We start from the raw sequence: 72,089 nt of genomic DNA, 5'->3' as shown, positions 1-72,089 counted from the left end.
GGGAGTGCATTTTCCCTGGAGCCCGGAACACGTGGAGAGGAAATGGCCCGGTTTGCCGCAATATAGACAGCATCGCTCCCTCATCCGGCGGTCTCTCTCAGCCTGGGAGATGCGTCCAACCTGCATGGGTTCCGGTGGAGTCAGCGAGGATAAAGGTGGAGACTCGGAGCTGGGACGATAGGAGCTAGGGTGAGAGATCTACGGTTGAGCTCTCTCTCTCTCAGACGCTGGTCTATGCGTGAAGCCAACTTGATCAGGGACTCGAGGTTGTCTGGTGGTTCCGAGTGGCCAGTTCATCTGGATGGTGTCGGAAAGACCCTTCAAAAAGCCCACTGGTGAGCGCCTCGTCGTTCAGCCACTCGCTGCTGCCACCGTGTGGAACTGGATGGCATAGTCCGTCACTGCGCCGACCTTGGCGAGAGTCAGGAGCTGTTTGGCTGAGTCAGGACCGCTGGTAGGACCTTGAAACACTCGCTTGAATTCTTCAGCAAAGGTAGAGTAGCTGGCACAGCAGGGGACTTTGGGCATCCCACACAGCAGTAGCCCAGGCTAGGGCTTTTTCCGACAGCAGGGTGATGATATATGCTATCTTGGACCGGTCGGTGGGAAACGACGAGGGTTGCAGCTCGAAGGAGAGAGAACATTGGGTGAAAAACCCCTTACAAACACTCGGATCACCTGAGAACCGTTGGGGAGGCGGCAGACGAGGTTCAGCCAGGGGGTTAACTGCCACGGGCACTTGAATCTGATGAACTGGAGCAGAAGCGGTTGCAGGAGAAGTTGATCAGAAATCTGCTTTATGGAAGTCATCATCTCCGACAGAAGTTGAGAATGTCCAGCCAGTAGGCCTTTGCTGAACCAGAGCAGCTTCGTGACGTTGGACAGTCCCCTCGTGGTGGGACAGCATGGGAAAAAAGTCCTGGGTACTGGCTGCCTCTGGGTTCATATTAATGGCTCAGTGTTTCTGTCAGGACCCGGTGCGAGAAACAGTCACTTAATAATTGGCAGAACCCAGAAGATGAGGCAGACACAGCAGTACTAGAGATGGTGGTTTAATGAAAAATGGATATCCTCCAAAATCAACGAAAAATCCACAAAGTGGTAAAAAACAGCAGGGAAAAACAAACCTCAAAAGACTACTCAAATAATAAACAAGAACAAAACCAAGAACCTCTGGAAAATCCAACAAGAGAAAAGTCTATATAAAACAAGGCTTGGGCTGGGTGCTAACTTACAAACACGAGCAAGGAACTAAGGAACACACAGGGTTTAAATACTAACAAGGGAATGACTTACAGGTGCAAACAATAATTGGAGCAAGAAAAAAAAAGGTACAAAAAAGGTGCAAGGGGGACATCTAGTGAACAAAACCTAAACAGTCCTGGCCAAACCTGACACCTCACCAGGACACTCACATGAAACACCATATAATCATTTATCCTGAAGGCTCACTATATTGATTACCACTTTAGCAGACAACTCAAGATAATGAAAGACCTAAAAAGTGACCCACAGCCTTATCTAAACATCTCAGGGCTAAGTTGGGTCAGTTCAACCATAGTTTAACGACCCTTTCTGCTTATTTTATGACCCACAACACAAATCTCTTTTCACCAGGCATGCAGAGTTCAATTTGTTATAGTTTTATCTAAAGCTAGAATTTGTTTTAACTATTTATTAACAAAATTCCTAACAGATTTACAAATAGCATTTAGTTATTTATGATATAAAGGGATTTTTAGATCAGTCAATCAACTCAGCTGCAATGTCAAACACACCTAATAACTCCCATCAAGAAGCTCAAAGGTGTCAGCCAATCAACCACTCCAGTGCAAAACCTCTGCTCGTCAGCGCTGTGATGTGATCTTCAAGACACGGTTCCAATGGGACGTTGTGCTCACCAGCTCCTCACCTCCAGGGCCTAAGTGTTAGATCAGCCCCACCTTGCTGACCTGGGCTAGGCGGAACGCATTCACAAACTCGAGTTGGCTAATCACTGCATCCTGCAAGGGGGCAAGTAGACAAAACAGATCAGGGAGGATTTATGTGATTTGATATGTCCTGGACGTTGCAGATAGAAATGCAATAAGTAGTACAGACTCAATTTCCTGATAAATCTGACAGACATTTTCGGTTCTACATGAAACATTTCTGAATGTTCTGCAACATTCCACCCCACCGCTGAAGAGGTCAAAGAGTGGTCTTCAAGGCATGGTAATTTTCAGTAGCACAACAATTTGTAACCCCCATGGGAAGTTTCCATTTACATTTACATTTAAGTCATTTAGCAGAGCTCTTATCCAGAGCGACTTACAAATTGGTGCATTCACCTTATGACATCCAGTGGAACAACCACTTTACAATAGTGCATCTAAATCTTTTTAAGGGGGGGGGGGGGGTCAGAAGGATTACTTTATCCTATCTAGGTATTCCTTGAAGAGGTGGGGTTTCAGGTGTCTCCGGAAGGTGGTGATTGACTCCGCTGTCCTGGGCGTCGTGAGGGAGTTTGTTCCACCATTGGGGTGCCAGAGCAGCGAACAGTTTTGACTGGGCTGAGCGGGAACTGTACTTCCTCAGTGGTAGGGAGGCGAGCAGGCCAGAGGTGGATGAACGCAGTGCCCTTGTTTGGGTGTAGGGCCTGATCAGAGCCTGAAGGTACTGAGGTGCCGTTCCCCTCACAGCTCCGTAGGCAAGCACCATGGTCTTGTAGCGGATGCGAGCTTCAACTGGAAGCCATGGAGAGAGCGGAGGAGCGGGGTGACGTGAGAGAACTTGGGAAGGTTGAACACCAGACGGGCTGCGGCGTTCTGGATGAGTTGTAGGGGTTTAATGGCACAGGCAGGGAGCCCACCAACAGCGAGTTGCAGTAATCCAGACGGGAGATGACAAGTGCCTGGATTAGGACCTGCGCCGCTTCCTGTGTGAGGCAGGGTCGTACTCTGCGGATGTTGTAGAGCATGAACCTACAGGAACGGGCCACCGCCTTGATGTTAGTTGAGAACGACAGGGTGTTGTCCAGGATCACGCCAAGGTTCTTAGCGCTCTGGGAGGAGGACACACAATGGAGTTGTCAACCGTGATGGCGAGATCATGGAACGGGCAGTCCTTCCCCGGGAGGAAGAGCAGCTCCGTCTTGCCGAGGTTCAGCTTGAGGTGGTGRTCCGTCATCCACACTGATATGTCTGCCAGACATGCAGAGATGCGATTCGCCACCTGGTYATCAGAAGGGGGAAAGGAGAAGATTCCATGATTTACTATTGATTTCTAAGGTGAAAGACTGCAAAATTACAACGGTGTAACATAGCCAATTCAAATGAAAAGTCACCTCACAGAGTAGGACTGAAGAGTTTAATTTCTCTGCCTCATTCCGAGTTGCCTTCAGCTTCTCCTTGACCACTGTCTGGTCTTTAGCCAGCTGAGCCTGAAGTTATGACCATAGGTGTTAGCATTACTGCTAGAACAAAAACCTGCACACAGGGTCATATTCATTAGGCACAAAATGAAATCCCAACAAATACAATAACCAAAACCCAGGGTGGGGGAGGGGGGACTGTCTACCCAAACTAGTCCAATAGGAAACAGTCTTCTGTTCCACATTTGTTGTGGTGTGTCGTAATGAACACAGCTCGGGATCAGTGTCAAAACAATATGAAACGAAAATAAACAAGTATTTATTGGAGTTCAGGTAGTCCCTCCTGGTTTCAGACAGTTTGCATCCACTTGGTTCCTAATGAATACAACCCTGGATTGATGAACAATTGATCCAAAACCCATTCTTACCTTCTGAGCCAAGAACTCTACCTGCATCGATACAACCTGGTGTGCCGGCACCTGGTGAGCATCACACGCCCCACACAGGATGGTCTTGTCAGTGCGGCAGTAACACTCCAGGAGCCTGTTATGGTTCAGACACCTCTGCTCCAGGTTAGCCAGGGATCTGACCAGCTGGTGCCTGGAAAACCAGGTATTGTGGACCCTTGCATGCGCCAGGCAGTACGACGACAAACACACCAGGCAGGTCTTGACGGCCTTGGGCATCCTGTCTCCTATGCATGTGTCACAGGAGACCTCTCCCGGAGCCATAGTCGGCTGGTTGACGGCCTCGTCCTTCACTTGCCCCCTTGAAGCTTTCCACAAGGTCTCTCAAGACTATGTTGACCTGGATGTCAAGGGTAGATGTGAAGCTAGTCTTGCACAGATTGCAGGGTCTCCACTGATTTTCCAATAGCCTTCAAGACAAGGCTTGCAAAAGGTGTGTCCACAAGGGATTGTGGCTGGGTTGGTGAAAACACCAAAACAGATAGAGCACAGGAACTCTGGCATGGCACTGTACAATGCCATCTCTTCAAGCTGGGGACAAATGTTGGAAAACATTGCAATCCCTTTGAGTTTCAAATTATTTAGTCTGTAATTTCTTAGTGGCACAGACAAGAAAATGTAAAAAAATTAATATAGAGACTAGTCTGTAAAAAACACATTTATAAAAAGTAAACATTACAGCCAAAATCACCACAAGTCACATTTTTTAAATATATACATTTGAGACAACCAAAAGCTGATGTTTTGTGCATCTTTTAATGTTTGCGCAAGTGGTGTAAAAAAAGAAAAGAAAAAAAAGTGGGTTATGTACAGTGCAAGTAAGAATTTAAGTGTATAAGCTTAAATTCCCCACCTCCCACTCAACTACAAACACAACATTTGACTAAAAGTCCTTGTGAATTCCAAATGGGGATGGTGCAGCATAGTTCACATTTGACAAACTTTTCCCTTAGACTTGTCAAAAGTTTTCCTTTGAAACTCACCTCTCTTTGTGTGCAGCGTAGCACTCAAAATGAAACGATTCTCCTCTTCTGGGGGTAAAGCAATCTGATGAGTTTTCATAATTGCTTTCAGGTGGCATTTTGTACTGTTAAGCTCCTCCCTCTTTCATGAAGAAACAAATTAGGTTTAGCCCTGCAGTACACAGATTGAAAACATTGTAATGCTTTTGGTACTTTCAAGACAACTGGGAACTCGGTTAAAAACTAGGTCAAAATCATGACTTCTGCGATCTTCAGGTCGGAAAGTCGGAGCTTTAGAAAGAGGCCAGGGTTCCCAACGTGTAATTCCAAGTTGGATGACCATTCAAAACTATTTTTCCCAGTTGGAGATTTTTCCCCGTTGTTTTCCCAATTCCCAGTTGTTTTGACCATGACATTAGTCCCTGTTCAGAGGTAAAACTACACCGGAGAGGCATACAACCACAGGTAAGAACTTTGATACATTTTTTACAAATTGATTGGATTTATTTGATCATTTAAAGTGGAAGTAGACATCACATACATCAAAGGAGGTATACTGTATGTTGGGCATTGAGAACAGATGGCTTCGAGTGGCATCAGTGAGCCTAAACATTACTGTAGGCAAAAATATAGGCCTTTAGGTAATGCTCCCCCACCTACGGTAGGCTACCTGATCATCTAACCTCCCTGTTTGTCCAGCTATACAGTGCCGTGAAAAAAGTAATAGCCCCCTTTCAGATTCTCAATTTTTTTCAATACTGAATGTTATCAGATCTTCAACCAAAACATAATATTAGATAAAGGGAACCTGAGTTTACAAATAACAAAAAAAATATATACTTATTTTATTTATTTAACTTGTTATGGATAGGGGGCAGCATTTTACATTTTACATTTTTACATTTTAGTCATTTAGCAGACGCTCTTATCCAGAGCGACTTACAGTAGAGTGCATACATTTTATTACATTTTTTTTTTTTTAATTACATTTTTCACATACTGAGACAAGGATATCCCTACTGGCCAAACCCTCCCTAACCCGGACAACGCTATGCCAATTGTGCGTCGCCCCACGGACCTCCCGGTTGCGGCCGGCTGCGACAGAGCCTGGGCGCGAACCCAGAGACTCTGGTGGCGCAGCTAGCACTGCGATGCAGTGCCCTAGACCACTGCGCCACCCGGGAGGCCATTTTCACGTTTGGATGAAAAGCGTGCCCAGAGTAAACTGCCTGCTATTCAGTCCCAGTTGCTAATATATGCATATTATTAGTAGATTTGGATAGGAAACACTCTGAAGTGTCTAACTGTTTGAATGATGTCTGTGAGTATAACAGAACTCATATGGCAGGCAAAAACCTAAGAAAAAAATCAAACCAGAAAGTGGGAAATCTGAGGTTGGTCGTTTTTCAACTCATCCCCTAATGAAGATACAGTAGGATATGGGTCATGTTGCACTTCCTAAGGCTTCCACTAGATGTCAACAGTCTTTAGAACCTTGTCTGATGTTTCTACTGTGAAGTGGGGCAGAATGAGAGTTGAATGAGTCAGAGGTCTGGCAGAATGCTTTGAGCTCATGACGCTCGTTCACGTGAGAGTGAGCTCTGTTCCATAGCTTTTCTACAGACAAAGGAATTCTCCGGTTTGAACATTATTGAAGATTTATGTTAAAAACATCCTAAAGATTGATTCTATACTTCGTTTGACATGTTTCTACRGACTGTAATATRACTTTTCGTCTGAACTTTTGMCTGGACCTGCCCGCGCGTCRTGAGTTTAGATTGTGTACTGAACRYGCRAACAACAAGGAGGAATTTGGACAKAAATKATGGWCTTTATGGAACAAATCAAACATTTATTGTGGAACTGGGATTCCTGGGAGTGCATTCTGACGAAGATCATCAAAGGTAAGTGAATATTTATAATGCTATTTCTGACTTATGTTGACTCCAACATGGCGGATATCTTCTTGGGTTGTGTTGGTCTCTGAGTGCCGTACTCAGATTACTGCATGGTTTGCTTTTTCCGCAAAGTTTTTTTGAAATCTGACACAGTTGCATTAAGGAGAAGTATATCTTTAAATCTGTGAATAACACTTGTATCTTTTATTAATGTTTATTATGAGTATTTCTGTGAATTGATGTGGCTCTGTGCAAATTCACGGGATGTTTGAGGCAAAGCCAAATGTAAACTGAGGTTTTTGGATATAAATATGAACTTGATCGAACAAAATATACATGTATTGTGTAACATGTTGTCCAGGGAGTGTCATCTGATGAAGAATATCAAAGGTTAGTGATACATTTTATCAATATTTCTGCTTTGTGTGACTCCTCTCTTTGGTTGGAAAATTGCTGTATGCGTTCTGTGACTAGTTGCTGACCTAACATAATCATATGTTCTGCTTTCGCCTAAAAGCTTTTTTTTCCCAATCAGACACTGTGGTTGGATTAACGAGAATGTTATCTTTAAAATGGTGTCTAATACTTGTATGTTTGAGAAAATTGAATTATGAGATTTCTGTTGATTGAATTTGGTGCCCTGCAATTTCATTGGCTGTTGGCGAGCGGAACCCCAGTCCTAGACAGGTAAATAAAGTTGTGCAACACCCAATGCCCCTGTGTGAAAAAGTTATTGTCCCCTTACACTCAATAACTGGTTGTGCCACCTTTAGCTGCAATGACTGGAACCTCGCCCAGCATGAATCAATTATCAGGCACATTTTCTCATTATGTTTCGAAGGGGGCAACAAGGAGAATTACAGAGGAGTCAAGTTGAATTAGCCAGACGATGATTGCTTTTGTTAGAATTTTTACTTTGCAAACAGTGAAAATTATTTTTCATGCCACAAGAGGTATCGAATCCTGGCAAATGTGTTCTGGAACGAAACAGTCCAAAACTGAGAGATGCCGGATCCGGCTCAAATTAAGCACTGCCGTTAGTATGAGGTTCTTACTGCGGAATGCAGGGTTTGGTTTTTGCCAGACATAATGGGACCCATCCCTTCCAAAAAGTTTATTCAAGATTGCCAAAAGAACCTGGGTGATCATCAAGAAACTTGGAAGAATGTTCTATGGACAAATTATTTAAAAGTTTTACTTTTTGGACAACAAGGGTTCCATTATGAAAACCAAACATTGAAATCTGCCACACCCCTTGAATCTGCTTATCTGTTGTCGGAAGAAAAAATATGCACACGTTTAATAAAAACAATATACTACTTAAGATTTTTTATATAAAATGTATTGCATAACTAACTTACTTGTTTTATCACTTTACACATTTATTTTGGGATCTACCCTTGTAAACGTAATTTGCCTGATGACATGCGAGTGTAGGAGAGTTATTTAATACAAACACATTTTCTTTCACATTCCCTCCTTGATTTCCTTAGACCATTTTTTTTAAAGGAGGCGATAGAGGAATGAGGAGAGAGGACGCAGGAGTTGAATAAATCATGATCCAGACGTGATAGTCCGGTGTCTCATTGCGACTTGGCTCAGATCTCCAACCACGGAGGATGCACAGCCTGTACACGCACCTCTCCAAAATTCTCAACCAACGTGGTTCCGGTACGAGTCTAATCCTTTGAATATGTTGACAGTTGGAGAAATTGCTTGAGCTGCACTGAGAATAACAAAAATAAGAAGCCAACAGTCCAATATTATAGAACATTGCTGTGCGTACACAATTTGGACTATGATAAACAAGATTCCAAATACCTCTAACCGTCGCCTCTGTGTGAGTTTTTTCATGTGCATGATGTCAGAAGGCTCTCAATATTCCAAAATGTGATTGTTACGCAACAGGACAGGTACCCGCACTGCACTCAAACCAAGGCACGCTGCCTGCTAATTATCTATAGGCTATGTTTCAACTTGTCAATTTCAAATAATTTTCTAACAAGTTTTATTTTCTAACAATAATTTGTATTGAGGTGCGTTCCGCCTCCTCGTTAATTCATATAAGTAGCCCATTTCACTGTTGCGGACAATTTATGTTTAAGGCTTAGTGAGCCGGACAAATTTCTCTCTTCAACAAGAGCCCAAGCACTTCCCCGGTGTTTCCCCCAGATCAAGTATGAAGACATTGCATATCTCTAGTCAGAACAGGCCTTGCACAACCATTTTCCCCCAGCACATTTTCTCACTGGTGCCCGCATTTCCTTCATGGTTGTTTTCCTCACAAATTGAACTTTGGACATGTGTGCGTTCCTGTCAAAGTAAGTGGCTTATTTTCTGTATAGCATGTTGTCGTTTCTGCTGTAGCACACCGTATGTATGTATGGACCATAATGTATTTACTGTTTTATTCACATGTTTTCAAGTCTGGTGATTAATAATGCATTCTGATTCTTGCATATATTGTAATGGACACATGATGTCTAAAATACTTTTTTGAATGTTGTATTGATTATAATGAGCTAAATGCTAAGCTATTTGCGGCACCATGTTTGTTGACATCATACAATGCATTCTGGTTGTCACGTAAGCGTCTGTTATAACAAGGGATAGGTCACTCAACTGACTTCTGGTGCTTTCAAGACAACTGTGAACTCTGAAAAATACTAGATAAAATCATGATGTCAATGATCTTCTGGTCGGAAAGTCACAGCTCTAGAAAGAGGGCGAGTTGGAATTCCGAGTTGGATAACCGTTCAAAACTATTTTTCCCCAGTCGGAGCTCGTTTCTAATTTTCTTGAATGCACTGAATGTTGAGATTTCCCAGTTCCCATTTTTTTACGCAGCATCAGATTGGAACTTTGGTACGTCAGGGTTGCCAGCTCAGACCTCCCTTTCCAGGGGGTTTATTTAGCGTATAAACTTCTCGTGTTTGCCCTCCATTTATTGATAAATCCCACATCACAGTAATATTTCCTGCATCATATCCCCCCACTTCTACCCACCATGGACTTGAAAACAGAAAAATTGAATGAAACCCCTCACAAACCCCCCTAAAATGGTTTCATCCCTGTTTAGCTTTCACGCTACGGTTAGGCTAGGCAGTAGGCTTGAATTTGGTGTGATGATCTGTGAGGTGAAGCTTGCCGTATGTGACAGGGATTGAAATCTATTATGGACTACAAAGAGAAACCCAGCCGCGACTTGCCCAGTGACACGAGCCTACCAGACGAGCTAAATGCATTTTATGCATTAGAAGTATGCATGAGAGCATCAGCTGTTCTGGACGATCACGTTCTCAGTAGCCAATGTGAGCAAGACCCTTAAACAGATCAACATTCACAAAAGCAGGGCCAGATGGATTACCGGGACATGTACTCAAAGCATACACTGACCAATTGGCAAGTGTCTTCAATGACATTTTCAACCTCTGCCTGACCGAGCCTGTAATGCCTACATGTTTCAAGCAGACCACCATAGTCGCTCTGGCCAAGGGAGAGAAGGGAATCTGCCTAAATGATTACTACCCCGTAGCACTTCGAGAGGCTGGTCATGGCTCACATCTACACCATCATCCCGGAAACTCTAGACCCAGTCCAATTCGCATATCGCCCCAACAGTCCACAGATGACGCAATCTCAATCGCACTCCACACTGCCCTTTTCCACCTGGACAAAAGGACCACTCATGTGAGAATGCTGTTCATTGACTACAGCTCAGTGTTCAGCACCATAGTACCCACAAAGCTGATCCCTAAGCTAAGGACCCTGGGACTAAACACCTCCCTCTGCAACTGGATCCTGGACTTCCTGACTAGCCGCCCCCAGGTGGTAAGGGTAGTCAACACTACATCCACCACGCTGATCCTCAACACTAAGACCCCTCAGAGGTGCTGCTTAGTCCCCTCCTGTACTTCCTGTTCACCCATGACTGCGTGGCCAAACACAAAACCAACACCATCATTAAGTTTGCTGATGACACAGTGGTAAGCTTGATCACCAACAACAATGAGACAGCCTATAGGGAGGTTGTCAGAGACTTGGCAGTGTGGTGCTAGAACAACAACCTCTCCCTCAATGTGAGCAAGACAAAGGAGCTGATCGTGGACCACAGGAAAAGGCGGGCCGAACAGGACCCAATTAACATTGATGGGGCTGTAGTGGAGCAGGTCGAGAGCATCACCAACAAACTATCATGGTCCTAACACACCAATACAGCCATGAAGAGGGCACGACAAAGCCTATTCAACCTCAGGAGACTGAAAAGATTTGGCATGGGTCCTCAGATCCTCAAAAAGTTATACAGCTGCATCATCGACAGCATCTTGACTGGTTGCACCACTGCCTGGTATGGCAACTGCTCGGCCTATGACCGTAAGGCACTACTGAGGGTTGTGCGTATGGCCCCGTACATCACAGGGGCCAAGCTTCCTGCCATCCAGGACCTCTATACCAGGCGTCAGAGGAAGGCCCTAAAAATGGTCAGACTCCAGCCACCCTAGTCAGATTGTTCTCTCTGCTACCGCATGGCAATTGGTACCGGAGCGGCAAGTCTAGATCCAAAAGGCTTCTACCCCCAAGCCATTAGACTCCCCCAGCTAATCAAATGGCTAACCAGACTATTTGCACTGGCTCAAATATTCCACTGCTTGGGCTCCTGTTCTTCTTTTAGAATATTATACTAAAAGTATTGTGTAGCTCCTGCACATAAATATAAACAGTACCAGCACCCACAATGAGTACAGGCACCTATTTCAGTCCAAGTTAAGCACTGATCTTTACACATTGAAGACCACATGAATATTGATTACTGCAGTCACGGACTTAAGCACGAGTGATTATATAGAATATAACAATTAATCCGTAAATGCACAAACCAATGCATTTTACCGGAGTCACCGACAAAACAGGAGACGGCAAACGAACATACAGTAGGTTGGCAACAATGATGAATATATACTCTGGCTTGCTGATGCTATGTATTGGCCATCGAGAGGCTTTGAAGCCACCGGTCGGCCATATTTGTGCTCCCTCCTAGAAGCAGTACTTCTAACAATTATTTTGTTGTTGTAGTGGGGACAGTAACATTAGTAATCTCAAAATTATACTTTTAAGGTACATTTGACACATTTTGTATAGCTCACATAATATAAAGAAAAGTAGTTGTTAAGGTGTCTAATATAATACACGTGCCAAAATTGAATGTAGACATTAATAAATGCATTTCTATAGCTTCCAAAACTATTTATTTTTTACAGTGGAGGGAAACAAGATGGCGCCGATAGAGATGGCAGCTTCGCTTCTAGTCCTTAAGAAACTGTTCAGTATTTAAAAAATGTATGTATTATTTCTTACATTGTTTGCCCAGAAAACCTTAAGTGTTATTAGATACAGCCGGGAAGAACTATTGGATATCAGAGACGTCAACTTACCAGCACAACCAGCACTACGACAAGGAATCCGACTTTCCCAAAGCGTATCCTTTGTCTGCACCTCCAAGGGCATTTTAACTGATTCTGTAGGCCGACCCGAAACAACGGAGGAGAGGGAGCCAGAGCGGTCTTCTAGTGAGGCTTCGGAGGTGCGCACACCAGCCACCGCTTCTGAATACATTACTCGCTAATGTCCAGTCCCTAGTTAACAAGGCATCAGAGCAAGAGTTGCTTTCCAAAGAGATATCCGGGATTGTAACATACTCTGTTTCACGGAAACATGGTTAGTTTGGAATATGCTGTCAGAGTCGGTACAGCCAACTTGATTTTCAGTGCATCGCGGTGACAGGAATAAACATCTCTCCGGTAAGAAGGGCGGGGGTATATGTTTCATGATTAACCTCTTGACGCTAGGGGTCATATATATATATATTTTTTAAATAACGTTCCCAGGGTAAACGGACTATTTCTCAGGTCCAGATCGTAGAATATGCATATAATTTACAGATTAGGATAGAAAACACTCAAGTTTCCAAAACTGTCAAAATATTGTCTGTGAGTATAACAAAACTGATTCTGCAGGCGAAAACCTGAGAAAATCTAACCCGGAAGTAATTCATTTTAATTTTAAATCTGTGTTTCCTGGCCTGTCTTTCTTCCATTTAAAGGGGTATCAACCAGATTCTTTTTTCCAATGGCTTCCTCAGGCTGTGACCAGGCTTTAGACATAGTTACAGGCTTTTATTTTGAAAAATGAGCGAAATTTTTCAAAACTAGTCAGGTGTCCTCTGATTTATTCCTGCGCGCGAGAGAGGTAGCTCTCCATTTCTTTTTCTCTCTTATTGAATAGGTTACGGTCCGGTTGAAATATTATCGATTATGTTTTGATTATAAAAACATTTGACATGTTTCTACGACCATTACGGATACTTTTTGGAATTTTCGTCGAACGGAACGAGGCTTTGGTTTTCTGAACATAACGCGCAACCCAAATGGCGTTTTTTTTTGTTATAAAAGTAATATTTTATCGAACAAAAATAACATTTGTTGTGTAACTGGGAGTCTCGTGAGTGCAAACATCCGAAGATTATCAAAGGTAAGCGATAACTTTTATTGCTTTTCTGACTTTCGTGACCAAGCTAACCAAGCTAATATAAGGCTAACTGTTGTAGCATTGATTGATAGACTCACAAAAGCTTGGATTGCTTTCGCTGTAAAGCATATTTTCAAAATCTGACACGATTAACAACAAGCTAAGCTGTGTTTTGGTATATTTCACTTATATTGCATGATTATAAATATTTTTTATAATATTTTGTGCCCTGCAATTCAGCAGTTGTTTAGGAAAATGATCCCGTAAAAGGGATCCGTAGCGCAGAGAAGTTAACGACTCATGGTGTAATCGTAACAACATACAGGAAATCAAGTCCTTTTGTTCACCTGACCTAGAATCCCTTACAATCAAATGCCAACCGTATTATCTCCCAAGAGAACTTTCCTCGGTTACAGCCGTGTATATCCCACCCCATGCCGATACAAAGACGGCCTTCAAGAAACTGGACTTTATGCAAACTGGAAACCATATATCCTGAGGCTGAATTTATTGTAGCCGGGGATTTTAACAAAGTTAATTTGAGAACAAGGCTACCTAAATTCTGTCAGCATATCGACTGCATACACGAGCGAGTAACGCGCTCGACCATTGCTACTCTACCTTCTGCAATGCATACAAGGCCCACCCCCACCCTCCTTTTGGCAAATCTGACCTTGACTCCATCTTGTTGCTCCTTTTCTATAGGCAGAAACTGAAACAGGAAGCACCCGTGCTTAGGTCCCACGCTGATCTGACCAATCGGATTTCACGCTTGTTTCGATCACGTCGACTGGGATATGTTCCGGGTAGCCTCAGAGAATAACACTGACGTATACGCTGACCCAGTGAGCAAGTTCTGACTATTAAAACCTTCCCGAACCAGAAACCATGGATGGATGGCAGCATTCACGCTAAACTGAAAGCATGTTCCACCACATTTAATCAAGGCAAGGTGAGTGGGAATATGGCCAAATACAGTGTAGTTATTCCCTCCGTAAGGCAATCAAACAAGCAAAGTGTCAGTATAAGGACAAAGTGGCAGTCGCAATTCAACGTCTCAAACATGAGGCGTATGTGGCGGGGTCTACAGACGATCGCGGATTACAAACAGAAAACCAGCCCCATCGCGGACATCGACATTTTGCTTCCAGACAAACTAAACACCTTCTTTGCCCGCTTTGAGGATAATACAGTGCCACCGACGTGGCCCGCTACCAAAGACTGCGGGCTCTCCTTCTCCGTGGCGGACGTGAATAAAACATTTAAATATGTTAACCCTCGCAAGCTGCCGGACCAGACGGCATCCCTAGCCGTGTCCTCAGCATGCGTAGACCAGCTGGCTGGTGTGTTTACATATTAAATCAATCCCTATCCCACTCTGCTGTCTCCACATGCTTCAAGATGTGAACAGGAACAAGGGTGGCCAAGAATGCAAAGCTAACTGAAGTAAATAACTATCGCCCCGTAGCACTCACTTCTGTCATCATGAAGTGTTTGAGAGACTTGTCAAGGATCATATAACCTCCACCCCACCTGTTACTCTAGACTCACTTAAATTTGCTTAAAGCCCCAATAGGTCCACAGATGATGCAATCGCCATCACACTGCACACTGACCTATCCCATCTGGACAAGAGGAATACCTATGTAAGAATGTTGTTCATTGACTACAGCTCAGCATTCATCACCACAGTACCCTCCAAACTCATCTATAAGCTTGAGACCCAGACTCCCGACCCCGCCCTGTGCAATTGGGTCATGGACTTCCTGACGGGCCTCCCCCAGGTGGTGAAGGTAGGAAACAACATCTCCACTCCGCTGATCCTCAACATTGGGGGCCCCACAAGGGTGCGTTCTCAGCCTACTTGCAGACTTGATATCATTGGCCACTTTAATAAATAATTGGAACACTAGTCACTTTAATAACGCCACTTTAAGAATTTTTACACATCTCGCATTACTCATCTCATATGTATATACTGTATACTACACTATCTATTGCATCTTAGCCACTCTATCACTCCTCATTCATATATTTTTTTATATATTCTTATCCCATTCCTTTACTAGATTGTGTGTATTAGGTTATTGTTGAATTGTTAGATATTACCTGTTAGATACTGCTGCACTGTCAGATCTAGAAGCATAAGCATTTTTCTACACTCACAATAACATCTGCTAAACATGTTTATGTGACCAATACATTTTTATTTGATTTTACCAATATGGAGGCACGGTGGCTTAAACACAGCACCACCTATCAGTCATAAATCTTTGGTTGTCAATGAAATATGTTTGTACACGATTAATAAATGATTTTTGCAATAAATGGTTAAAATGTTTTACAAAATAAGTTTTGTGCAGTCCTTATATTGTAATCTATCTTGTAGCACAAAATAAAAGGTACGTGCAAGTGCTACAAACTTCTGATTGTCAAGAGTGCCATTTGTGTTTGACATAGTGGCAAGGGAATTATGCTGCTTAATTTACACGTTAATTTTTTTTTACCCACTTAAACGGCCCTCCAACTGGAGTGTTACTAGTGGTGAACTAGTCTTTCATCTTGAGCACCCACATGCTGACGTCACTTATGAAGGAAATTACCTTGACAACTGCATTTTCAGCAGTTAAATGCAGCAACAAAACGTATAAAAGCAATACATTATTTTATGCTAACTTGTTTACAAGCATGATAGCTGTAATTTTACTTTATGCAGCTTCATCGTAGGGCTTAATGGATTTTGCGACTGCACTTGAAGAAACTTTCAAAGTTCTTGAAATGTTCTGCATTGACTGACCATGTCTTAAAGTAATGGACTGTCATTTCTCTTTGCTTATTTGAGCTGTTCTTGCCATAATATGGACTTGGTATTTTACCAAATAGGGCCATCTTCTGTATACCACCTCTACCTTGTCAGAACTGATTGGCTCAAACACATTAAAGGAAATTAATTCCACAAATACACTTTTAACAAGGCACACCTGTTAATTCAAATGCATTCCAGGTATGAACTGCTCGTTTCAAGTAATGCCACATCTCAATTGAGATTGTCTGGATTTTGACTAGGCCATTCCAAAACTTTAAAATGTGCTTTTTAACCATTTTCACATAGACTTGTGCAATTTGGATAATTGTCTTGCTGTATGACCCAGCCTGACATTCTCCTGTAGAATTCTGCCCCAGAGCAGAATTCATGGTTCCTTCTATTAAGGCAAGACATCCAGGTCCTGAGGCAGCAAAGCATCCCCAAACCATCACACTTTACCGTTAGTATTAGGTTCTTACTGTGAAATGTAGTGTTGTCTCCCCCAGACATAATGGGACCCATCTCATCCAAAAAGCATTTGGAAGCACCTGGAAGAGTCAAGATTCTTGGAAGAGTCTTCTATGGACACACATCGGTCCCATTATGCCTGGCAAAAACCTAACACAGATCTGCCACACCCCCTTGAATCAACTTTTCTTTTGTCAGAGGAAACATGCACAAATTTAAAAACGATCAAATGTATTGATAAACTTCATTTGTTTTATCACTTTACAGATTTTGCGATCTACCTTTAAACATAATTTGCTTGATGTGCATGTAGGAGAGTTGCTTAATATCAAACATTTCCTTCCACATTCCCTTACGCCACCTCTCCTCAATTACCTTTGACATTTTTTGAAATGAGCCAGGAGTTGAGTAAATCGTAGTCCATAGACGTTATAGTCCAGTGTCGCATTGCGACACGGCTCAGACCACCATCCATAGACAGCCTGTACGCGCACCTCCCCACAATTCTCAACCAACGTTGTTCCGGTAAGAGAGTATTCATTTGAATGTTTTGATATGGAGAAATTGCTTGAGCTGCACTGAGAATGAATAAGCTAACAGTCCAATATTCTAGAACACTGCTGTGCGTACACATTCTGAACCCATGTTTAACCACAGAAAAACCATTTTCACATTTGTAGACCCTGGTTTGGTGCTGGAAATAAATTGGCTGAAGTGTCAAAATTGCCCATTAGTACAGAATGGAGGCGTGTGACACATGCATTTTAATTTAACACTTCCCAGGATATGTTTTAGCAGCTTGTATAAACACAGGAATGTGTTAGAATGTCATGGAACATTAATCGCCTCAAGTCACGAGTATATCCCAAAGTTGAAGGGTTTATTCATCACCTTGCCACCCTGGAAGTCATCCTCAGTTTCATCAGCAGCCTGTGCCAATGGAGGGCCCTCCGAGTGAGTTGGTAGGGGAGAGGTTTGGTATTCACCAATGAATTGCATACCAATAAATATCTCCTCTCATGAAGTGTGCACTTCACTCCCAGTAATAGATTTAACAGTGGAAACGCTCACACCGGAACCAATGCTTTTAAATCCACGGCAAGTGGACACAAATAGAGAAGTGGGCTGCAACAAACACTATCTGCAAAATTCTGAATGGATAACCAATGAATTTGCCTGGCAAGAGGCTAGAGTAGTCAATACAGACATGTGCCCAGTTCTACACTTGGACTGAAATAGGACTTGAATTGCATAGTCCACACATCCTCCCCTTCTCAAAATCCATTGGAGGAGAAGGTCAGAGGGGGACAAATCGTTTTCATTCAATGGTGACGAGGGAGCAATTGATCTTTCCCGGGTCTCCTCAACTCCATTGGAGAGGACCAAGGTCCCTTCAGACCGCGTCCAATGACATAAAATGTAGACCTTAAGGACAGGGGAAGCAAAGTTTGAAACGCTAGTCACAGTTTCAGACTCATCCCACGTGAATCGTAATGAAGGCGATGCCACTATATAAATATACAGTCCTGTTAGATGGGAGGGGACAGCTGTACTTTTCTACATGCAAGATTAAGAAGCTAGAGGTAAATAAAAAATATTTTATTTTGTAAAACTTCACACACACAAGAAACATTCGTAGAACAATACCTCTTTAAAACATTTTTGAATTCACCATTTTCTAATGATCCTGACAAGAACTCTGCCCCAAAAGGATTGGACTGTCAATGAGCATCATCGTCCACATTGGTGGTTTGTGGCAGTGTGGGTTCTAACAATCATGGCGTGGTTGGCAGGTTTGAATGCAGAACGGAAGAAGTCAGGGCTGAAGACAGGGAAGAGTCTTTCATTGGTTGGCACGTGGTTGTACGTGTAGAGGTGATGACCGAGATGGATGTCGTAGAATGACACGAGTCGCTTCCGCCCGTCGAAGTACACACCCACATGTGCCTGTAATGTGTAATGAAGCTCATGAATAAAAAGTTAAAGTAGATGGGAAAAATTGCCCCTCGGATATTTATTACATTTGACTTGATATTAAAGCCGTAGATATAAGCAAAACAACCACTTCAATAATGTCAAATATCTAAACTTATGACAAAGGCTAGCTCCAAAGACATGCATGAAGCCAACTAAAATTAGCCATTTCGCCAGGTCAAATATCCCAGTGAGATCTCACCCTCTATTGGCAACGAGATGTTTAAAGAAAAGTTGTATTTATTTAATATTAAAACACCCATCATAGAAAATGTACTAGACTAGAAAGCCCTTTGGGGCAAGTGTACCATGTATCCATCTTCTACATACCTTCCTCATTTGTGTTACGATGGCCAAAGGGTTGGTGGCAGGGTTGGGGATAGGGTTGGGCCAAAGCCTCCCCTCACGATGTACCAGGACCCAGAACCCCTTCTCAGGGGTGAGACTCACCCCTTGAGAAGTCATGGAGGACTCAGTTGCCACACCTATAAACCACACATCAGATCCATTTCCATCCCAGTCCTCCACCTCAACCTCCCAGTAGGCTCGATGGCTGCTGAACCCCTGGGTGGCGAGGACGCAAGGCACCTGGGTGAAGCGCTGGGCCGACAGGGGGAACTTCCTAGCCATCTTGCTCCGGTCCACCCGAATCTCACAACCATGGGACCCCCTTCTGAACAGCAGCGATGGGTGGGCTGTGCTGGGGTCAGGAGTCACCTCAACTGAGAGGAGGAGAAGGGATAGGTAGAGGAAAACTACAATCCATTGTTGAATTCATTTTCCAAAGTTGAGGATATCGGGTTATTAACACACCAAGCACTAAATATAACACACATGGAGGCAGAGTCAGGACTACACATTAGCTCACCTGTGAACTCTTTAACCAAGGCAATCTCTGAAGGATAAACAGAAGGTAACAACAATTTATTAGAAAACATACAATTACAAACATTTAATTTTGCACATCTGGGCCCATACTTATGTTGTCAGACTAGGAATGCTGATCTAGAACCAGAGGGGTATCCTAATCAGGTTTGAGGAGTTGTGAGGTGGGTTAGGTCAGCTCTGAGTGCAACTCGGGATAACCAGTCAGGTAAATGTTTAAGGCAACAAACCCTTCAGAACCAACCTGCTCCCGGGCATGCCAACTACTCTGAATTAAGTGTCAGAGTTGAGGACCAGTGAAGGAAGTCTGACTTCCCCCCCTTATTGCAAAGATATCATAGTCTCCTTCAATTGAGGAAGAGTCAATAATTTATCAATCAAATCTTCATTAAAATACTTCACATTTAGAAATGACCGAATGCATTTTAAACTTCCGTACGACTCAATATAATTACATCAATAGGTGTGGGGAAAGAGGTCCTCATGCCTTCAGAATAGCTTCAATTCATTGTGGCATGAAATCTACAAAGTCAAAACCATCCCATAGGGATGCTGACTCCAATGCTTCCCACAGTTCTCAAGTTGGCTGGATGTCCTTTGGGTGGTGGACTATTATTGATACACATTCCGGTGCGTGTATCACCTACCATACCCTGTTCGAAGGCACTTAAATATTTTGTCTTGTCCATTAATTCTGAACGGCACACGTACAAGCCATGTCTCAATTGTCATCTGCGCTGACTGAAGTGATTGTAACAAGTGACATCAATAAGAGATCATTCTTTTCACCTGGTCAGTATGAAGGAATGAGCAGGTGTTCTTAATGTTTAGTATTCTGTGTATAATCTGACTTTGGCTGTGTTCACACAGACCTGAGCCAGCATTGCCGTTTGTAGTCAAGTAGCCCATCTTAGGTAGTTTGGCAATGTTTTGCATGAAATCCTCCACAAGGTTCCCCAGTAGATCTGTGGGGATGTTGACGCTGCATGGTCCTCTGATGCCATCTGGAGGAGCAGGAGGGAGAGAGGGAAGATTCTAAAAGGAGAAAGAGCGAGAATGAATTAATGGAGTTAAACAAATGCATCATACACGCATGTTGATCCACCTACAATGATGACTGAGTTGGATCCAAGACATGTGGGGACTCTACAACGTATTAGATTGGTGTAAGCATTGGCTGGAAGAAGTTTCCACCATAGTTGCATCCATGACTGGGACTGTAAGACAGGCGTATACATCTGGAGAAGAGCACAATCGTGTTCGAGAAAATCTAAACCACGATTCCTCACAGGGTAAATTGACTGAGCTACACAAAACATTTAGCTATTTATGATATAAAGGGATTTGCAGATCAGTCAAACTCTCAATTTAGCTGCAAAGTCAAACACGCCCAATAACTCACATTAAGAAGCTCAAAGGAGTCTGAGGAGCCAATCACCCGCTCCAGTGCAAAAACTCTGCTCATCAGAGCTGTGATGTCTTCTTCAAGCGCACGGTTCCAATGGGAAGCTGTCCTCACCAGCTCGTCCACTCTCCTCGAGGCCTCAGTGTTGTAGCGATCGTAAATCAGCCTCACCTTGCTGACCAGGGCTAGGCGGAACTCATTCACAAACTCGATTTGCCTCGCTGCTTTATTCTGCAAGTAAACGAAACAGAAGTGTGAGGATTCATGGGATTTGATACTTTCTGGAAGTTACAGATAGAAATGCAAGAAATGCAATAAATAGCACAGACGCAACTTCTTGATAAATCTGACAGACATTTTGTTCTACATGATACATTTCTGAACGTTCTGCAGCATTCCACCCCACCGCTGAAGAGGTCAAAGAGCGGTCTTCAAGGCATGGTAAATCAGAAGCACAATTTGTAACCCCCATGGGAAGTTGGAATGAATTACTTTATAATTCTAAGGTGAAAGACTGCAAAATTACAACAGTGTAACATAGCCAATTCAAATGAAAAGTCACCTCACAGAGTAGGACTGAAGAGTTTAATTTCTCTGCCTCATTCCGAGTGGCCTTCAGCTTCTCCTTGACCACTGTCTGGTCTTTAGCCAGCTGAGCCTGAAGTTAAGAACATAGGTGTTAGCATTACTGCTGGAACAAAAACCTGCACAGGGTGCTCAATAATTATTTTTAATGCACCAAATGAAAGAAAACCCAATGAAAAGAACCAAAACCCAGGGTGGGGACAACTACCCAAACTAGTCCAATAGGAAACAATGTTCTGTTCCAAATGTGTTATGGTGTGTCATACAGAATAGAGCTCAAGACCAGGGTTAAAGCAAAACACAACGCAGTGGGAAACAAAAACAAACATTTATCAGCTAGTCCCTCTCAGTTTGCTTCCATTTGGTGCCTAATGAATACAACCCTGGATTGATGAACAATTGCTCCAAAACTCCTTACCTTCTGAGCCAAGAACTCTACCTGCATCGACACAACCTGGTGGGCCGGCGCCTGGTGAGCGTCACACGCCACACACAGCATGGTCTTGTCAGTGCGGCAGTAAAGCTCCAGGAGCCTGTTGTGGGTCGGACACATCCTTTCCTCCAGGTTAGCCAGGGGCCTGACTAGCTGGTGCCTGGAAAACCGGGCATTGTGGACCCTTGCATGCTCCAGGCAGTACGATGACAAACACACCAGGCAGGTCTTGACGGCCTTGGGCACCCTGTCTCCTATGCATACGTCACAGGAGACCTCTCCAGGAGCCACAGTCGGCTGGTCGACGGCCTCGTCCCCTCCTCCACTTGCCCCCTTGAAGATTTCCACAAGGTCTCTCAAGACTATGTTGACCTGGATGTTGGGGGTTGGTGTGAAGCTAGTCTTGCACAGAGCACAGATTGCAGGGTCTCCTCTAGTGTTCCAATAGGCCTCGAGACAAGGCTTGCAAAATGTGTGTCCACACGGGATTGTGGCTGGGTTGGTGAAAACACCAAGACAGATGGAGCACAGGAACTGGTCCTCTGACATGGACGATGCCATCTCTTCAAGCTGGGGACGAAGGGTTAGAAAACATTGCAATCCCTTTGAGTTTCAAATTAATTAGTCTGTCTTTTCATAGTGGCACAGACACGCCGTTGTACAAAGTGACTAGCCTGTAAAAAAAAGCATTTTTAAATATTAACATTATGGCCAAAACGGCCACATTTCACATTACTGAAATCTATACATTTGAGAACACCAAAATCGTTTAATGTTTGAGCACAGAGTAAAAATAGATCCCTCTAATAATGTGGGTTGTGTACAAGCTTAGAAATGGCAATATGACAATGTGGAAAAACAAAAATAAATAGTCTACATTGGACACAAAGACTTGGCGAGTCCTAAAATCAGGCCTAAGTCACTCAGCTGAGCATATAACAAAAGCTTCAACACATGAATGGAAGTCTGCATGTGTAGCGTGCTGGAACATACACTCCAAAACCAGGCTAAAACCAGGCTAAAACCAGGCTAAACCATCAGATATGCAGAGGTTTTAGACTATAGGCCATACAAAGACAAGTCAAAACATTACAAAATGCTAACAGAAACCATTACCAGCGCTCAACTTGGGCAGGAGCTCACCGGAAAAGTAATAGCACCACAAATGTTCTACTGCTCGTTCCTCTTATAGAAGATTATTTTTAAAGTATTGTGGATCTCCTGGACCTAAATGTAAACAGTTCCAGCACCCAAAATTAGTACAGGCATCTCTTTCAGTCCAACTCAAGCACTGATCATTAAATTGAAGACATGAATAATATAACATTTAATCCATTTTACCAGAGTCACTGACACAATAGAGCTGATGTGCACATGCACACACCCTCAAAACAGGAGAAAGCGAACACAAACAGGTTGGCAAGAATGTTATCTGGAGTTTATACATCAGCAAGGCATTGGCCATCTAGCAGCTTTTAAGCCACCGGTCGGCCATATTGGTACTCTAGTAGGAGCAGTACTTCAATTAAATGTTACGGACCAAATCATTTTTTTACAAGTATTTTGTGTGTTGTAGTAGGGACAGTAACAGCCGTCTCAAAATGTAAAAAAAAAAAAGGTACATGTGTTCATTTGTTTAGCTCACATAATGGAAAGTTCTCTTCAAGGCATCTAATAGAATAAACATGACAACTAATTCATTTAGTTTAAATATTTTACAGTGGTGAGTGAATACCAACATGTAGGTGTGGTGGCTTAAACACAGCACCCCCTGTTAGTCATCTAGTGTATATACACTATTGTTCAAAGGTTTATGGTTACTTAGAAATATACTTGTTTTGAAAGGAAAGCATATTTTTGGTACATTAAAAAAATAAATTGATCAGAAATACCATGTAGACACTTATTGTTGTAAATGACTTGTAGCTGGAAACGCTGATTTCTCGCATTGAATAACCTTCATTTCTCAGAACAAGAATAGACTGACAAGTTTCAGAATTAAGTTTTGTTTCTGGCCATTTTGAGCCTGTAAACAAACCCACAAATGCTGATGCTCCAGATACCCAAGTCTAAAGAAGGACAGTTTTATTGCTTCTTTAATGAGTACAAGTTTTCAGCTGTGCTAACAGTTGCAAAAGGGTTTTCTACAGATCAATTAGCCTTTTAAAATTATGAACTTGGATTAGCTAACAACGTGCCCTTGGAACACAGGAGTGATGGTTGCTGATAATGGGCCTCTAGATTTCCGTAATGTTTTATTTAAAGCCATTTCCAGCTACAATAGTCGTTTACAACTTTAGCAATGTCTACACTATTTCTGATCAATTTGATGTGATTTTATTGGACAAAAACATGCTTTCTTTAAAAAAACATTTGTATTATTCTGCTACATTCCTTTCACATTCCCACAAACTTCAAAGTGTTTCCTTTCAAATGGTACCAATAATATGCATATCATTGCTACAGGCAGTTAGATGTGTGCATGTCATTTTAGGTGAAAATTCTAGAGCTAATTCTTAAGAGGTTAAAAACAAGAACATTTCTAAGTGACCCCTAACTTTTGAATGGTAGTGTATATAAAATCAATGGTTGGCAATGAAATATAACTTTAAACAATTGTTGCAATAAATGGTTAAACTGTTCCACAAATAAGTGTAAACTACCTTGTAGCACAAACTGTAGGCTATGCATGCAAGTGCTACAACACAGATTGACAAGAGTGAATCATACTGCTCTCATAACCAAGTGTGAATTTACCACACACTTGAACAGCCCTCCAATTGATTATTACCAGTAGGAAACTTGTCTTTCATCCTGATCTCCCACATGCGTTCACCAAAAAATGAAATGACCTTGATTACTGCATTTTCAGTAGTTAAATGCAGCAACAAAATCATGAAACCAATATATTTTTAAGACTATCTTGTTCACAAGCATGATAGCTGTACTTCATGTTTTACGCAACTTCTTGGCCATCAGCCAATCGGTGTTTCTCAACGAGCATGAAGCATGTGAATGCATTAAACTGGTATGTGAGACATCACAAATGGTAAATTCCCACCTCGCACTAAGTTCCAAACACAACATTTGACTGAAAGGCCTTATGAATTCCACATGGGGATGGTACAGCATGGTTCACATTTGACAAACTTTTCTGTTAGTCTTGTCAAAAGTATTCCTTTGAAACTCACCTTTCTGTGTATGCAGCGCAACAATCAAACGGAAACAATTCTGTTCTTCTGGGGAAGAAGGGATCTAATGAGTTTCCTTAATTCGTTTCAGGTGGCATTTTGTACTGGTAAGCTCCTCCCTCTTTCATGAAGCAACAAATCAGTGGAAGTGCCATTATGATTCCCATACCCACATCTGTGCTCAACAACCATTGGTTTAGCCCTGCAGTACACAGATTGAAACATTGTAATGCTTTTGGTACTTTCAAGACAACTGGGAACTCGGTTAAAAACTAGGTCAAAATCATGACTTATGTGATCTTCAGGTCAGAAAGTCAGAAAGTCAGAGCTTTAGAAAGAGGCCAGGGTTCCCAACTTGTAATTCCAAGTTGGATGACCATTCAAAACTATTTTTCCCAGTTGGAGATTTTTCCCCGTTTATTTCAGAGTTGTCTTGAATGCACTGAAGTCCGAAGTTGGAGATTTCCAAGTTCCCAATTCTCAGTTGTTTAGATTGCGTTATTAGTCCCTGTTCAGAGATAAAGCTACACTGGAGTGGCATACAACCACAGGTAAGGACTTTGAATCATTATTACAAATTGACTGAATTGTTTTTCTAACTACCCAGAGTCCGATGAACATGTTCTATGCAAACATCAAAGCAGTGACCCGCTCCTACAGGTTCATGCTCTACAACATCCGCAGAGTACAACCATACCTCATAGAGGAAGCGGCACAAGTCGTAATCCAGACACTTGTCATCTCCCATCTGGACTACTGCAACTCTCTATTGGCTGGGCTCCCAGCTTGTGCCATCAAACCCCTGCAACTTATCCAGAACACTGCAGCCCGCTTGATTTTCAACCTTCCCAAGTTCTCTCATGTCACTCCGCTCCTCAGCACACTCCACTGGCTTCCAGTCTAAGTTTGCCTCCACTACAAGACCATGGTGCTTACCTACGGTGCAGCAAGAGGAACTGCCCCTCTCTACCTTCAGGCCATGCTCAAACCCTATACCCCAACCGGGGCACTCCGTTCTGCCACCTCAGGTCTCTTGGCCGGGCAGCTCTCGCTTAGCCCAGTCCAAGCTCTTCTTTGTCCTGGCACCGCAATGGTGGTCCTGAAGCTAGGACAACAGAGTCCCTGCCCATCTTTCATAATCATCTGAAACCCTCTCTCTTCAACAGTATCTTAAATGAAACTCCTCACCTCGATGCTATTGAGAAAAAATGTACTTTCTATGCCTGTGATATGTAGTTGTCCCATCTAGGTATATACACTGCTCAAAAAAATAAAGGGAACACTAAAATAACACATCCTAGATCTGAATGAATGAAATATTCTTATTAAATACTTTTTTCTTTACATAGTTGAATGTGCTGACAACAAAATCACACAAAAATGATCAATGGAAATCAAATTTATCAACCCATGGAGGTCTGGATTTGGAGTCACTCAAAATTAAAGTGGAAAACCACACTACAGGCTGATCCAACTTTGATGTAATGTCCTTAAAACAAGTCAAAATGGGGCTCAGTAGTGTTGGTGGCCCCCACGTGCCTGTATGACCTCCCTACAACGCCTGGGCATGCTCCTGATGAGGTGGCGGATGGTCTCCTGAGGGATCTCCTCCCAGACCTGGACTAAAGCATCCGCCAACTCCTGGACAGTCTGTGGTGCAACGTGGCGTTGGTGGATGGAGCGAGACATGATGTCCCAGATGTGCTCAATTGGATTCAGGTCTGGGGAACGGGCGGCCCAGTCCATAGCATCAATGCCTTCCTCTTGCAGGAACTGCTGACACACTCCAGCCACATGAGGTCTAGCATTGTCTTGCATTAGGAGGAACCAGGGCCAACCGCACCTACATATGGTCTCACAAGGGGTCTGAGGATCTCATCTCGGTACCTAATGGCAGTCAGGCTACCTCTGGCAGCACATGGAGGGCAGTGCGCCCCCAAAGAAATGCCACCCCACACCATGACTGACCCACCGCCAAACCGGTCATGCTGGAGGATGTTGCAGGCAGCAGAACGTTCTCCACGGCGTCTCCAGACTCTGTCACGTCTGTCACATGTGCGTGTGAACCTGCTTCATCTGTGAAGAGCACAGGCGCCAGTGGCGAATTTGCCAATCTTGTGTTCTCTGGCAAATGCCAAACGTCCTGCACGGTGTTGGGCTGTAAGCACAACCCCACCGTGGACGTCGGGCCCTCATACCACCCTCATGGAGTCTGTTTCTGACCATTTGAGCAGACATATGCACATTTGTGGCCTGCTGGAGGTCATTTTGCAGGGCTCTGGCAGCTGCTCCTCTGCACAAAGGCGGAGGTAGCGTCCTGCTGCGGGTTGTTGCCCTCCTACGGCCTCCTCCACGTCTCCTGATGTATGGCCTGGCTCCTGGTAGCGCCTCCATGCTCTGTACACTACGCTGACAGACACAGCAAACCTTCTTGCCACAGCTCGCATTGATTGCCATCCTGGATGAGCTGCACTACCTGAGCCACTTGTGTGGTTGTAGACTCCGTCTCATGCTACCACTAGAGTGAAAGCACCGCCAGCATTCAAAAGTGACCAAAACATCAGCCAAGAGCATAGAACTGAGAAGTGGTCTGTGGTCACCACCTGCAACCACTCCTTTATTGGGGGTGTCTTGCAAGCCTATAATTTCCACCTTTTGTCTATTCCATTTGCACAACAGCATGTGAAATTTATTGTCAATCAGTGTTGCTTCCTAAGTGGACAGTTTGATTTCACAGAAGTGTGATTGACTTGGAGTTACATTGTGTTGTTTAAGTGTTCCCTTTATTTTTTTGAGCAGTGTATATATATGCATGAAAACCCAAAGTCTGATAACATGACAAGTCCCAGTCTCTCTTCGCCTGACTATGCCTCCAGGATACTTTTCTGCTGGATTCCACAAAAATGAAGGCCCTAGAGAACCTCCTCATGCTTTCACCCAGTCTTCCCCTTTCCGGCCACAGGCTCCTAGAGGTGTTCCCAGGCCATGCCATTTTCACTTTGTCCCTCATCTCCTCCATTGCCACCCGATAGGCACGTCACCTGATAGGCAAGTGTGTATCCCTAATCAAAGCTACATCCTCTTGGGATAACTCAGCACTGTATATGCTTTCACATCAAGTAGCTTTCATAATCATTTATAAAGGCTTATTTATGAAAAACAATTTTAAAGTCTTATTAAAATACTTGGTGTGTGGGTTGGCAGTCTTTGAATTCTATTTGTGAAATTGGATAAGAATCAACGTTTTCTTCCTCAGAGCTGAAACAAATGCAACAATATGCAGGTGGGTGTGAATCATTGTGACTATTCTAATGTTTGGCTCTAAACTTCTGACCCACTGGAATTGTGATACAGTGAAGTATAAGTGAAATAATCTGTCTGTAAACAATTGTTGGAAAAATTAATTGTGTCATGCACACATTTAATGTCCTAACTTACTTGCCAAAACTATAGTTTGTTAACAAGAAATTTGTGGATGGTTGAAAAACGAGTTTTAATGATTCCAACCTAAGTGCATGTAAACTTCTGACTTCAACTGTATATAGTGTACCTTAAAAGTCTGTTTTATCATGTCCAGTGTCAATAATGGCTTCCATTGTTTCTAAGTAGTCATCTGGGCTGGACTTGGGCCCCAGCGGATGGTGGCTGCCTTGCTCAAGGGCACATTGACAGATTTTTCACCTAGTCATATCGGAGATTTGAACCAACAACCTTTTGATGACTAGTTCAACATTCTTAAACGCTAGGCTACCTGCCACCCCCAGGAGGAATCATAGAATTCCATCCAGATCAGCAGGATGGATCAGCCAACGCATTATACCAGAAGAGAAAGCAAAACAGTTGTTTCCCTAATTTTTGTCTAATTGGGCGGGGCCACTCAGGTCTACTTATTTTCCCCGTTGATGCGAGCAGGGAGGGGACACTAAGTAGCCCAGAGTCAACTGTTCTCTCTCTCTCTCATGAGCATGCTAGATATTATGGAGGAACAGTGAGCTCGCTCGGGAAAAGCATGCTCACGCAAGAGATGGAACACCCACTTACAGACAGGAACCTTGAAAATGTTTTTCAATGGAAAACGGACTGAGTATCTAATTTATCCACCATCTTTGATTATATTTCTGAGCAAATATCTCAGCTCTGTTTAGGTGCTTGGCTTTATGCCTGTTTAAACTATACATAATCCTGTACAGTAGGTGGCGGTATGCACCAATAAGTTCATTGAAGAAAAAATTTATTAATTTAATATGGAGCTTGCCCTCAATGGTACTGCCCATACTCTCACAAAAACAATAACGGAAAATACAGGGCGTTGTGCTCTTGTTCAACTCTAGGACGACATACATTTTGAAAGAGGAGTATTTAATATTTTTATCCGGATGTAAAGTGAAAGCAGATAAGAGACAACACATTCAAAGGTAAGAACATTACTTGAAATAGAAATTCATACCATCAACAGGACGACCCAGAAAGAACATACCATTTTAGAAGTCTATTAAGGTATTCTGATACTCATGCAGAATATGAGTTATTTCCTAAAAAAGAAATAAAATGTCTTCCTTTGTACTTGTGGGGAAAAGTAGCTTAAATCCCAGCCATTATAAGAAATGTCAGACGTTTTGATCTGTGTTATATCTTCCTATCATGGAATATGAGGTTGTTGTTGTTTTACAATCCATTAAAGTGCTAAATTAATTGGTACAGTGCACCTCTTATTGTTGTATGTGGTTGGATATAATTGGATATAATTGCTTTCAAGCTAATTTGTTTGGGGCTGAGCAGTTACAAACGGCTTTTTGATAGATTTGTATGGTAATTAAATTCAACTTGTTTACAGGCCTTTACCAGGAGTGATATTTCGGCATGTTTATCAAAGATGTTATCATTTCTGAGAAACAGTATGTTGCTAAACCTATTCTAGAGATCATCTGATATGGTCTTAGAAACCAAGGACATTAAAGGGACATTTCTCCGTAGCTCTACCAATGTTTATAGTCACTACTATATTAACAACATTATGTTTTGTCATAAACCACAAGTCTCAGCACAAGCTAGAACAAGTGCATTTTAATTTCATTGCTAGAATCAGGAAGATTCCACTTTCTGTGCATTTGTCTTTTTATAGTGGACCACAAGGTTGGACATTCTTAGCAGGTGCAGGAGGGGACAGAGCAGGAAGCACCACCAAACATGATATCATTGATTTTGCATATACAGTGCTGTGAAAAACGATTTGCCTCCTTTCCAATTTCCTCTACTTTTGCATATTTTGATATCGAATGTTATCAGAACTTTGACCCATACCTAATATTAGATAAAGGGAACCTGAGTGAACAAATTACACAATTACATACATATAATCTATTTCATAAACAAACTTTCCAATACCCCTGTGTAAAAAAACGAATTGCCACCTTTTAGCTGCAATGACTCCAACCAAACGCTTCTTGTAGCTGTTGATCATTCTCTCAAGTTGCTGTAGAGGCATTTTGGCCAACTCTTCCATGTAGAATTGCTTTAACTCAGCGACATTTGTGGGTTTTCAAGCATGAACTCCTCATTTCAAGTCCTTTCTCAACATCTCAATTGGGATTAGGTCTAGAATTTGACTAGGATATTCCAGAACTTTAAATGTGTCGATTTTTAGCTATTTTCATGTAGACTTGAGTGTGTGTTTTGGATCATTGTCTTGCTACATAACACAGCTGCGCTTCAGCTTCAGCTCACAGACGGATGGTCTGACATTTTTCTGTAGAATTCTCTGATACAGAGCAGAGTTCATGGTTCCTTCCATTACAGCAAGTTGTCCAGGTCCGGAGGCGGCAAAGCATCCCCAAACTTTCACACTAACACCACGTTTGACCGTTGGTATGAGGTTCTTACTGTGGAATGCAGACAAGATGGGTCCTATTATGTCAGTGGTCCCTTTATTCCTGATGATTTTTATTCCTGTAAGAAAGGAGACAAGTAGAGTTGAGTGAAATACCCCCCATCAAATCTTGACTTTGGCATGGTCTAATTGACTCAAAAACCAAAAATAGAAGTTTAGATTTCTTAATAGACCAGAAAATGTATACCTATTTCTGGTTGTTCATGAATGTCAATTGGCTAACCTGTCTGCATTGCATGAACAATTTGTTGTAAGTTGCATTTCAAAACAATGTATTTTAACAGGGACACATTTTTAACAATTACAAAATAATTGTTGAGCTTCTTATTATTTCTAATTTGAATTATTGTACTGAACACACATATTTCACATTTTAATTATTTAGCTAAATCCAAAGATGGGGAATACACAGAGTGTCCTTGAGAAGAAAGGATACACTATCCTGAGGAAGGTAGAGAATGGTGTCATTGCTACTGACAAAGATGGGGACCAGTTTGTCATTAAAGAGATCAAACTGAATGAGGTAAGTGGGCACCATTTGGTTTTCTTTGAGAGTAATGCTTTCAAATAAGGTGTGCTATTTATGTGACTATAGATCATTTATAAGGAATTTGGCACTTGTCTGCTTTTGCTCTGTAAATCATAATTCCAACATACTGTAGGCCACCACATGTGAGTCTCTTTTTGTACTTAATTTACTTGTTTCATTGAATTGTTTTACTGTAAAGTGTTTTGCAATTTTAAATTAACTTTAAATCTTAAAAGACTAAGCTTATCAAGTTGTATAAATGATTGGCGACAAGCGCAGGAATACGTAATAGGGGTTAAGACTCCACCCAAAATACAAAATGCCATGAAAAGGCACGGGGACGAAGCACAAAACAAACACGTATACAAAAACACAGGGATGTAACCCAAACAAAAGAGCGAGGACACGGGACGATACCCATAATAACACACACGGGACAAGACCCGTAAACAAGAGCACAATACACGCAGGACGAAAGCCGCAACAACAAAGCAGGACTAACGGACATGGGAACAATAACCAACAAGACAATGGTGAACAGAGGACACAAACTCAGCAACAAAAAAAAAACTTCCCTTTTTCAGGAACCTGTCTTTCAAAGATAATTTGTAAAAATTCATTTCACAGATCTTCATTGTAAATGGTATAAACACTGTTTCCCAAGCTTGTTCAATGAACGATAAACAATTAATGAACATGCACCTGCGAAACGGTCGTTAAGACACTAAAAGCTTACAGACAGTAGGCAATTAAGGTCACAGTTATGGAAACTTAGGACACTAAAGAGGCCTTTCTACTGACTCTGAAAAAACCCAAAATAAATATTCCCAGGGTCCCTGCTCATCTGCGTGAACGTGCCATATGCACGCTGCAAGAAGGCATAAGGACTGGAGATGTGGAGATGTGGCCAGGGCAAGAAATTGCCATGTCCGTACTGTGAGACGCCTAAGACAGCACTACAGGGAGACAAGATGGACAGTTGATCGTCCTCACAGTGGCAGGCCATGTGTAACAACACCTGCACAGGATCGGTACATGCGAACATCACACCTGCGGGACAGGTACAGGATGGCAACAACAGCTGCCAGAGTTACACAAGGAATGCACAATCCCTCCATCAGTGCTCAGACTGTCCACAATAGGCTGAGAGAGGCTGGACTGAGGGCTTGTAGCCTGTTGTAAGGCAGGTCCTCACCAGACATCACGGGAACAACATCACCTATGGGCACAAACCCACCGTCGCTGGACCAGACAGGACTGGCAAAAAGTGCTCTTCACTGACGAGTTGCGGTTTTGTCTCACCAGGGGTGATGGTCGGATTTGCGTTTATCGTCGAAGGAATGAGCGTTACACCGAGGCCTGTACTCTGGAGCGGGATCGATTTGGAGGTGGAGGGTCCGTCATGGTCTGGTGCGGTGTGTCACAGCATCATCGGACTGAGCTTGTTGTCATAGCAGGCAATCTCAACGCTGTGAGTTACAGGGAAGACATCCTACCCCCTCATGTGATACCCTTCCTGCAGGCTCATCCTTACATGACCCTCCAGCATGACAATGCCACCAGCCGTACTGCTCATTCTGTGTGTGATTTCCTGCAAGACAGGAATGTCAGTGTTCTGCCATGGCCAGCGAAGAGCCCGGATCTCAATCCCATTGAGCATGTCTGGGACCTTTTGGATCGGAGGGTGAGGGCTAGGTCCATCCCCCCCAGAAATTTCCGGGAAATTTCCGGTGCCTTGGTGGAAGAGAGGGATAACATCTAACAGCAAGAACTGGCAAATCTGGTGCAGTCCATGAGGAGGGGATGCACTGCAGTACTTAATGCAGCTGGTGGCCACCAGAGATACTAACTGTTACTTTATGGTTTAAGATGATACTGTAAATGGTTTAAGATTGGATCATTTAACTATTTGATTTTAGGACACATATAGGTATAAAAAAAAAAAAAAAAAAAATGGGATAAAATATTGTTTTTGGCCTTTACTACAATAGCCCATAGAAACGCATTTAGTAACACATTCATAAATGTAAAAAAAAGAGTCAACAAATGTATCAGGAATAAGGTTTAGAAGTGCCTGTCCTATATGTAGGCGATATAAGTAGCTCAGGAAATATATTTACAGATAGATAATATTATTATATATATTTTTTTACATATACAATATTTAACTCCTTTTTCTGGGTAGGGACAAACCTAACTCCATACTTCCATTCATGTGAGACCACTTTCATGTTATTGGGAGTCTCATCATAGAGTGGCCATATTAGTTTTGTAGGCCAAACTGTTCGGACGCTACAAACGTTTTCGTGAGAAGACCAGTTTTCGGGATGTCTCATGGTCTGACAAACACCGTTGTAGCTCGGGCACCTTCCACCACAGATGCGGAAGGCCACCTTATGCAGATGTGGTGGATTGAGACGCAGAAATCTCTAGTTTAAATTGACAGATTTTGATGAGGATTTTTTCATTATGTTACTTAGATTGACGCACCGATGTGTCAATAGACTCTAGAGGTTTAAATACAGTTTGATTTGACGGAAGACACAGCTATGATTAATTTAGAAACCTTTATAAAGTAAAGTGTTTGGTTTTGATTTAGTACTGTGTTCTTTTGCTTTAATAGACCTCAGTCATGAACTCCAGTGCTGGAGACATAATCGATGAGGTTGAAACTCTCCTGCAGATTAATCACCCCCATATTTCAAGCCACAAGAACTCTTTCCAAGGTGACTCGTGTTTCCTTTTCAGTTTAGATAGACAATGTTAGGGGTGGTTTCTCTGACACAGATTAATCATAATCCTGGACTAAATGTTTTTTTAAATTAATGCGTTTTAGTCCAGGACTAGGCTTAATGTCTGTCTGGGAAACCACTCCAATATGTTTGCAAGTAAGCTAGCATGCTATAACAATAAGTCCCACAATAATACATTCACGCAAACTCTGCATTTTTACAGATTATGAAAGTTACTATGTAGTGATGGACCATTGGGACAGCGGAAATCTCGCACAGAAGATCAAAGAGGGGAACCCATTTTCAGAAGAACAGGTTTCTGATGGAATAACATATTGGTTGTGTTCCAGACTGACTACATTGCAGACGTCACATTGCCTCAACCATTGGTTGCATGCCAAGTCATCCACTCTGTAGTTGGGCATCAGATTACTATATCATATATTAGCTGATATGTTCACCTATCAAGGTGTTGTGAGATCTGTCAGGCTTCTGCAATGTAGTCAGCCTGGAAAAAAGCCATTTCTATTTATGACATTATATTTAAAAAAAAATGTTTTAGGCTAAACAAATTCTGGACTGCTTTACTTCTCAGATCATGGACTGGTTTGTCAAGATCTGCATGGCCCTGAAGCATGTCCATGGCCTGGGCCTTCTTCACAGAGACCTGAGACCACAGGTACACACTGGTCTGCTAGGTGGTTCTCAACCCTCTCCTCAGGGACCCCCAGATGTTCAATGTTTATGATCTACTCTAAAGATAGCAAACCTAAATTATTTAGTCATCAAATCATCAAGCTGTTGATTAGATGAATCAGGTGTGCTAGTTCAGGGTTACAACAACATTTTAAATGACTCTCCGAGGGGAGGTTTGAGAACCACCATTAAACACCAAAGTCATCAAGGCAAGGTTGGCTACTAAAGGGGGAGGAGTTGCAATCTACTGCAGATATAGCCTGAAAAGTTCTGTCATACATTCCAGGTCTATACCCAAACAGTTCGAACTTCTAATTTTAAAAATGAATCTCTCTGAAAATAAGTCTCTCACTGTTGCCGCCTGCTATCGACCCCCTCCGCTCCCAGCTGTGCCCTGGACACCATTTGTGAATTGATCGCCCCCCATCTAGCCTCAGAGTTTGTTCTGTTAGGAGACCTAAACTGGGATATGCTTAACACCCCGGCAGTCCTACAATCTAAGCTAGATGCCCTCAATCTCACACAAATCATCAAGAAACCCACCAAGTACAACCCTAAATCCATGAACATGGGCACCCTCATAGACATTATCCTGACCAACTTGCACTCCAAATACACCTCTGCTGTTTTCAATCAGGATCTCAGCGATCACTGCCTCATTGCCTGTATCCGCTATGGGTCCGCGGTCAAACGACCACCCCTCATCACTGTCAAACGCTCCCTAAAACACTTCTGCGAGCAGGCCTTTCTAATCGACCTGGCCCGGGTAYCCTGGAAGGATATTGACCTCATCCCGTCAGTTGAGGATGCCTGGTCATTCTTTAAAAGTAATTTCCTCGCCATCTTAGATAAGCATGCTCCGTTCAAAAAAATGCAGAACTAAGAACAGATATAGCCCTTGGTTCACTCCAGACCTGACTGCCCTTGACCAGCACAAAAACATCCTGTGGCGGACTGCAATAGCATCGAATAGTCCCCGCGATATGCAACTGTTCAGGGAAGTCAGGAACCAATACACACGGTCAGTCAGGAAAGCAAAGGCYAGCTTTTTCAAGCAGAAATTTGCATCCTGTAGCTCTAACTTCAAAAAGTTTTGGGACACTGTAAAGTCCATGGAGAATTAGAGCACCTCCTCCAAGCTGCCCACTGCACTGAGGCTAGGTAACACGGTCACCACCGATAAATCCATGATAATCGAAAATTTCAATAAGCATTTCTCAACGGCTGGCCATGCCTTCCTCCTGGCTACTCCAACCCCGGCCAACAGCTCTCCCCCCCCTGCAGCTACTCGCCCAAGCCTCCCCAGCTTCTCCTTCACCCAAATCCAGATAGCAGATGTTCTGAAAGAGCTGCAAAACCTGGTCCCGTACAAATCAGCTGCGCTAGACAATCTGGACCCTATCTTTCTAAAACTATCCGCCGCCATTGTTGCAACCCCTATTACCAGCCTGTTCAACCTCTCTTTCGTATCGTCCGAGATCCCTAAAGATTGGAAAGCTGCCGCGGTCATCCCCCTCTTCAAAGGGGGGTGACACACTAGATCCAAACCGTTACAGACCTATTTCCATCCTGCCCTGCCTCTCTAAAGTCTTCGAAAGCCAAGTTAATAAACAGATCACTGACCATTTCGAATCCCACCATACCTTCTCCACTGTGCAATCCGGTTTCCGAGCCAGTCATGGGTGCACCTCAGCCACGCTCAAGGTACTAAACAATACCTTAACCGCCATCGATAAAAGACAGTACTGTGCAGCCGTCTTCATCGACCTGGCCAAGGCTTTCGACTCTGTCAATCACCGTATTCTTATCGGCAGACTCCTCAATAGCCTTGGTTTTTCTAATGACTGACTCGCCTTGTTCATCAACTACTTTGCAGACAGAGTTCAGTGTGTCAAAACAGAGGGCATGTTGTCTGGACCTCTGGCAGTTTCTATGGGGGTACCACAGGGTTCAATTCTTGGGCCGACTCTTTTCTCTGTATATATCAATGATGTCACTCTTGCTGCGGGCGATTCCCTGATCCACCTCTATGCAGACGACACCATTCTGTATACTTCTGGCCCTTCCTTGGACACTGTGCTAACTAACCTCCAAACGAGCTTCAATGCCATACAACACTCCTTCCATGGCCTCCAACTGCTCTTAAACGCTAGTAAAACCAAATGCATGCTTTTCAACCGTTCGCTGCCCGCACCTGCCCGACTAGCATCACCACCCTGGACGGTTCCGACCTAGAATATGTGGACAACTATAAATACCTAGGTGTCTGGTTAGACTGTAAACTCTCCTTCCAGACTCGTATTAAACATTTCCAATCCAAAATCAAATATAGAACCGGCTTTCTATTTCGTAACAAAGCCTCCTTCACTCACGCCGCCAAACTTACCCTCGTAATACTGACTATCCTACCGATCCTCGACTTCGGCGATGTCATCTACAAAATAGCTTCCAATACTCTACTCAGCAAACTGGATGCAGTCTATCACAGTGCCATCCGTTTGGTTACCAAATCACCTTATACCACCCACCACTGTGACCTGTATGCTCTAGTCGGCTGGCCCTCACTACATATTCGTCGCCAGACCCACTAGCTCCAGGTCATCTATAAGTCTAGGCTAGGTAAAGCTCCGCCTTATCTCAGGTCACTGGTCACGATTACAACACCCACCCGTAGCACACGTTCCAGCAGGTATATCTCACTGATCATCCCCAAAGCCAACATCTCATTTGGCCGCCTTTCCTTCCAGTTCTCTGCTGCCAGTGACTGGAACGAATTGCAAAATTCGCTGAAGTTGGAGACTTATTTCCCTCACCAACTTTAAACATCAGCTATCTGAGCAGCTAACCGATCGCTGCAGCTGTACATAGTAAATTGCCCATCCAATCTACCTACCTCATCCCCATACTCTTTTTATCTGCTCTTTTGCACACCAGTATCTCTACTTGCACATCATCATATGCTCATTTATCACTCCAGTGTTAATCTGCTAAATTGTAATTATTCGCTCCTATGGCCTATTTATTCCCTACCTCCTCATGCATTTTGCACACACTGTATATAGACTTTCTTTTTTTCTTCTGTGTTATTGGCTTGTTTATTGTTTACTCCATGTGTAACTCTGTGTTGTTGTCTGTGTCACATTGCTTTGCTTTATCTTGGCCAGGTCGCAGTTGTAAATGAGAACTTGTTCTCAACTAGCCTACCTGGTTAAATAAAGGTGAAATAAAATATTTAAAAATTAATAAACGGAGAGCACCATCGTGTTTGTGAGAATCTCCCCTTTTCACAGTGGGGTCATATTAGTTTGTAGCCCAAATGGTTCGGACGCTACAAACAGAAGTTGGCACATCGACGGTTCCGACTTCAGATGAGTCCCTTGGGGCTAAATATGTATTGACATGTTTTTGTAATTTTTGAGTTAATGGCTTCCACGCACCCCAGGGGCCAAATCTGTGGTGGAGCCATATCTATATCTTTCAAAATGTTTTGCTTAGCCGCCCACACAACACTAGTATACAAAATATATATATCATTTTTCATTCTTCCATATAAACACAGAAATAATGATAAATTGTGTTTTGTGGTCGGAAACTAGTTACTTGACAACGTCCTAATATTTCTTAACGATCAAAACAAGGGTTTCCAAATCATGATTTGTTGACCCCTGTTGGTGCTTTAGGGTTATTCTGTACATATTCATCATCTTTTTGAAAAGACATGGCTTAGAGTTGTCCTGAATATAGCCTTTATGTGGGACAATTAACCGTATATGTTATTTGATGTGATATAAATGGTTAATTAGCTGTTTTGTTTTCACTCAACTAAATATATATATTTTTCTTCACTAGAATATATTCCTCACAAAATTTGGGACACTTTGTTTGGGAGATTTCGGAATTGTCAATGAAAAGTATGTTACCTTTTTTTTTACAATAATAAACTGGTGAAAATGGATTTGAATACATAGATGTCACATCCTGTTAAATGATTGTCTGTTAATGAGTATCTCTCCTACCAGTGCTTCCCGATCTGGATCTTCCGACGATGGAATGGTGGGTTATTTAGGCCCAGAGATTCTGACTGGTGGAATTTATGACACTAAAAGGTCAATTCTAAATAAAAACAAAGACAAATTTATCAAAGGGGACATGCAACCCCGTGATGTCATATGTTTGGCCAAAGCAAAGACAATGTTTCTATAATGAACATTTGCCTCCAATGTGAAACACCATGGAGAATGAAATGTCAATGCATTTTCCCTCCTTTGCAGTGATATTTGGTCCTTGGGATGTGTGCTGTATGAGTTGTGTATGCTTCAGGGTGCAGTAAGTAAAACCTCATCTCCTTATTTGCCTCTTGCTAAAGCAACATGCAGTGTGATTGTAACAGTTCATTCTTAACAGTTCACTGCAGCAAGCACAATCAAGCTCATTCCCAAAATACTGGGGGGTCCTTACCCATCTCTCCCAGAAAGTTTCTCACCTGAGCTCCATCAACTACTGTGTGACATCTTCCAACGAGAACCGACCAGTAGACCTTCAGCTGGTGAAATCCTGGAAAAACCCTTCATTATTAGTTTCCTCACAAAGAAGGTTTGCAATACATGATCATATGATACAATTGTTTGTTCATTCACTCATTCATCCATACATTTCGTCCTTGTTTCCATCCTTCAATCAAATGATCTGTTTGTCTGTCCACCCATTCATCCATCTGTCTAAATACATTTTCTTACAGAATGAAAAAACTGTGGAGGAGCTCCAGATAAACTTGAACAATCTGAGAACTATGGCAAATGGCTTGGAGAGTGTGCACCAGGGCACCACCATAGGCAGTCTGACTGGAGGTGTTATTGGTGCAGCTGGAGGAATCACTTCCATAGTAGGCCTCATCCTGGCTCCCTTCACTCTGGGCACCTCCCTGATCGTCACAGGAGTGGGTATTGGGGTGGCTGTCACTGGTGGAGCCACAGCCGGAGTATCCAACATCACCAACATGGTCAATCAGTCTACCGACCGCAAAGCCATCAAGAACATCATCAAGGAGTTCCAGGAGAAGATGAACTCTGTGGTGACATCTCTACAAAACATCGCTGAGGGTTTGGAGACACCGAGGATGAGTGTCTCCTTTACCACAGAAAGAGGCAGTTTAAATGCAGAGAAGCTAGCAAATGCTGGGGCGAGGGTTGGGAGGGGCCTAGGGAGCATCCCAGAGCTTGTCCGATTGGTCCAAGTGGCCTCCATTGGCAAGGTGGCAGCTAAAACTGCAAGGGCAGTGCGTGTTCTAGAGATGGCAACAGGAATATTCTCTGCTTTCTTTGTAGCAGTTGATATCTTCTTCATCGCCATGGATGCAAAAGAGATCCTAAACATACGACAGGCGAAGTCTGAGAAACAGTCTAGTGATAGCAGTAAGTTACCCTTGATGGACACAGACTCCATGACTAAGCTGAACCCTGAATGTGAAGAACCAAAGGCTGAGGTCAAGTCAGAGACCATGAAGTTCATCCAGACGATCAGACAGACAGCTGATCAGCTACAGAAGAGCCTGGACGAACTGAGTGACGTCATCTCATTCATTCCTAAGATAGAGGACTGTAACTTAGACAACTGAAACTATACTCAGTTGTAGTGATTGTAAAAGATGCAGAAACAAGAAATAGAGCAGATTGAGTCATTCATTGATACACAACTTCTCTGTAAAACACAGGTATAGACAGTGTGACTGACACCCTGATAGGCCTTCAGGTTTTAATCGTGAGCAAAATCCCTTTTCTGTTCTTCAATTCTTGCAAAAATCAGCTATGATAAGTAGGTTGTAGAAACATAAGTATACAGTATATCTCAGCTTTAGTACTGAAGCACTTTCCTTTCAGGTTATTACAGTTGACATGATATGATCTGTACATTTTCTTTTTACATAAAATTATATCAGGTGTATTACACATCTACAAAAGTGTCAGTTGTTTCAATATAATACTAGCCTACATGAAGTGGTGATGGTGGTTGTATAAAAGTGTAATTGTTGCAATAAAAGATTTAGTAATTTTTATGAAATTATCCTGGGTAAACATGAATATTATAAAATCATAATCTATAAATGTCTGCTTACAAAAATAAAAAGGACGCTTAATTGAAAATATTAAACAGATCATATAGAAAAAAGAAAACTTAACATAGCAACTTGACAAACATTTTTTTGTCCAACTTCTGCTGTGTCCATGATTGCTACATTTATTATTTATAAAACAGTAAATCAGTTAAAAAGAAAATAAAGTTCAAAATATGACTGGAAATTCAATTCAACATCACCTAAGTCCTATAAAAAGTTTGAAAACAATGTTAAACGGATGAAAGTATACATTTATTATATAGAGTGAGCTTCAATAGTATTGGGAAAGGGCAACGTTTGTTGTTTTTTGTCTTTGTACTCCAGCCCTTTGGACTTTAAATGATACAATGACTATGAAGTTAAATTGCAGACTGACAGCTGCTTTCATTTGAGGGCATTTTCATTCATATCAGGTGAAACGTTTCAAAATTAGAGCACTTTGTGTACATACTCCCCCCATTTCACCTACTGTATACAGTGCATTCGGAAAGTATTGACACCCCTTGACTTTTTCCACATTTTGAAACGTTACAGCCTTATTCTAAAATTGATTCAAATGTTTTTTTCCCCCACCAAACAATATCCCGTAATGACAAAGCAAATTTAAAAAATATATTTTTATATATATGTTTTGGATTTAAAAAACTGTAATACCACATTTACATAAGTATTTACACCCTTTACTCACTACTTTGTTGAAGCACAATTGGCAGCAATTACAGCCTCAAGTCTTCTTAGGTATGATGCTACAAGCTTGGCACACCTGTATTTGGGGAGTTTCTCCCATTCTTCTCTGCAGATCTTCTGAAGATCTGTCAGGTTGGATAGGGAGTGTCGCTGCACAGTTATTTTCAGGTGTCTCCAGAGATGTTCGATCGGGTTCAAGTCCGGGCTCTGGCTGGGCAACTCAAAGAAATTCAGAGACTTGTCCCAAAGCCACTCCTGCGTTGTCTTGGCTGTGTGCTTAGCGTCGTTGTCCTATTGGAAGGTGAACCTTTGCCCCAGTCTGGAGTCCTGAGCACTCTAGAGCAGGTTTTCATCAAGGATCTCTTTTTCATCAAGGATGAAAAACATCCCCACAGCATGGTGCTGCCAACACCATGCTTCACCGTAGGGATAGTGCCAGGTTTCCTCCAGACGTGAAGCTTGGCATTCAAGCCAAAGAGTTCAGTCTTGGTTTCCTCAGACCAGAGAATCTTGTTTCTCATGGTCTGAGAAGCTTTAGGTGCCTTTTGGCTAAGTCCAAGCGGTCTGTCATGTGCCTTTTACTGAAGAGTGGCTTACGTCTGGCCACTCTACCATAAAGGCCTGATTGGTGGAGTGCTGCAGAGATGGTTGTCCTTTGGGTTCTTGGTCACCTTCCTGACCAAGGCCCTTCTCCCCCGATTGCTCAGTTTGGCCTTGGCGGACAGCTCTATGAAGAGTCTCGGTGGTTACAAACTTATTCCATTTAACAATGATAGAGGCCACGGTGTTCTTCGGGACCTTTAATGCTGCAGACATTTTTTAGTACCCTTCCCTAGATCTGTACCTCTACAAAATCCTCTCTCAGAGCTCTATGGACAATTCCGTCAACCTCATGGCTTGGTTTTTGCTCTGACATGCATTGTCAACTGTGGGACCTTATATAGACAGGTATGTGCCTTTTCCCAAATCATGTCCAATTAATTGAATTTACCACAGGTGGACTCCAAGTCATCTCAGCAATGATGAAACAGGATGCCCCTAAAAACATTGTTTTTAATACTCTCTAAAAAGACTTCAAATAGGAAGGGAGCTACTTGTTCAGAAAATAATTAGTAAAATTCTGATGTAATTCCATCAACACCTGGTGATTTATTGTTCTTTAGATGTTTGATAGACTCTATAATCTCTTCAACTTTGATGAGTTCATCACACTGTTTAGATTCTATATCACTGATAGAGTGAACATTATTCAGTGAGTTAAAAAACATATCTGTGGATTCCTGACAGTATGTAGAGCTATACAATTTTCTGTAAAAATTGCTACAGTATTTAACGATACATTTTTGGTCATCTGTAATAACACCATCAATGTTTAATTTATGGATAGTGTTATTTTTAGAGTGAAATTTCTCAAGTCTCGCTCCACAAAAGCCGCAGCTCTCAGTGACGTCACCAATTGAACCTAGCCATTTCACACCGGTTACACCCGACTTGAAAAAAATCTAAATATACACATTGCGAGATATTTGGCGAAATAGACAGACGTGCCCATATTCCCCCATAGGAAATAATGAAGACCGCAGAGTTCCAATATTATTTTTGTTATTTACATTTTGTTGTTTACATTTGAACTATAACAACAACTGAGCAGCTCTCATTGCCAACAATAGTGAAGCAGGCATTGTGACGTTGAACAATAAGCTGGGAATAGAATGTTCGGAATGCCACGGGGCTCAATAGAACTAATAGGAGCTGGCCGGGTGAAAAATGCTCGAAAATAAGGCCTGCTTTTTTGCGATTACTTCAAAACGACGGCAAGCAGCTGGGAAATATGGTCATAGTATGAAACTGATCTCCACGGCGGATGCAATGAACTCATTTTTATTCGAAAATAACGTTAAAAATGTTATGTGTCCAGCCTAATATCTACACGAATTTCAGAGCACTCTTGTCTGAGTGTATCAGAGCACAGAATAATTAATTTATGAGCGCTCAACACCCGTTGAATATGGCCGTGTCAGTAAACTCGGGGGGAAAAGCGTAATTCCATTGTTTCCAGCAGCACATTTACGCTCTGGTTAACACGAAAACTGCCTTACCAGCTCTGATAGGGCGAGTAAAATGGTCAGAGTGGTCTCATTTGTGTCTGGAAGTAGCTAGCCACGTTAGCTTGGGTGCTTGACTGCAGTTGTAAGGCCAGAGCGCTCAAATCAACCTTACTCCTCGGCCCAAACGTCCAGTGTGCGCTTCGAGAGTGAAACGGTCTGAATTTACAAACGGACCATTTTTCTCTGAATGGAAACACCATAATATTAATCAAATTAATTTAACCAAATTTCTTAAAATCAATCCCATATACTATGTTATTTCAAAATAGTTTTTAAATTCTCTGGTAATGCCAATACGGAATACTATCAAATGCTTCTCAAAGATGCCCACTGGTGGTAAAACTAGCAATAACTTGCAGTAACAGAAGAAATGGCTGAGAATTAAATGACGTGCCACAGAATGCTGCAGCAGCATGCAGGGTGTGCCGCTGTATGACACAACTTTTAAAAGAGGAACCTCTGTATGAGAGCTGTTTTTCAGTCTCTCAGTCCCAGCTTTGATGCACCTGTACAGACCTCGTCTTCTGGATGGTAGCAGGGTGAACAGGCAGTGGCTCAGGTGGTTGTTGTCCTTGATGATCTTGATGATATATAACATACTATACAGTCAATTTAACATTATTTAGTTCATTAATGTCAAATGCAGAATGATGTACAGTAACAAAGTAATTTTGTATCCACACAGGAATAACTAAAAATTCCAGACACTATATGCTCCTTTCCCAAGTCAATGTGATATTCATTTGATTATACCCCATATAGTTTTGTTCTTGAGAGAAGACCAATTATGTAAAACATGAATTACCACTTTCTACATAGTTTGGACCTTAATGGTGTATCATCATGCAAGTAACACACACACACACAATGTATTTGAAGGGACAACTTACATATTTATTTAATGTATAACTTTTGGGCAAATGTCTAGCACACACCAGGTTCATTTCAACAGTCAAGTGTTATAGCTTTCTTCAACAGTCAAGAGTTATAGCTTTCTTCAAGTCAGACTGAAAGGAGGAAATGTTTATGTGACTCTGCCTCGTGACACTTCACACCCCAAACTCACTGTATCTGACGATAATACATTTGTCAAGTTTGGAGACCTACGGAGAGAAAAGGGGCACTGAGAAGAGATTTGAGGAAAAGCAGTGTGTCTTGGGAATGGAGGGATATGATACAGGTAAACATTACTGGGAGGTTGACCTGGGAGAGAAGACTCAGTGGAGTGTTGGAGTCGCCCAGGACCCAGAGAACAGAGGTTCATCAAACATCCAAATGATTCCAGAGAATGGCTACTGGAGCATACGTTTGGATAATGGAGTATTGAAAACAGTTGAAAAGCCTCTTAATGTCCTTCCCATTGAACTGAAACCTGTGAAGCTGGGGGTGTTAGTGGACTATGAGGAGGGAAAGATAGTATTTTTCAACGTTGAGAGGAAATGCCATATCCACTCCTTCCTTGGAACATTTACCAAGAAACTCTGTTCTTTGGTCATTTGTTTTGTTTGAAAAGAGGAACTCAAAAATCGCACCCGTCTGACTAGCGATAACCTCCTCAAGCTGAGAAGTGAACCTGTAAAAGATTGCAGTTAACAGGCAAGACCATGGCATTGTTTGTTCAGTCTTTGGTTACTACTGCCTGTGATTTTATTAGTACTCTAATATCCCACAACTCTCTGTGATTTTATTAGTACACTAAAACCCCGGCCCCTTTCTGATAGCCGTTGCCTCTTCAAAGCACGGCCCGTATTGCCCAACACAAAAGGCTCTTCCTCAACATGTCAATTTTTCTCTGATGATTCATCTATCTACTGTACTGTTTTCCCATCTATCTTCAGCTTAGGGTGAGCTGTGTCCACATCCAGAGGAACTTCCACTGTGGAGAATAGGAAAACCGAATATTTTATTCACTCAAAATTGAAGATTGGGCATATACTGTAGGAAAGATAAAGTATTTTATTACCTTCATGTGAGCCGGAGGTAATAAAAAGTGTAACAATGAGAAGACATATATATATATATATATATATATATGAGTGGAGAAACATCTCACAGCAAGAACTGGCAAATCTGGTGCAGTCCATGAGGAGGAGATGCACTGCAGTACTTAATGCAGCTGGTGGCCACACCAGATACTGACTGTTACTTTTGATTTTGACCCCCCCTTTGTTCAGGGACACATTATTCCATTTCGGTTAGTCACATGTCTGTGGAACTTGTTCAGTTTATGTCTCAGTTGTTGAATCTTATGTTCATACAAATATTTACACGTTTGCTGAAAATAAACGCAGTTGACAGTGAGAGGACGTACATTTTTTTGCTGAGTTTATTACAATATGTGACATAGAAAATCACAAACATCAGAACAGTCTTATAACGGCTGAGATGTAGGCTTCTTTTCCCCTCAAGTACAAAGGAAAGCATATATTTGTTTTTTGGGGTCATGTACTCATATTCTTTAGGAACATTAGAATACAATCATAGACTTCTAAAAGGGTATGTTGTTTTAGTATTCAGTTACCTGTTGATAGTACGGAATTCTATTCTAAGGAATGTTCCTACCTGTGAATTTGTTGTCTTTCCTATTTACATCAGGGACAAAGCATACATACTCCTTCAGAAGTTCTGTCACCCTAAAGTTGTAAAGAGGACACATCACCTATCTTTGCCATTACCGTGTATGTGACAGTATGACCAGATCCATTGAGGGATCTCTCCATTTTAAAGTAGTAAAAATGTTATTCTACTTCTAGGAGACTATTGGTGGTTCGTTAAACTGAAAAGGTGCATAATGCCTACTATTGTGCTGTGTGTTGTATAGTTTCAACAGGCATAAAGCAAAGCACCTGCACGGTGCTGGAATATTTGCTCAGAAGTATAATGCATTGGCTTATCATTCCCGCTGACCTGGATGGAATTCTGCTTAACCCATCAGAAGTTGATGTGTTTGACACCGTTTTCCATTGATTCCGTTCCAGTCATTACTATGAGCCCACCCTACCCAACTAAGAGGAAACAATATACATGCATATTATAATACCTTTCTAGTCGTATGTTCCCGTTGTAGAATCACCACTTTTTTTTTAAACATTTTATTTTGACTTTAACTTACCTTGAACACAACCTTTAAAAGGTAGTATTGTTTTTACAGATTTTTTTATTTATCATTCAAGGACACTGCAAATGTGGGCCTCCAAAAATATGTATGTTTGGTAACTTGCTATGTGTATAAAAAAAGTGTGATTTCTGTCCTCTTTTTTATTACAACTGTATCCCTGTGACTGTTTATTGTTGAAGTGATAATGCCTGAGAAGCTGGTGTTAGGAGCATATACTGGGACGGGTGTTGTTAGGCCTGAGATGAAGTCGAGGGCTGGCAAACCGTACCAATATATCCTCCAAAAACCGGCCTTGAGTGCTTTATGACTTTTATACAACCGGTTACCAACATATTCAAATAATGATTGACATATCTTAATAAAAATATATATTTTAAGGTTGCTACCCAAGCCGGCTGGTCGTTCGTTCTATCGGTTTAGTTGCCAGAGACACGACCCAGTCGTTAAGTCTTTTTGTTCTGTATCTATGGACGCCACCCAGTCGTTTGTTCTAAATGTTCAATTGCCATACTGGCTGGCAATGTTCTTATCCCTTGTTTGCTTGCTAGCAAACTACGGCGAACTTACAGTTACTTCAAACAGTGCAGCCAGAATAACAGCAAAGTAACTGCATTTGCGTTTGTTAAAGCTGTTTTCTAGTGACATTTATTTGGATACGTCCAGAACAATGAGCTAATGATGGGCGATTTCGACTGGCATAGAAAATGTGCTCTCGTCAGGACACTCTTGTTCAGATGAGCTAGACGACAACACAGCTAAAACAATCACTTCAAACTGAAGCTGGAAAGACAGCAAACTACAGTAGCTGCATTTCATTTGGTTTAACCTGTTTATTTCTGTGTATATCTATACAAATGATGTCAGCTGTCATTTCTCTGTTTATGTCTCTAAAAATGATGCCAGTTCTCTGCCTGTCTGTCTCATCCCTATTCCCGACACGTTCATTACTATGGGGGACAGCTGGAGATCGAATTGCAATATTGAAACAATGTTGCAAATGTCGAAGGGACAAACAGCAAGGTTCATACAAATCTCCGCTTTTGAAAACCAGATGCTAGTCTAAAAGAAATGGGAGATAATGTCAAGGTGCTTTGCATAGTGGAGATCAAGTGTATATATTGCCTGGTTGGGCTGATAAGACTGGATTGCGCAGTGAGATGGAACAGAGTAAATATGCATTTCAACGTCATAGCTTAGGCCAGTGGTAACTTGTTGAATAGATATCACCTGGAATGCGGTTTTAGCCAATCAGTATCCAGGATTAGACCATCCCGATTAGGACACAAGGTAGACTGAGTTTAAAACTCCTTAATTATGTTTATTTTTAGACCAAACTTATTTTAAACACTTTGTTTTCCCTAAATCCTTCCAGCAACATTCTTCAAAACGTTTATTGCAACAATTACAATTTGACACAATCACCATTTTGTGTGCTATTATTTGATTGAAATAATTGACTTTACAATATACTTATGTATACAATGTCCTCCAAAATTATGGGGACGGTGAAGCATGTGTCTTTTGGCCCCGTACTCCAAAAGGTTAGATTTGAAATCAAAACATGATGAGGTTAAAACTTATTCGGGATCGGTGTCCCATCCATGGGACGGTTGAGCTAACGTAGGTTAATGCGACTAGCATGAGGTTGTAAGTAACAAGAAAATTTCACAGGGCATATCTGATATTGGCAGAAAGCTTAAATTCTTGTTAATCTAACTGCACTGTCCAATTTGCAGTAGATATTACAGTTAAAGAATACCATGTCTTGTTTGAGGAGAGTGCACAACATGAAACTTTATTAATAAACACATGAAGCACATTTGGGCAGTCTTGATACAAAATGAACAGAAATGCAATGGTTCATTAGATCAGTCTGCACATACACCGCTGCCATCTAGTGGCTAAAATCTAAATTGTAGCTGGGCTGGCTGGAATAATACATTATGGCCTGTCTCTTGCATTTAAAAAATGATGGTAGCACCATGTGCAATGCCAAATGTCGGCTGGAGTGGTGTATAGCTTGCCGCAATTGGATTCTGGAGCAGTGGAATATTCTCTGGAGTGGTAAATCATGCTTCACCATCTGGCAGTCCAAAACGCATTTTGATTAAAAAATTGTCAAAGTAACCCGTAATGTCTCTCCTCTGAAATAGTGACCTGCAGCATATGCCTAGCTTCTTGAAACGGGTCAAATATGTTGTTAGCTTATACCTAAAATACCTATCCAGGCATTGTGAGGTATAAGGAGGAATGTGCCCCTGATCTGAATAGTCAAAAGACCAAATTAGGCTGCGTTTACATAGGCAAACCAATTCTGATATTGTTTTTCACTAACTGGTCATTTGAAAAAGATCTGATGTGATTGGTCAAAATACCAAATAGTGAAAGTGTCAGACCAAAAGCCAGAGTCAGATTATACATTCAGAGGGGAACTGCTGATTCTAGATCTCCACTCCTACAACGTATGAAAACGGCCCAGAACATTTTGCAGTTGTATGTTTTTCTAATCAGTTTAACTCTTCTCTTTATCCATCAGTGCTTGCCATGGTTAAATAGTTCACATGTCAGCAAAGGTATAGTCCTGAGTATGCTTCCCATGTTGTTTTACATTTTGGGATTTGTGCCTTGTTCATAGACTGCTTACGGGGTAAGGAAACCAATATGTGATTTTGCAATTAAAGTGAACTATTCTTTTATGTTCAAATGATTTATATTTTTGCTAGAGAATTTTAGTTTCTATGACTTCATATAAAGAAATGTATACCTGTACCTCACATGTTTAGATAAAAATGTATAATATTTTAAACTGTGACTTCTATTTCTCTCAGTCCTCCATTACTAAATCCAACACTACTATGCACTCTGTTCAACAGGAAAGGTAGCATTTATTTATCTTTGTATAGCACATTCTAGAATGCTTCTGAAAGCACAAAGCCAGTTTTATCATGGCCAGTGCCAATTATGGCTTCCACTGTTTCAAAGTTGTCAACGGGGTTGGACTTCAGACACAGTCGGCTGGTGGCTGCCTTAATTGGGGAGGAAGCGCTCATAGTAATAACTGAAACAGAATGGTATCGGACACATTAGTTCCATGTGTCAATTCACTCCATTCTAGCCATTTATGAGCCATCCTCCCCTCACCAGCCTCCTGTTGGTGTAACATTTTTACACTTTTTTACACTTATTATTTATATGATTATAGATAATGTATAAGGAATTTGACCCTGGTTTACTTAACTGTGTCAATCATAATTCATACATCATACTGTAGACCCCTACATGGCAGTCTCGTTTACCTATTTAATTGTATTGTTATACTGTAAAGTGTGTTGCACTTTTAAAATAAAGATTGATTTGAAGGGCGACACAGCTAGGCCTAATTTAGATACCTTTAAAAAGTAAAGGGTTTACTTTATAAAGGGGGGGTCTACTAAGCTATATGGAATTGTTTTAAGTAGGTCATATGATGGCAAAAATGTTGTTATGTGTTTCCAGTGTATCTATGCATTTAACTAAATTCACATAATGTACTAATGAGACTTGCTCCCTCTGCTAGAACACTTCCCCTTTGTCTTCGTGACTGACTCATGGTTCTGGACTTGCAGCCAAATGCTGTCATTCTATATCCTGTTATTTAGCAGTAGACTGAACTAAGCTGTGAGACACGAGCAAGGCAAATGGTTTTGGTTCCTTTGAGAAACAGTGTTGCAGAAACAGACTTCACCACCAAGACTTATCTGAACATTTGGGTCCTCACAGCTATTGTTCTGTCTGGTTGTCACACAACCCAGGGGGGGGGGGGGGGGGGGGGGGGGGGGGGGTTGTACTTTCTATAAAAGCTGATACTCTATTTTGTTGGGCTCTTAACTATGCACATTTTGAGTGATTGTTGACCGCTCCAGATTTGCAAATCTCACAATAAAATAAGTTGTTTTGAAGAATCTTCCTTTCTGGTTAGAATTTCCACGACAGTCATAGCAAGGAGTGAGAAAACAATTGTGAGGGCAGAAATCTTACACAGAAGAGCAAAGAGGGGAACCCATTTTCAGGTTTCTGATGGAATAACATATTGGGTGCGTTCCAAACTGACTACATTGCAGATGTCGCATTGCATCAACCAATTTTTGCATGCCAAGTCATCTACTGTGCAATCGGTTGTCAGATTGCTATATCATATCTTAGCTGATATGTTCACCTATCAAGTTGTTGTGAGATCTGGCAGGCTTCTGCAATGTAGTCAGCCTGGAACACAGCCATTTCTATTTATGACACTACATCAAAACTATTTTGTTTTAGGCTAAACATAAATTACTGACTGGATTTCATCCCAGATCATGGACTGGTTTGTCAAGATCTGCATGGCCCTGAAGCATGTGAATGGCCTGGGCCTTCTTCACAGAGACCTGAGACAACAGGTACACACTGGTCTGCTAGGTGGTTCTCAACCCTCTCCTCAGGGACCCCCAGATGTTCAATGTTTATGATCTACTCCAAAGATAGCAAACCTAAATTATTTAGTCATCAAATCATCAAGTTGTTGATCAGATTAATCAGGTGTGCTAGTTCAGGGTTACAACAACATTTAAAACTACTCTCCAAGGAGAGGTTTGCAAACCACTAATGAACTGATTTAACCCTGAAAGTGGCAACATACATTATTTGTAGCATAAAAGATCCAACTGGTGTAATTTTTTCCCCCAAATTGGTAATGATTGCAAAGAGACAATATTTTTCAAGCAATAACACTTAACACTTTTAATTTAATAAAGATTATCTGAAACTTTTGTACATGTTTTAGGCAGTAGTTCTGAAACAAATGCTTGCGAGCCAAAAGGGGTCCCGAATAATGTATAATATGTCACATACAGTGCCTATAAAAGTCTACAACCCCTTGGATTTCTTCATATTTTATTGTGTTACAAACTGGGATTTGAATGGATTTAATTGTCATTTTTTTGTTGTCAACGATCTACACAAAATTCTGAAGTCAAAGTGCAAGTTAAGTCTTTTTTTTAAAAAGATTGATGAAAAATAAAACGCTACTATACCTTGATCACCCCCAAGTCAATATTGTACATGTTATTAATACCCTAGGCAGAGATTACAGCGGATTTTTATCAATTTCATCCATTGCAGCTTGACAATATTTCTTTTTTATTCATTCCATGTGTTTCTGTGATACTCAATGGTTGAGGAATTGGTGATTGAACTCGTCTTACACACCGGTACGACCTACGATGGGTGAATTGGGTTCCGGTACATTCTTTGAAAAACTGATGGATAGGGTTCTACCAATAACCATTTTCAACTGAAGAACCCTTTTTGGGAGACTAAGATTCTTTGTAAAGCAAAGGTTTCTCCATATAACCTTTAGCATCCTAAGAACCATTATTGGGAGAAAGGGTTCTATTGATGATTCTTTAGAAGGCAATAAGGATTCTTTGGAAGGCGAGAAGGGTTCTACATTGTTATTTTTCAGTTAAAGTGGCTGCCACGCTCCCCACGGACCAAATCTGTGGTCGGACCAAATCTGTGGTGGCTCCAAGTCTACTGTATATCTTTCAAAATGTTCAACTTACCCGTTTACGCACCACTAGTATACAAAACATAATATTTTTAATTCCTCAATATTAACACAGAAATACTGATAAATTGTGTTTTGTTGTCGGTAACTAGTTGTTTGACAACATCCTGAAATTTCTGAACAATCAAAATAAGGGTTTCCAAGTTATGACTTTTTGACCCGTTGGCACTTTTAGGGGTATTTTGTACATATTCCTTGTCTTTTTGATAAGATAATGGTTAAAGTGATCCAGAAAATAGCCTTTATGTGGGACAATTAACTATGTAATCTGATGTTATATAAATGTTTAATTTGCTGTTTTGTTTTCACCCTACTAAATATAAATTTCTATCACAAAATTTGGGAGACTTCGGAAGATTCAATGAAAAGTAGTCATTTAAAAAATAAAAAAAAATGTATTTGAATACCTAAAGATGTTACACCCGGTTTATTGATTGTCTGCTAATGAGAAGCTCTCCTACCAGTGCTTCTCAATGTGGATCTTCATACAATGGAATGGTGGGTTATTTAGGCCCAGAGTCTGACTGGTGGAATTTGACATTAAAAAATACATTCCAAATAAAAAACAAAAATATATCAAAGGAGACCTGCAACCCTATAATAGATATTTGCCTCCCATGTGAAATGACCATTCATGGCGCATGCAAACACGAATTTCCAAGACTGTGTCCCTGTACTAAAACTGATATTGCTTATTCGTTTTTGAAGTAACAAGCCTGAAACATTGAACATAGACTGCTGACACCCTGTGGAAGCCATAGGAAACACATCCAGGGAGCAAATGTTCAGTATGACCTTATGCAGATAATTAAATGTCAATGCATTTTCCCTCCTTTGCAGTGATATTTGGTCATTGGGATGGGTGCTGTATGAGTTATGCATGCTTCAGTGTGCCTTAAATAATGCTTCCATCTCCTTATTTGCCTCTTGTTAAATCAACATACCCTTTTAGAATTATATGATGGTATTCTAATACTCATAAAGAATGAGTACATGACCCCAAAAACAAATACATGTTTTCCATTGTACTTGAGGGGAAAAGAAGCCTACATCTCAGCCATTATAAGAATTGTCTGATGTTTTTGTTTCTTTGTCACATATTGTAGTATAATTTCCTGTCATGGAATATATATATTTATATTTTAATACCTAGATGTGAAGTTCTCTATATGGGGGATGTTGAGTGGTTCAGGACTGGTTCTGACTCACATTTTGGTGTACAGTACAAAGCACTCTGAACATCTTAGGGTCCCGTGCCTTATAGTTTCAGCAAGCCCTGTCTGTCTGCTCTCCGCTCCCACTCTCTAAGCGGAGCTGACTTGACGTGTCAGGTTTCATATCCTACATTTGCATAGGGAGTGACAAGTCACATTTTATGGCCTATCCAGAAAAACAATAGATTTGCTCTTCTGAGCGACTGTGAGATGGCATGAAAGGTAACAGTCCAGCGAATCCAACAGTTGTGGTTTGATCTAGCTGTGATATTCTCAGCCGGATTTAGAAACAGTAAGAAAACTTTCAGGGAACCATTGTAAACATTCACATTCTCAGAATCTCCATGCAACCTAAAGATGTATGTTTCCAGAACAGGCAATATTTTCCCGTTCAGTTTTAACAGTCAATAAACGTATGGCTTCTTTCCCAGAACCAATGGGAAACAAAACATGTATATTCCCAGAACTTCCAAAGAACCAGATGTGCTAGCTGGGCAGTTCCATATTGATATTATATAACAGGAAAGCATTTAGACAAACATTGAGAGTACAGCATACTCCGTGTCAATCTTACCATCTTGTTGACACAGAGGACCACAATGGAAACACACCTTTGGGGTTTATGGTGTTTTATCCTTGATAAGGTTTAAAGGGGCAGTTAGTGGTTGAAACAGTAACACAACATACTCCCCACCACTGTTTCGGTAAAAAAGCTGAGGGATTGTGCTGGAGAAATGTAATCACTCTCAAACTGATAGTCAGTCCTTTCGTCCATAACTCTGTCTATCTATGATATCAAAATTGTATAGTTTTAACCATGTTTTAAGGGTATACAGTGTGTTCACATTTACTTTGTTGACAAACATTGGACTAAAACAAGCTTGTATTTTGGGTTCTGATCAGGTACTGTTGAACTAAGTTCATGAGTCATAGGTTATATTTTTCAAGAATCAACAGGTATATACTGTATGATTAATTTATTAATTTAAGTCCAAAAATGGATATAACAACTGCATATTGCCCTTTTAATGTATGTGATGTTGTCTCCTACCATTTTAAATGATCAATACAATCCTTTTTTCCCCCTTTTTTTACATTAGAGTCCTTACCTGTGGTTGTATGCCTCTTCAGTGTAGTGTTATCTCTGAACAGGAGGTGCGTTCAGTTCGCTTGAACGTTTGCTACGTTGAGGAACTATTTGCACTGAATGACACGTTTCCCCCAAAATGTTTTTTGTACATTCTTGAACAGACTTTTAGGTATGTTTTCTCCCGTTCGGTGGGTGAAGCAATGAGTGGCGTATTTAAACGGAAGTGGCCATGTTAACGGCTTTCCCCAACCCACAATCCAAACACTCCCCGATTTTCAATTGGTCATTCAGGTCAGCACTGTTTCTGTTTAATTTAAAAACGTACTGAACGCAGCCCGGGACAAAGCGTTACAAAGTTTTCATTCTGTGTCCTGTACGGTGAGACCAATGGTTGCTGAGCACATACCCATACTAAAAACTTCCAGGGACGTGGTTTTTTTCATGAAAGAGGGAGGAGTTTACCAGTCTTCAAAATGCCACCTGAACTCAATCAATGAAATTCATCAGATTGTGTTTTCCCCCCAGAAGTGGAAGATAATTGTTTCCTTGTGAGCTGTGTTCTGCATACATAGACAGGTGAGTTTCAAAGGAATACCTTTGTCAAATGTGGTCTATGCCGCACCATCCCCACATGGCATTCACAAGGCCCTTAATTTCCCACCAACTGAGTCAAACAAATGGAACTCTTGACAACCTTTAAGCACTTGCGTCCATGTACAGCCTATATTTGTTAGATTACAACATAAGGACTTTACAAAAATTTTGGTGTAACATTGTAACCATTTATTGCAACAATCGTTGGTCCACCTGTGTTTGTGGTCACAGTTTTACGGGTGCGAGCACACGTCACCATCTATTATGTCGGTGACGCTGGTAAAATCAAAAATTGTCATATTTTGACAAGATGGTCGAGTGAATGCTTTAATGGAAATGCATGTTCTCAAAGATGGAAGGCAGGAGAACGTGCGATCAGGTGGGGCTATTCTTGCCAATGGGGCAGAAGCATGTGACCAATGGGTCATAGAGATAGAGGACTCATCTTTGTATCTCTGCCATTAAAGGATCTGTGATAACATGGACAGTGCCAATGAGGCTTGTCTCCACTTTAAAATCGTCCTTTTCTTTCTTAATTGGCTGATTGTTCCTAACTTGTATGAATATCATCAGTTGCCTACTTTAAAATGGTGGAAGTCCTTTGTGCTCCTGAGTGGCGCAGTGGTCTAAGGCAGTGCTAGTAGGTGTCACGACAGACCTGGGTTTGATCCTGGGCTGTATCACATCCGGCTAAGATCGGGAGTCCCATAGGGCAGTGCACAATAGGCCCAGAGTCGTCGGGGTTAGGGGAGGGTTTGACTGGGGGGGACTTTACAAGTAGGCCGTCATTGTCAATAAGAATTTGTTCTTAACTGACTTTTATATGGGTTAAATATTATTGCCATTTAAAAAAAAATGATGTCCATGAGTCTCTCTATGACAACGGGAAACTCTGATCTTTTAATTTTTGAAATTCCACAAGCGTCCACTTATCAGTGCATATGTAACCACCGAGCCACTGTGAAACTTCGATTCCATCAAATATATCTTGCGTCGCAAATTAGCAATAAAATGTTTTGTTTTCCAAATTCGACACTCTTATTGACCTCCATACAAACATTATTTACCTCATGGGTTTATTTTCGTGGACAGATTTTCCTCTCGCTTTGCCTCTTCCTCTGGTAAAATGCATTGGTTTATTCAGTTTCAGATTATTGTTATTCGTTCATGCTTACATTATTTATGTGGTTTTACATGTTTAACGGTGTCTATTTTCATTTTGTCATGTGCGTCTCGACTGGTCTCTGTGTAGCCTAAAACCTATTGAGGAGAATGGTTTAGCCTGTTTTGGGAGTGTAAATTCAGGCTATACTATCAACTTCTATTTATGACAACCTGTACTTGGAAGCTCTTGTTATGAGCGTTTGTCAAATGTGAACTATGCTGCACCATCCCCAAGTGGAATTCATAAGGCATTTTAGTCTAACGCTGTGTTTGTAACGATATGGGAGGTGGGAATATACCATTTTGTGAAGTGTCAACTACTAGTTGGATGCATTCACGTTATTTGAACTCGTTGAGAAACAGACTGGCAAATTGCCACCAAGCTCCATAAACTAAAAGTACAGCTATCATGCTTGTAAACAAGTTGGCATAAAACATATTAATATATTGCTTTTAAACATGTTGCATTTAGCTACTGAAAATGCAGTTAAATGTAATTTCCTAAATTGGTGACATCAGCATGTGGGAGCTCAGGATGAAAGACTAGTTTCCCACTAGTAATATCCAGTTGGAGGGCCTTTCAAGTGTATTTAATTCTTAACGTGTGTTGTAAACTCCCACTTGGTTACGAAAGCAGAATGATTCCCTTGCCACTGTCAGACATATAAATTGAACTCTTGACAATCTGAAGTTTGTAGCACTTGCACGCATAGCCTATAGTTTGTTTCTGAGGTAGATTACAACATACAGCACAATCAATTTTTTTGTAAAACACTGTCTGTTTACTCCAATTAGGGTAGTGGTGGTAGGATTAGTGGAAAATATATTGAAAAAAATGTGTGTGCGTGTAACATATACGCCGGGAGTCAGGAAGCAGGTGCAGAATGTGAGTTTAATAATGAAACGATACAAAAGAACAAACATAAAGCATACTGAACGTGAGATGAAACCACAACACCACCTAATGACTACTCCCCCTTTATTTATCCCTCAGTTGTTATTAGTCATTAGGTGGTAATCAGAGAGCGAATGATGATTCGGTTTGTGTAATATAGATGCCAGGTCCGGTGATTAGTGGACCGGTGACGTCGAGCGCCAGAGGGAGCGTGTGTGGATTGGAAATGATGCAGACAATTACATTGATGGAGGCCAAAACATATCTGCAATATTAAAGCTGATCTACCCCCTATAAAAAAACGAATATTGTAACCATTTATTGCAACAATTGTTTATCAATCGTTTACAAAGTTACATTTCATTGCCAACCAGTTTATTTATATATATATATAAACTGGTTGGCAATGATATATATATATATATATATATATATATATATATATATATATATATATATATACACACACACACACACACTAGATGACTGTTGGGGGCGCTGTGTTTAAGCCGCTGCACCTCCATATTGGTATTCACCCACCATTATAAAAACATTTTGGAAGGTATAGAAAAGCATTTGTTAATGTCTACATTCATTTTTGCCACATTAATTCTAAGACACTGTAATAAATACTTTTTAAATTAAATTGTGAGCTAAACAAAATTAACAAATGGGTAAAATTGGAGATTACTAATGTTACTGTCCCCATGACGACAAATTAAATTTTGTCCTTAACCTTTCATTGAAATATGTTAGAATTTTAATTAATTCCTATGGAGGACTGCTCCTATCGGGGAGTGCCAATATGGCCTTACTGTGGCTTCAAAACCTCAATAGCCAATACATGGCATGAGCAAGCCAGCGTGTATATACATTATTGTTGCCAACCTGTGTTTGTGTTCCTGTCTCATGTTTTGAGGGTGCGTGCATCACCTGTCTTGGTGACTCTGGTAAAATGCAGTGGTTTATGCAGTTACTGAATAATTGTAAAATTCGATATATTCACTCAGGCTTAAGTCAGTGACTGCCGCAATCATTATTCATGTTGTCTTCAATGTGTAACGAACAGTGCTTGACTTGGACTGAAATAGGTGCCTTTACTCATGTTGGGTGCTGGTACTGTTTATTGGAAGGACAACTATTTCAATCCTATTGTAAGTAGCTACAGGTCATTATTTAATTTAAATCTGGAAACACTGGGCAGTTACTTTAAGCGAATAGGATCTACATTTACATTTAAGTCATTTAGCAGACGCTCTTATCCAGAGCGACTTACAAATTGGTGCATTCACCTTATGACATCCAGTGGAACAGCCACTTTACAATAGTGCATCTAAATCTTTTAAGGGGGGGGGGTGAGAAGGATTACTTTATCCTATCCTAGGTAATGTCTAAAGAAGGTGGGGTTTCAGGTGTCTCCGGAAGGTGGTGATTGACTCCGCTGTCCTGGCGTCGTGAGGGAGTTTGTTCCACCATTGGGGGGCCAGAGCAGCGAACAGTTTTGACTGGGCTGAGCGGGAACTGTACTTCCTCAGTGGTAGGAGGCGAGCAGGCCAGAGGTGGATGAACGCAGTGCCCTTGTTTGGGTGTAGGGCCTGATCAGAGCCTGGAGGTACTGAGGTGCCGTTCCCCTCACAGCTCCGTAGCAAGCACCATGGTCTTGTAGCGGATGCGAGCTTCAACTGGAAGCCAGTGGAGAGAGCGGAGGAGCGGGTGACGTGAGAGAACTTGGAAGGTTGAACACCAGACGGGCTGCGGCGTTCTGGATGAGTTGTAGGGGTTTAATGGCACAGCCAGGGAGCCCAGCCAACAGCGAGTTGCAGTAATCCAGACGGGAGATGACAAGTGCCTGGATTAGGACCTGCGCCGCTTCCTGTGTGAGGCAGGGTCGTACTCTGCGATGTGTAGAGCATGAACCTACAGGAACGGGCCACGCCTTGATGTTATGTGAGAACAAGGGTGTTGTCCAGGATCACGCCAAGGTTCTTAGCGCTCTGGGAGAGGACACAATGGAGTTGTCAACCGTGATGGCGAGATCATGGAACGGGCAGTCCTTCCCCGGGAGGAAAGAGCAGCTCCGTCTTGCCGAGGTTCAGCTTGAGGTGGTGATCCGTCATCCACACTGATATGTCTGCCAGACATGCAGAGATGCGATTCGCCACCTGGTCATCAGAAGGGGGAAAGGAGAAGATTAGTTGTGTGTCGTCTGCATAGCAATGATAGAGAGACCATGTGAGGTTATGACAGAGCCAAGTGACTTGGTTATAGCGAGAATAGGAGAGGGCCTAGAACAGAGCCTGGGGACACCAGTGGTGAGAGCACGTGGTGAGGAGACAGATTCTCGCCACGCCACCTGGTAGGACCGACTGTCAGGTAGGACGCAATCCAAGCGTGGCGCGCCGGAGATGCCCAACTCGGAGAGGGTGGAGAGGAGGATCTGATGGTTCACAGTATCGAAGGCAGCCGATAGGTCTAGAAGGATGAGAGCAGAGGAGAGAGAGTTAGCTTTAGCAGTGCGAGCGCCTCCATGATACAGAGAAGAGCAGTCTCAGTTGAATGACTAGTCTGAAACTGACTGATTAGGATCAAGAAGGTCATTCTGAGAGAGATAGCGGGAGGCTGGCCAAGGACGGCACGTTCAAGAGTTTTGGAGAGAAAAGAAAGAAGGGATACTGGTCTGTAGTTGTTGACATCGGAGGATCGAGTGTAGGTTTTTTCAGAAGGGGTGCAACTCTCGCTCTCTTGAAGACGGAAGGGACGTAGCCAGCGGTCAGGGATGAGTTGATGAGCGGGGTGAGGTAAGGGAGAAGGTCTCCGGAAATGGTCTGGAGAGAGAGGAGGGATAGGGTCAAGCGGGCAGGTTGTTGGGCGGCCGGCCGTCACAAGACGCGAATTTCATCTGGAGAGAGAGGGAGAAAGAGGTCAGAGCACAGGGTAGGGCAGTGTGCAGAACCAGCGGTGTCGTTTGACTTAGCAACGAGGATCGGATCGTCGACCTTCTTTTCAAAATGGTTGACGAAGTCATCTGCAGAGAGGGAGGAGGGGGGGAGGGGGAGGAGGATTCAGGAGGAGGAGAAGGTGGCAAAGAGCTTCCTAGGGTTAGAGCAGATGCTTGGAATTAGAGTGGTAAAAAGTGGCTTTAGCAGCAGAGACAAGAGAGGAAAATGTAGAGAGGAGGGAGTGAAAGGATGCCAAGTCCGCAGGGAGGCGAGTTTTCCTCCATTTCCGCTCGGCTGCCCGGAGCCTGTTCTGTGAGCTCGCAATGAGTCGTCGAGCCACGGAGCGGGGGGGAGGACCGAGCCGGCCTGGAGGATAGGGGACATAGAGAATCAAAGGATGCAGAAAGGGAGGAGAGGAGGGTTGAGGAGGCAGAATCAGGAGATAGGTTGGAGAAGGTTTGAGCAGAGGAAGAGATGATAGGATGGAAGAGGAGAGGGTAGCGGGGAGAGAGAGCGAAGGTTGGGACGGCGCGATACCATCCGAGTAGGGGCAGTGTGGAAGTGTTGGATGAGAGCGAGAGGAAAAGGATACAAGGTAGTGGTCGAAGACTTGGAGGGGAGTTGCAATGAGGTTAGTGGAAGAACAGCATCTAGTAAAGATGAGGTCGAGCGTATTGCCTGCTTGTGAGTAGGGGGGAAGGTGAGAGGTGAGGTCAAAAGAGGAGAGGAGTGGAAAGAAGGAGGCAGAGAGGAATGAGTCAAAGGTAGACGTGGGGAGGTTAAAGTCGCCCAGAACTGTGAGAGTGAGCCGTCCTCAGGAAAGGAGCTTATCAAGGCATCAAGCTCATTATGAACTCTCCGAGGGAACCTGGAGGGCGATAAATGATAAGGATGTTAAGCTTGAAAGGGCTGGTAACTGTGACAGCATGGAATTCAAAGGAGGCGATAGACAGATGGGTAAGGAGAAAGAGAGAATGACCACTTGGGAGAGATGAGGATCCCGTGCCACCACCCCGCTGACCAGAAGCTCTCGGGGTGTGCGAGAACACGTGGGGGATGAAGAGAGAGCAGTAGGAGTAGCAGTGTTATCTGTGGTGATCCATGTTTCCGTCAGTGCCAAGAAGTCGAGGACTGGAGGGAGGCATAGGCTGAGATGAACTCTGCCTTGTTGGCCGCAGCGGCAGTTCCAGAGGCTACCGGACCTGGAACTCCACGTGGGTCGTGCGTGCTGGGACACCAGATTAGGGTGGCCGCGGCCACGCGGTGTGGAGCGTTTTGTAGGTCTGTGCAGAGAGGAGAGAACAGGGATAGACAGACACATAGTTAACAGCTACAGAAGAGACTACGCTAATGCAAAGAGGATTGGAATGACAAGTGGACTACGCGTCTCGAATGTTCAGAAAGTTAAGCTTACGTAGCAGAATCTTATTGACTAGAATGATTAAGATGATACAGTACTGCTGAAGTAGGCTAGCTGGCAGTGGCTGCGTTGTTGACTTTGTAGGCTAGCTGGCAGTGGCTGCGTTGTTGACACTACACTAATCAAGTCGTTCCGTTGAGTGTAATAGTTTCTACAGTGCTGCTATTCGGGGGCTAGCTGGCTAGCTAGCAGTGTTGATTACGTTACGTTGCGTTAAAAGAACGACAGTAGCTGGCTAGCTAACCTAGAAAATCGCTCTAGACTACACAATTATCTTGATACAAAGACGGCTATGTAGCTAGTGTTGTAGCTAGCTACGATCAAAACAAATCAAAACGTTGTACTGTAATGAAATGAAATGAAAATGTGATACTACCTGTGGAGCGAAGCGGAATGCGCCGGGTTGTTGAGTGGTCGGAAGTTCTATTCGGTAGACGTTGGCTAGCTGTTGGCTAGCTAGCAGTGTCTCCTATGTTAAGGACGACAAATAGCTGGCTAGCTAACCTCGGTAAATTAAGATAATCACTCTAAAACTACACACTCTAAACTACACAATTATCTTGGATACGAAGACAGCAAAGACAACTATGTAGCTAGCTAACACTACACTAATCAAGTCGTTCAGTTGAGTGTAATAGTTGCTACAGTGCTGCTATTCGGTAGACGGTGGACGTTTGCTAGCTGGCTAGCTGCTGGGCAGATAGCAGTGTAGACTGCGTTAGGACGACGTAATACGATAATTACGCRATTATTTTTGATACAAAGACGGCTATGTAGCTAGCTAAGAAGAAATTGCTAAGATTAGACAAATCAAACCGTTGTACTATAATTGAATGTAATGAAATGTAATGAAAAGTTATACTACCTGCGGACCAAAGCGCGAATGCGACCGCGACCGCTCGCTCCAACCCGGAAGCGAGCGGTTAGGAGGGCTTGAACTAACAACACATATGGTGAAAAATACGAGTTTTATTTACAGTGCAGCCCAGTGATAAGAGTGCATGTAACAAAAATATGAATGCAAAATGACCGTTGAAAAATACAAAACAGTAGAAATAGTCTACCTTGGACACACAAAGATTTGGATAACCTAAAAATCAGACCTAACTCACTCAGCTGAGCATATAACAAGAGCTTCAACACACATGAATGGAAGTCTGCGTGTGTAGCCTGAGCTTGAACAGGTACTCCCAAAAACCTAGGCCTATAGGCTATACAAAGACCAGTCAAAACATGCATTACAAAATGCTAACAGACACCGTTACCAATGCTCGGCATGGGCAGGAGCTCACCAGAACTGAGTACCAGCACCTCAAATGTTCAGCTTTGGCTTGTGTTGCTCTTATAAATTATACTTTTAATATAGTGGAACTCCTGCACCTAAATATAATAATAATAAAAAAATGGTTGGTATGGTTAAAAAGCAGATTCTCTGTTTGAATAGTTGTATTTTATATTTAACCTTTTAACTAGGCAAGTCAGTTAAGAACAAATTCTTATTTACAATAAGGTCTACCCCGGCCAAACCCGGATGACACTGGACCAATTGTAAGCCGGCCTATGGGACTCCCAATCACAGCCGGATGCGATGCAGCCTGGATTCTAACAAGGGACTGCAGTGATGCCTCTTGCACTGAGATGCAGTGCCTTAGACCGCTGTGCCACTCAGGAGCAATATTGGAGGCTGTGGAGGGAAGGGTGGCTCATAACAATGGCTAGAATGGTCGAATGGCATTTGATACCGTTCCAGTCAAGCTATTAACATGAGCCCGTCCTCTCCAATTAAGATGCCGCTATCCTCCTGTGGTGTGTGCGTACCCCTAACAATAGAATGGTGTGGGCATATATCGTCATAAATGGTAATGCAACTAGACTGCCGATTGACCAGCTCATCCCCCTCTGGGCTGCTGATTGGCCAACTCATTCTCCTTAGGGAGATGACATGTTCTGAGGAAATGGCAAAACAAATGTACTGTCTTTGAGATACAAGTTTGAAGTGTTTTTTTTAATTTCAATTTATGCGTTGGCAATGTAAGTTTACATTTATTTGCATATGAGGTAACAGAATATACACTTTTGAAAGTGGAATTTTCTCTGGGCAGTTACTTTAAGTCACTAAAATGTTTGCTACCTTACCATAATTTTGGGACAGATGTGAATGTAAACAATAGGCTGAACAACTTGCCAGTTTCTGGTTGTCTCCAACCTTATCATGTTCACTATTCACATTACTTTTTGTCAATGCAATATTTACAGGCTAGTCGTGTTTAGACAGGCAGTCCAATTCTGATCTTTTCATTAATTGATATTTAGACCGATTGTATCAGCTGTAAAAAATATCTGATGTGATTGGTCAAAAGACCCAATTAGGGGGGGTTATCGGAATTGGACTGCGTTAGACTAATTCATGTGCAACTTAAATTTATTTCGATGTTTTCTAACCGGTTGTCCCCAGCTTGAAGAGATGGCGTCTTACAACGCCATGTCAGAGGACCAGTTCCTGTGCTCTATCTGTCTTGGTGTTTTCACCAACCCAGCCACAATTCCGTGTGGACACACCTTTTGCAAGCCTTGTCTCGAGGATGACTGGAACAGCAGTGGAGACTATGCAGTCTGTTCTGTGTGCAATACGAGGTTCACACCTACCCCCACCATCCAGGTCAACATAGTCCTGAGAGACCTTGTGGAAAGCTTCAAGGGGGCGAGTAGAAGGGGCGGTGCGGCCGTAGACAGGCCCGCTGTGGCTCCGGGAGAGGTCTCCTGTGACGCGTGCTTAGGATGTGGGATGACCAAGGCTGTCAAGACCTGCCTGGTGTGTATGTCGTCGTACTGCCTGGAGCATGAAATGGTTCACAATGCCCGGTTCTCCAGGCATCAGCTGGTCAGGCCCCTGGCTAACCTGAAGAAGAGGATGTGTTTGAACCATGAGAGGCTCCTGGAGCGTTACTGCCGCACCGACAAGACCATGCTGTGTGGGGTGTGTGACACTCACCAGGCGCCGGCACACCAGGTTGTGTCGATGCAGGTAGAGTTCTTGGCTCAAAAGGTAAGAATTAGTTTTGGCGCAATGGTTCCTCAATCCAGGGTTGTATTCATTAGGCACCAAACGGAAGCAAACTGACTGAAACCGAGAGGGACTAGCTGAACTTGTCCAATAAATGCTTGTTTCTGATGTGAAATGTTTCCCTATGATTTCCTTTGATCCTGGTCCTTATTTGTATTCATTAAGGCACACCATATCAAAACATTTTGGAACGGAACATTGTTCAAGTAGTCCCTCACGTGTTTCATCCATTTAAAAAAAAAATGTATTTAGTTTGGTGCCTAATGAATATGCCCATGGGGACCGTGTGTGTTTTTTTTTGTTCCATCCCAGCACTAATGCTAACACTTATGGTCTTCACTTCAGGCTCAGCTGACTGAAGCCCAAGCAAAGGTAAAGGAGAAGCTGAAGGCCACTTGGAAAGAAGCAGAGCAATTCAACTCTTTATTCCATCACTGCAAGGTGAGTTTTTTTTATTTGAATTGGCTGTAGTCACGCCTGTTGTAATTGTGCAGTCTTTTGCCATAGCATTCAATTGTAAAACATTCCAAGAAACCTCACATGGGGTTACAAAGACTGCACTTGGGTTAGTCACTGCTTCAGGGCATCTGCTTCCATTGTTGTGCCTACTGAGAGAATCTATTTTGCCTTAGGATGTGTTCAGGATGGTGTAATGCTTTGGAACATTCAGATAGAAATGTGTTGTGTAGAACATGCTGATTGAGATTAAATGATTGTCCATCTATTGTATTTCTATCTGGAACTTTCAGAAGTTATCACATCAATGAAAACACCTCCTAGATCTGTTTGGTGTACTTGCCCCCTTGCAGGATGTAGCGAAGAGCCAGATCCGGTTTGTGAATGGGTTCCGACGAGACCTGGTCAGCCAGGTGGGGCGGATTTGTGATCGCTACAACATTGAGGCCTGTAGGAGGGTGGATGAGATGAAGAGCACAGCTTCCCGTCGGAGACGTGTGCTTGAAGATGACATAACAGCTCTGACGAGTAGAGGTGCCGAGCTGGAGCGGCTGATTGGCTCCTCAGACTCCTTTGCGTTTCTTAATGTGAGTCATTGCAGCCGACTTGAGTCCAGAGTGATTTATCTGCAAATCCCCTTGCATCCATAAATAACTTCTCATTGTCACAATTGACTAATTATGCATCATGGTTTTGATGCTCTCGAACATGGCCATTGGCTGCACCCTGAATCGCTTCCACTTCTCCCAAAGTGTTTTCTTGAATTACACTCCAAGTCACAGATGTAGCTATGTTGGAAACTTCCTACAGCCAATGCTTACAAAAATCGAATGCTTTTAAATCCAAGAAGGGTACAAGTGTGGAGAATCTAAACACGGCATTGTTGCGGGTCAACTTGCTTCTATGTTCAACCCCATTCATTCCATCTCTCTCTTTTGTTCCTTCTCCTTTTAGATTCTTCCCTCTCTCCCTTCTGCTATTCCAGATGGGGTCAGAGGACAATGCAGCATCAACATCCCCCCAGACCTACTGGGAAACCTTCTGAATACCTTAATGAAAGCCATGGCCAAACTACCTAAGATGGCCTACTTGTCTACAAATGGCTATGCTCTCCCAGGTCTTTTTTCTCTCGGTCTGATGTAGTCAGTTCAGCTTTTAAGATCTTAAAGGCTGCTTTTACACAGGCAGTTCTAACATGTTTTCCAATTATTGGCAAAAATATGGGTCACGTTCCCCTGCTCAGGCGTTGCATGCATAAACCAATGGTTGCTTGACTGTCGTCGGGCAGCAGTCGAGTGACCCACCACCTGGATTCGGGCCTATATTGCAAATGGTGTGATTTAAAAAAATAAAATAAATAAAGGTTTTACATTGGATAAAAGTAGACTCTTTAAGGATTCACATGTGAGGACATGTGCTAAACTGAGAGAATACAGTAATGTAGTAAACAACCAAACATTTCAAGACTAAAAGTAGTGGCCTATATAATAAGGAAAAACTCCAGGTCTTGGCCTATATCCTAATCTGACTTTGGTGCAAGGTCATGTTCTGCACATTACCATCTCTGGTAAACACTGACTTTACACCTACTGTATCCTGTGCATGTGATAAACGGTACAGTGAAATGGTTACTTGCATAGTGGAATATTTTGTTTAGACATGTAGCTAGCTAAACAATGAACCGTAATCTGAACTCTTAATACCATGCATGAATCTGCAGGTAGCTAAAGCTAACCATGTAAGTTCAAAGTTAGTTACCTAGCTAAAAATGTGGCTATGGCTGGCAATGCAAGTGGCCTACTTAGATGCAATATTATTTGTAACATAGATCATACATGCGTACGTAACGTTAGCTAGCTATTAGTATGGAGATAAGTACAACAGCCTCCTGTGTTCTCTTTTCGACTCGCCACATTTGGGACTCATCTCTGCTTCCACTGGGCATTCCACCGATTTTTAAAGACACTTAACTTCTTCCGTGACAACACTGTTGATCACCTTTTCTTCTGATGACAGTGATGGGGGAATATTCTACAACGTCTGGTTCAATTAAAATGTTTTTACCTAAATCTGGTATTTCCTAATTGTCTTTTTTTTTTTTTTTTGTCAGTCAGCATGGCGCGTTAGTCCTCCAGAAAGTAGTCATCACATTTCCCACTGATCTTTGTCTATAGCGCTATTAACTTCAGGTCAGAAATGCAACACATCATGATATATATTTTTTTAATTAAAGTGCAGTAATAGGGATTATCCACACATACTAAGCAGGTCATGTTATAGACAGAAGTATGCTACATGGCAGACCTTTCCAAATGCATATTTCGGAATTTTCAGTCCATCCATTATCTCAGCCAATCATGGCTAGTGGGATGGTTCCTGTATTTTGTTTCTGTGGCCAAACCAACTGCGGTCATAATTTTACTGTATTTGTATTTACAGATCACATACAAGTTTGTTTTATTAAGGCACATGAAATTTCCCATGTTCCAGAAGGCAGTTCTACCAAAACAAATTGGAGAAAAAAATATATTTAATGCCTAGCTTCTTGAAACAGGTCACATATGTCATTAGCATATATTTAAAATAGCTATCCAGGCATTGTAAGATATGGCATGTGTCTGCAACACCTGGGCAGAGGAATGTGCCCCTGATCTGATTAGTCAAGACCAATTAGGCTGCGTTTACACAGGCAAACCAATTCTTATCTTTTTTTCACTAATTGGTAATTTGACCAATCAGCTCTGAAAAAGATCTGATGTGATCAGTCAAAAGTAAAATGAGTGGAAAAATGATCAGAATTGGGCTGTCTGTGTAAACGCAGCCAAAGAGTCAGTTTATACATGAAGAGTGGAACAACTGGTTCAGCACTCCTACTCTGAAATGTGAAAATGGGCCCAGATGCACAACATTTTGTGGTTGTATGTTTTCCCCAAAAATGTTTAACCTTTTTTTGTTTATCCCACAGAGATTGCCGTGGTTAAAGAGTTCACAGGTGAGGGAAGGTGTAGTCCTGAGTCTGCTTCCCATGTTGTGTTTTATATTTCGTATCCACCCAGCAGATTTTGAATGATTCTGGAAGGTGGATTGCTAACCACATCACAGAAGGCCGGTGAGAGAGGACTGATCATAATAATAGAATGGAGTAAATGAAATGGTATCAACCAGATGGAAACTACGTGTTTGTTTTATACCATTCTGTTCCACCGATTTACTATGAGCCTGTCCTTCCCAAATGAAGGTGCTGCCTGTAAACCTCATGTATCGTATACTTTGACCTTAACCCTTACTGAACTTGTTTATGTACCAGGGACAAATATACACTTCTCTATAATGGCAAAGGTGCATAAAATGGAGGAATTCAGCTATGAAGTCATTGTTTTAGCACTACCCACAGAGGTTTTTAAACTATGGTGTTCGACATGATTCAATGTAAAAATTAACACAATCTACTTTAGTGTTAAAAAAATAAATGTCTTTGGAGCTGGAATTGGATCATACTGTGCTAATGATTTAATTTTTTTTAAATAACAGCAATGTACAATATGGCAAAAAGAGGAATTTGTGTCTGCTATTGGATTGAAATGAATACAACCACTGATCATAAAGTTGTCCTCTACCCAGACCCCCTCCCAAAATGAACCCTTACGTAACCTTGGGTCTGCCGGCCAAATACCTATAATTAGGAACAATTGATTGTTGCGTTCCTCTAGCCCTACCTTTCTCTTCTCCTCTCAGTTGAGGTGACTCCTGACCCCAGCACAGCCCACCCATCACTCCTGTTCAAACAGGCGTCACGTGAGATCCGAGTGGACCGGCGCAAGATGGGCCAGACGTTTCCCCTGTCTGCTCAGCGCTTCACCCAGGTGCTGTGCGTCCTCGCCCCCAAGGGGTTCAGCAGCCACCGAGCGTACTGGGAGGTGGAGGTGGAGGACTGGACTTCCACGGCATCTGGTGTGTGGTGCGTGGGTGTGGCAACTAAATCCTCCATGACATCACGAGGGGTGGATCTCACCCCCGAGAAGGGGTTCTGGGTCCTGGTACACCACGGGGGAAAGCTTTGGCCCTCCACCAACACAACACCTGTGGCTGTCGGAACACAAAGGAGAATGGTATGTTGATGGCACAGTTGGACAGAGGGCACTTGGCCCAAAGTGCTCTCGAGTATAATACACCTCTATGAATAAATAAATACAACTATACTTTAAATGTTCCTCACCAGGAGAGGGCACACTCACACTGGAATATTTGAACTGGGGAAAAGGTTCTCTCATTTTGATTCATGCATGTCTTTTGGAGCTAGCCTTTAGTGTCATGATGAATGTTTGAAGATACAAGTTGAATATTTCTAATGTTTGATCACTCAATATGTGGCATAGATATGAGTCAAACATTTTATTCTAGTCTCAATTTTTTTTTTTTTTTTTTTAATAGAATAATTTTGGTCATAAAGTCCAAAACTGATATTTGCTAAATGGGGAAAAAATGTGTATCACAGAATGAGGGGGTACTGTAGAAGTTCTCCATGGGTTTATTTCAATCCTGCCCACAGCTGGCATCACTCAAGTTGGCTGCAGCTGAACACGACCCGATCGTAATGCCCGTGGTCAATTTGGTTTGACAGTGGATATCCCTATGGGGCTAGTTGGAGACCATCAGTAAATTACACTATGTACATGGGACAATATTTTAAAAGGTCAATAGCTATTTATTTTTTTACTTAACCTCAAACCAACTATACATTATAGAAATGTGTATATACATCTTGAAACCATTTTAATGAGACAACTAAAAGGTGTGTAACATGAAGATATTGTTCCACTTACATTGTCTAAGTTATCCCTAACTAGCCCCACAGATTGGCTATCCAAAGTCAAACCAACTCTGTCACGGTAGCATACCAGCTGACGGAAGCTTAATGGCGAAAAGTTGGCTGGCTGGCTTGCTAGCTAGTCTACTTCCAGACATGAGCTGGTTAGACACTTTCAAGTTTTTTAGAAGGGTGATTTGACTGTGGGTTTTGGCAGGGAAAGTACAAACGCTTCCCTCGTTCGAACACACACAAACGTGCGCGCACTCGAGATGCCCACATAAAAGCATGCCTCCAAAACCCAAATCCTGATCTGTTGCATTTCATAATGAGAAGAGTTGAAACGGAGGCAAAATCCGGAATCATATCTACGCCTTTAAATTCAAGTCAAATGTGTTTATTCCGGAGGGGCAATTTTATTCAAATACAGTTAGTTTACTTTATTAAGTAACTATTAATAAATGTATTTTATACTTTACAGGCACATGTGGGTGTGTACTTTGACGGGCTGGAGCGGCGCCTGTCTTTCTACAACGTGAATCTCGGTCTTCACCTCTACACATACCACCACGTGCCAACCAATGAAAGACTCTTCCCTGTCTTCAGCCCTAATTTCTTCAGTCCTGGAGACAACCCCGCCAACCACGTCATGATTGTTAGACCCCTCACTGCCACAAACCACCAACGTGGATGATGATGCTCAGTGCCAGTCCAAGCCTTTTGGGGGAGAATTCTGGTTAAGATTACTTAACTTTTTTTTGTGTTTGTTTTCTTGTCAATTTTTTTTTATCCAGTTAAAAAATATATCTGTTTTTAAAGATGTCTTAATAAAAGTTATTTTTTATTTTTTTACCTCAAGCTCCTTATTGTTGCATGTAGAAAACCGATCTCTCCCTTCCCGTTTAACAGGATTGTATAGTGGCATTGCCTTATTCTCATTTAACGTGAGCTGAATTTTTTTTTTTTTAAAGAAGGATTTATCTTTGCTTCCTCTGTCCTTGTTTTCGCAATGAATCTTATTGGAGGAGGTCTGAACGAGTGATCTTGGGTCTTCCCCTCTAATGGAGTTGAGGAGACCCAGGGGAAGATCTCAATTGCATACTCCTCGTGTCCTCTCTAGTCTCATTCTCAAAACCCATTGGATGAGTAAGCCAGGGGTCCCTCCCCTCTGACCTCTTCCTCCAATTGGGTTTGAGGAGACTACGCGAGGGGTATGAAATTGTGTTCTTTCCCAGGATGGAGGAAGCAAGGGTTGACTGCTAGTAATGTTTTCAGACAGCCATGGTTTAGGCACATGCAGTGCTAGACTTGGGCAGGAGCTCACAGTAACTGGGTACTTGCAAAGATGATGGTGGGGGGGATGGTCACAGTAGACAGTCTTTTCCAAAACTACTCCAAATTCATTGGTGATTTGTTCAGAATGTTGCAGATGGTAAGAGGGCAATGTTTTTTTTAAATCTGGGCTGCATTCCACTTCTCCAAGTGTACTTGAGCATTCATGTATTTGAACGCATTGGATTGGTGTAAGCATTGGCTGGAAAGTTTCCACCTTTGTTAAATCTGTAACTGGGAGTGTACACTTCGGGAGGAAGGAGACATTGTTGGCACTCAATCATGACTGGGAGTATGCAAGTGTAAGCGACAGAAGGGTTGGGAATGGGGATGCTGCCTAGGTAATTTCTTTCTTCATCACCTCAACTTTCCTCCATTTTACACTCAATGTTGATTTTAAATTTACACTGTATATGAATGCACAAACCATTGACCAATATAATTCTTACAGAAGTTATGGCCCTGGGGAGTAGTGACTGGAGTAGTGAACAATTCCAGACTGAGCAATTTAACTGTCTTTCAAGCAGACTATTTCTAGAGGAGGCCATATCTGATAATATAATAGTGTGTTGGTCAATGCCATGTGAATCTTGACCCAAAACTCATATCTCTTGCGACTTCACAACATTTGCAAATATTTCCATTCTGTGTTTAGCGCCAACTGATGGCAAAGGAGTGAAATGACAGACTCGTGCGTAGGCTACTTCAGT

General features: G+C 42.1%; 3 protein-coding genes across 3 annotated transcripts; 2 read left to right on the top strand and 1 right to left on the bottom strand.

The window, feature by feature from the left end:
- Positions 1–18,062: 18,062 nt before the first annotated feature.
- Positions 18,063–25,019, bottom strand: LOC111960024 (E3 ubiquitin-protein ligase TRIM17-like). The gene is made up of 8 exons (XM_023981892.2): positions 24,952–25,019; positions 21,746–22,330; positions 21,305–21,400; positions 20,740–20,973; positions 20,210–20,372; positions 19,321–19,347; positions 18,783–19,174; positions 18,063–18,425 (listed from the first exon to the last, which is right to left on the bottom strand). Exons 2-8 carry the CDS (start codon positions 22,319–22,321, stop codon positions 18,210–18,212), a joined length of 1,704 nt encoding a protein of 567 aa, XP_023837660.1. The 5' UTR covers positions 22,322–22,330; positions 24,952–25,019; the 3' UTR covers positions 18,063–18,209.
- A 4,257-nt stretch (positions 25,020–29,276) lies between these two features.
- Positions 29,277–40,920, top strand: LOC111960027 (uncharacterized). Its single transcript, XM_023981894.1, has 10 exons — positions 29,277–29,366; positions 31,224–31,361; positions 33,991–34,093; positions 34,323–34,414; positions 34,695–34,778; positions 38,645–38,706; positions 38,815–38,901; positions 39,067–39,121; positions 39,200–39,388; positions 39,534–40,920. The coding sequence occupies exons 2-10, from the start codon at positions 31,236–31,238 to the stop codon at positions 40,407–40,409; spliced, it is 1,674 nt and encodes a 557-aa protein (XP_023837662.1). The 5' UTR covers positions 29,277–29,366; positions 31,224–31,235; the 3' UTR covers positions 40,410–40,920.
- A 14,235-nt stretch (positions 40,921–55,155) lies between these two features.
- On the top strand, positions 55,156–70,899 carry LOC111960025 (E3 ubiquitin-protein ligase TRIM39-like). Its single transcript, XM_023981893.2, has 8 exons — positions 55,156–55,284; positions 64,176–64,766; positions 65,130–65,225; positions 65,594–65,827; positions 66,195–66,357; positions 68,206–68,232; positions 68,976–69,349; positions 70,529–70,899. The coding sequence occupies exons 2-8, from the start codon at positions 64,185–64,187 to the stop codon at positions 70,739–70,741; spliced, it is 1,689 nt and encodes a 562-aa protein (XP_023837661.1). The 5' UTR covers positions 55,156–55,284; positions 64,176–64,184; the 3' UTR covers positions 70,742–70,899.
- Positions 70,900–72,089: the final 1,190 nt, after the last annotated feature.

The sequence above is a fragment of the Salvelinus sp. IW2-2015 genome, linkage group LG37 (assembly GCF_002910315.2).
Source record: "Salvelinus sp. IW2-2015 linkage group LG37, ASM291031v2, whole genome shotgun sequence".
NCBI lineage: Eukaryota > Metazoa > Chordata > Actinopteri > Salmoniformes > Salmonidae > Salvelinus > Salvelinus sp. IW2-2015.
The sequence above is the reverse complement of the archived record's forward strand: the minus strand, read 5'-3'. Positions and strand labels throughout refer to the sequence as shown.

Coding starts and splice junctions, on each gene's coding strand:
- LOC111960027 (XM_023981894.1), top strand. CDS start 31,236: ATGGGGAATACACAGAGTGTCCTTGAGAAGAAAGGATACACTATCCTG. Junction 34,094..34,322: donor CCACAAGAACTCTTTCCAAG/GTGACTCGTGTT, acceptor GCATTTTTACAG/ATTATGAAAGTTACTATGTA. Junction 38,902..39,066: donor GGAATTTATGACACTAAAAG/GTCAATTCTAAA, acceptor CCTCCTTTGCAG/TGATATTTGGTCCTTGGGAT.
- LOC111960024 (XM_023981892.2), bottom strand. CDS start 22,321: ATGGCATCGTCCATGTCAGAGGACCAGTTCCTGTGCTCCATCTGTCTT. Junction 20,373..20,739: donor ACTCCTTTGAGCTTCTTAAT/GTGAGTTATTGG, acceptor TTCTCCTTTTAG/AATCTTCCCTCTCTCCCTCC. Junction 19,348..20,209: donor AAACGGCAATGCTGGCTCAG/GTCTGTGTGAAC, acceptor TTTATCCTTCAG/AGATTGCCTTGGTTAAAGAG.
- LOC111960025 (XM_023981893.2), top strand. CDS start 64,185: ATGGCGTCTTACAACGCCATGTCAGAGGACCAGTTCCTGTGCTCTATC. Junction 64,767..65,129: donor TAGAGTTCTTGGCTCAAAAG/GTAAGAATTAGT, acceptor TCTTCACTTCAG/GCTCAGCTGACTGAAGCCCA. Junction 65,828..66,194: donor ACTCCTTTGCGTTTCTTAAT/GTGAGTCATTGC, acceptor TTCTCCTTTTAG/ATTCTTCCCTCTCTCCCTTC.